The sequence below is a fragment of the Adiantum capillus-veneris genome, chromosome 7 (genome assembly GCF_014529385.1).
Source record: "Adiantum capillus-veneris isolate H3 chromosome 7, ASM1452938v2, whole genome shotgun sequence".
Lineage (NCBI taxonomy): Eukaryota > Viridiplantae > Streptophyta > Polypodiopsida > Polypodiales > Pteridaceae > Adiantum > Adiantum capillus-veneris.
In genome coordinates, this window is record NC_140937.1 from 148,262,447 (window position 1) to 148,334,535 (window position 72,089).

The window sequence follows — 72,089 nt, forward strand, 5'->3', positions numbered from 1 at the left end:
CCTCAGACTAGCTCCCCTACTAACCAAGATCATCTCTCCCCCTCAACATGGGTTCATCAAAGGAAGGTCCATTTATGATAACATCTTGGCAGCAATGGTGGGCATCGAGTATCAACTGTCACAAAGCAAGAGTGTGTACTGCTACAGTTGGACCTGGATAAGGCTTGTGACAGAATAACATGGACATATATAGAAGTCGTCATGGAAGCTCTGGGCTTTGGGCTGCGCCTATGTAGTCTGGTAAGTGTACTGGGAGCTCGAAGCCAGTCAGAGCTCCTATTCAACGATAGAGTTGTGGGCTCTTTTGTGGTCAAAAGGTCTATTAAGCAGGTTTTCCCTCTGGCCCCCCTACTTTTCGCCATAGGATCACATCCCTTAATCACGAAGCTCGAAGCTAGTGCAGAAGGAGAGGAGTTGAAAGGCCTGGCTTTGCCAGGAAATAGCCAACTCCTAGCAAAACTTTTTGCAGACGATTCTCTCCTCTTCTTGAAGGCGTGCCCCCAAGTCATCAGGAAAGCTCTGAAGATTGTACAAATATTCTCAGTAGCTTCGGGGTCCTAGTGTAATATAGAGAAGTCAAGGTTGATCTCCCTATCGGAAAATGACTCATTTGACCCTTCTGACTGGTCAGGGGAGATTGTCACAAAAGGGAATGTCTTCAGACATTTGGGAGCGCCCTTGGGGGTGGACGTAACTCACAAGCAAAGATTTGAGTGGGTGCTTGAAAAAATCAAAACAAAAATGAGTAGGTGGGAGTATGATCTTCTCCCATTCCCAAGTCGGATAAAAGTGAAAAATGCCTTTATGATTCCTTATATTACCTTCACGAGCCCGCTTCTTAAGATGGCTAAGTGTCACTGGAAAGAGTTCTTAAAACCAGTGAAAAGGTTTTTATGGAAAAAAAACACGAAATCCTACAAGCCATGGCAATTGGCCCATTGGGAATCAGTTGCTCGGCCGATGAATCAAGGAGGCCTCAGAATTCTCAACCCTGTGGTCCATGCAGAAGCTTGTTGCACCAAATTTGTTGTTTCCTTGGCTAAACAGGATCAAGCTTGGGCTGTCATGATCAAAGATATGATAGAAGAAGCAAAACTTGGCTCGAAAGGTGGAAAGTGGAAAGGGGTGGAGGTTCATGACAAGCTGTTAGCCCCGACGTGGACTACCCTAAGACTCGGGGGCAGCGGAGTAGAATTGGTAAGAAAATGCAATAGAGCAGCAGGAGTCTTAAAGTGGGGGGAAAAAACTAGATACTTCAATAACTCCATTTTGCATTGGTCCCCCTGGCTTTCCAAAGTTGTAAATCTGCCACAAATTCCCTATTGGATAGAGATAGCCAGGAAGCTGAATAATAAGGGTCTGAATTGACTAGGGCACTTCTGGGTTAGTGAGAACAAGATTTGGAAAACCATTGACCTTCTGGTTACCCATTACCAACTGAATAGCTTGGAGGTCTTGTTGGTCCACAAAGTGAGGAAAGAGCTTGACAGTATAGTGATGCCTATCTGTGATTCGGAGTTTGACTAGAATGTCTGGAAATGGCGCGAGAGCAGTCTCTTATGGAAACCCCATCCTAAAGACATATACCAGACAATGATGCATAAGAAGAATTGGTCTAGTCCCCCTTAAAAAGATATGGAAAAAACAATGGCCGAAGCAAAGGTGGGAGCAAGTAATGGAGAACATCTGGACGCCAAAGGTTCCGCAGCACATGAAGGTGTTTTTGTGGAAGGTAATTCGGGGTGCTCTACTGACGGGGGTGAAGATTCAAGAAATAGGGATTGGGTCGAATTGATGCTTGGGGTGCAGGTTGGCTAGTGAAGATCTGGCCCACCTCTTCATGGATTGCCCAACTATCAAAGGTCTCACAGGAAAAGTATGCAAGTGGGTCCAAAGAACATGGAAAATTGGTTTTTACAAGACTGATCTGTTTCTAGGAGGGAAGAATTCAGGTGGTCCTGCCATCCTCATCAACACTCAAATCGTTTGGTACTTCTTCTTACTTAATGCATGGTAGACAAGGAACCGACCTGTGTTTGAAGGAGGTCTTGAGGTGGCAAGCTTCACAGAAATTATACAAGAAAGGAAAGTGCTAATATGGGCGCTCGGATGCAAGCAACACTTGAAGGAATGGCCTAGGACTACTTGTGCCTTGTTGTCACCAGATGGCATGCCTAGGACGGGGAAAAATCTTGGCTATTGGCAAGTAAAAGATCTCAGAAGAACATGATAATGGACCCTATGTATCAAGGATAAGGGGGCGAGTTGGTTGGGATGGCTTCCCTACTAGTCGATGTAATTATGGTCCCTGGATGACGTCATGACTCAACACGAGCATGACAAGACCTTGTAATTTTTTGGGATGATAAATATAATTTACTCACAATTGTGAGTTTTTCTAAAAAAACAAAAAAAGATTCACAAGCAAAAAAATAGAACTCAATGAAGTCAAACTCTACAACATCTTGCACTATAACATTGTTATCTACATATTTAAACCATATTTAATAGTTTTTTTTCAAACCATATTTAAAATTTAGCTAGGAAATGTTTTGTAGAGAGGGAGAGGGAGAGAGGAGTACATTCTAAGATCTCTGTCAAGCTACATAAATTCCAAAACTCAATGTATGCCAAGCGAATAACGTATATTAACTGGGAGTTGGTCCCCCACCTCCTGAATACTCACATAGGAATGGCCATTATCATGGTCAATATTAACTTTAATGTGATGATATCCCTGCATGCCATCAATGTGATGGTAAACATGCAACAAAATATACTGGCGATAATAATGTTTCTTGTTTACACAAACATACTCAATGTTAAATCAAAATATAAACCATTTTCAGTAAGTCTCATTTCACCATATTGAACAATGTCAAAGTCTTCAATGATGCAAACAACACCATCACATGTAAAGGCCCTCTCCAAAACCGTGGATCTATTAAAAAATCATGTAACTCATGTGAACTTTTTTATAAAATATTTGATTATTATAGACAAAATAATTAATTACCATAGACAAATGCTAGTGGTTGCATGTGCATCCATGTCACTGTAGAGTGGTAGGCCATCTCGAACCAAATAGAGATAAATAAAATAAATCAAGCTCTCTTAAAAGTAAACTTATACTCTTCAAAAAATGATAAAGTGACATGCAATTAGTTAGTAAACTTTCCATAAACTTCTTGACACACCACGACCTTTAAAATTCCCATTGTTTCATTTTTGATATGCAAGGGGTAAACTCGTGAATATTTCAAAACCAAATAGAGAGTTAAAAGGGCTAGGGCCACACTTATTCACCAAAAACCAGTCCCATTTAACAAAAAGAAAATTTTTATATAAAAATAGTAAGATCTCACAACCCTTCCAAATTTCCATTGTTTCATTTTGATGTGCAAGTGATAAATTCGTGAATATCTTAAAAGTAAAATAGAGAGTTAAAAGGGCTAGGGCCACACTTATTTACCAAAAAAATCTCAATTAATGAAAATAATTTTTTTATAAAAAAAAGTAAGAGAGAGGGTCATGTCACGCTACCTATCTACAATTAGTTTGTCTTTGATGGATGTTGGTCCAAAAAACATAGTGTTGAAGTCAAATGCATATAAACATTAGGAGACAGTTGGACTCACTTTTGGGCCTTTCAGTTCTAGAGAGAAAGTGGCGCTCGACCAATGAGGAAGAGGCTAATGTTACGTTGAAAATCGACATTTTGGAGTCAAGCTCTATTAAAAAAAAGGGAGGAAATATTATTTTTGTTCATCAAATTGCACAATTTCACGCTTTCAAGGCATAAATGCCATAAGTCGTACTAACTCTGTACCAAGGAATTTCAGAACTTTCATTGAAGACTCTATCTAGTATCTTTGTTCCCGCCCAAATATGACTTTGAGTAGCTCTACGTCCCTCTCAAAACTTCTTCCCCTATTCATATTTGCGCTAGCCTTTCTGTGTATTCTACTGCTCACCATGACTACTTCTCGAAGGCCTAGCACTACCATTGACTCTGTTAGCATTTTTAACAGTTATACTACAGTTGATCAAGCATGGATACCATCTCAAATAACTATCGGAAGTTGGGTTCTACTGCAAACTAGGAGGAGGAAGATGAGGCAACGCAATGATTTCGTGGAGGCTTTCAAGGGACAAGTTAAAGAGTTTAAAGTGTGTGCACAAAGCAAGCGGGTGAAAGAGGTCCTCATACAACATGCTTTCCAACATGCAGACTTAAGGTTGCAAACATCTCCTCCAAGTTCTCCAAGGCATCGACCCAACTGTAAGTTATTTTGAGCATCTTGCTTAGTGCATGATTATATTCAAAGGTTAAGTGGTGGATATCATCTTTGGTATGTTTCAGATATTTATCCATCGAATAGGACATATTGGCAACCAGTTGAGAGCATAGTTGGGATTTTTGATGCTTTCCATGCATTTGTTGGCGAGCAAATGTACCGAGGAAGACAACACAAGGAACTTGTAGATAATGGAATTTTCTTTTATGATATGTCATATGTGGAACCGAGAACTTCCATTGGTTGGGGTCGTGTAGCTCCTTTGTCACTTCCATCCTTTGACATCAAGGATTAGTCCTTGCCAGCTTTGCAAACTAGTGAAAGCTTTAGGAATAAGTTGTTTCAGGATATACAAAAGTCCCTCAAGTATTCAATTGCCACAAAAATAGTTTGGCTCGCACTATTTATGCCTCTGGAAGTGTTTGTAGATTTTTTCTTCATGAGCAAATAAGAACTACCGCAATAATGTTCATTTGCAAGTCTGAGAGCTGTTTGGACTTTTTAGATGATAATTGGGATAGGAAACAATCACAGAGCAAAATCTGTATTTTGCAAAAGAAGTCCATAATTTGCAAGTTCATTATAAGCTCTCAAAATTTCTTAGTGTCGTTTTACTATATTAGATATCATCTTCTTAGTGGGTAGCTTATTCTACTTGACCAAGATACAGAGAATAGCCTCGAGAACAAACCTTTATCAATGGAGCTCTACTTTTGAAACAGCCTACTTACTGTGATGGAGACAATGTCAAGTACAACTCTTGCACAGCTCAGGGTAGATCTTACATGTGAAGAACTTCCACTTTTGCCGGAATTGTATGCATTCAGTCTCAACAATAGAAAGGTGCTTACTAAATCGATGAATTTAGATTGTCTTTAATACATTAAGACAGAATCTAACTTTTTCTTGTTTTCAGATTCCAAGACGCAAGGAGAAAACAACATTGTGCAAGGAGCCACTCACAAATACAGTTCACTTAATTGCTTCCACCGGAAGCTAGGTCACATACCTTGTGCATGCAAAGTGTTTTGATGCCATGCAAACCATGATGTACTCTTCAAAATACTAATGCAGAGACATTTTGTGCCGGTCAAAAAATGTTTCAAAAATGTACATATTCATTGTCTCAAAATGTAAGGTCTCTGAACCCGAGCTAAAAGAACACCATTGTACCATGAAACAATCATAATGGAAAAAGTTACTATTTTTAGTAGTTTTCCAAAATCTATCGATGCCATGATGTTTAGAATTTCATAAAGATTCCAAAAGTGAATTAAAATAATTTTTGTGAAAAAAATTCCAAAAATAGTAAGTTTTTGGTCGCTTGATCCGTCTAGTTTTGACTGTCTCGACCAACTGCACCCGTAACCCAAATTTGAAAAAAATGCATTTTTGGACGCCGGGGGCTGCTAAATATGGCAGGTACTCGAGATTATGCACCTTAGTTATAGCTTAGCATAGCAAGTTCCGGCATCAAAATCTGATTAGAATTGCCCGTCTAGGATTAAAAACAATTTTTCCTAAGGTTGTGCGGGGAGGCACCATGGCTCGGGAGCTGTGTGGGAACCGACTCCAGGCCACTGCTGAGTTGATATGGCAGGTAGAGGGCGCCCTCACACACAGATAGGGCTCGTGGGCTACTTTACCAGCTTGAGAGAGAGTGAGTGAGTGAGTTAGAATAGCAAATAGGACACTTTGCAGCCCATGCACCCCATGCAAGTAACCTGCCCATGAAGGCTTGAGTGGACTCCAGACCAGCATAGCAGGTGATTTCAAAATTTTGAGCTTGTGAGACTATATAAGAGCATGCTCACACACACACATACACACACACACACACCTTGGGGAGGTGCTGCCGGCACACATAGCCTTTGGAGAAGGAGCAAAAGACGGAAGTGTTGTCCAATTCTTGCCACAAGAAGCTCCTTTGGATCAGCAAATTGATTCAAATTCAGCCCAAACTACGGTAACATAAAGTTAATTTCACGTTATGTTATAATTCCTTCTATGGTTCTCATAATTCCGTTGCTAGTATGCATAATCACAGTTAAATTTCTCATTAGACACTCTCTAAATTTCTATATGATTATTCCATTGCACATTCTTAATTCTAATTGTCAATTATGCAAACAATTAGCCTCTCCTAATCATAGATTAATGTATGATTAGCAATAAGAGAATTATCCACTAAGTCATTATAGTTAATAAATGATAGAATCAAGCCAGCAATGTGATAAGGTTAGTCTATATCATTCTATTACCACACAATGTTTATATAGCTATGTTTATATTCAATTTGTTCAAATATTAGGATGTAATCAGTGTAATTAATTCCATAATTAATCCACTAGGAAAAAGGAATCCTCTCACCTATGCCTGCGGTAAATCTGCAAATCTCTACTTGCATTAGGAAGTGATTAAGAATGCCTAATTCATCTCTAGTAAATAGATCAAGTAGAAATCTAAAATTCTTAATTACCTAGGCCAAATAATTAACCTTAGGGCCAATTCCCATAGAACAAGTAAGGGGCTATCAGAAATCTCTTTGTCTTGAAGTAATCAAACCTCTCGTAAAAAGGGATTTGCTTATTGAAATTAATCTCTCATTTTGGTCATATGTTACTCTCGAATGTCAGCTCTCTTTTTCCAAGTTGTCAATTAAATAGTGAGTACAAAATGGCCCCGGTAAAGAGAACTCGTTTTGGTGGTTCCCACGACCGCGAGGCGGGGACAAGCAACACGAATGGGAAGGGAAAAGCCCCATGGTCGACCAAGTTGGTTAAGCGGTGGAAACCCATGTCTTGCATTCTATGCGGTGGGAATGTCCGCATCTGTTGGTTAAGCGGTGGACATACCTAGTTGTATGGGCAGCTAGGCGACAACGGGAGGAGTAAACTCTCGTTAGAGGGGGGATGTTGTACCTCGAGAACATTGAAATGTTAATGAATAAGTTTGAGTATAATTTTTACTAGAATTATTTTCTTGGTGCCGCTTTGCAATACTGGTTGAAGGGCTGTATTAAGGAACTTGTGAATTGGAAACTAATCAATGAACTTATGTGTTGAAAAACCATGTGTGGTAGTAATTAGATAACAAAAAGGAAGTGTGAGTATGGGGTGGAAAGTGGGGGCTTGGCTCCGGTTGCCAATGCCTATGGGAAGGGTGGTCCCGATTAGTCGGGAAATCTCCATCCCCATAGTTCTATAAGTTGACGCTGATATTACTCATTGCCCCTAGAGCGGAAAAGTTTCAAGTGTACGTGCCTCTGAAACATGGGGAAAAAGGCACTCGGGACTTCTCTCCTCTTGGAAGGTGGGTCCTAGGATCGATAGATAAGTTAATCACGCTTCCCCTACAGGGTGGAACTAGATCTCGATGCTAGTAGGCTCGAAATTGACTCACTTTGTGATGAGAGATCGTCCACTAGATGAACCATAAACCACTTTGTTTGCTTCCACTGTAGATCCAGTGGCCACCAGGTTTACCATCAAATCTGTCGTTTGAGACGATGGGGTGGGGACCTCACACAAAACATTACATATTGTTTTGTTTCTGTCAAGATTTATACAAGTAAATTTCTCCCTTTCCTTGCTATACTGTCCTCTCCCCCGGTTTGTGCCACTCGTCCCCTGTCCTCTCCCTCGGTTGCTGCCACTGGACCCTTGCTCTCTGCTCCGGTTGTTGCTACTTCTGCCTCTAGGGACGCTGGTCTCGGGCATGCTTTTGCGTCCCTCGAAATCATGGGCCTCTTCCATGGCTTCCCATGCATCTCGCACCTGTGAAGCTTCCCTCTATTCTTGCTCTTGTCGTCGACGTGTAGCCCATTCCTCTACTTCTACGGCGTCCGCATAATATTGATTTATTGCTTCTTGCATATTTTGAACTTCTTTTTGAGTTTGATTGTGGCGTTGTGTCATTTCGTTAATGCGAGCCTATTTGAACTCCTCAGCTCTCGCCCCTTCCTCTCTTGTGCGTCTATTTACCGAGATTATAATATGCTGGATGGCCATTACAGAAAAATGTCGCACATCGTTGGGGGTGTAGTTATGTAATTGAAGTTCTTGTAGAAGCGTGATACAAATGTTTGTTGCTTCATACAAACGTTGCAGCAAACAATGAGACAACATGATTACTTACGTTCGGTTCATCCATAATTTGATTGAGGAGCAACAAGGCATTGAAACAGGTTCGCCAGCCACAGCTTTAGTCATTAGTCTGCGTGGGCACGATTACCCGTTCGTGCCAGATGGTATTTCCTAGATCATGTTCTAACAAAACATGCTCTACACAGCATACAAGTTTTTTTGCGGCACTACATACATAACCACTTAAGTCAGAAACACATTACAAAGAGACACTACTTCCAAATGTACCAAGATAGGCCTTGCGTTTTTACACGACCGTGAAACGCCTTGCTTTGCCCGGAGTTTGCGTGGTAAACAATCTTGGCTTCCATGTCAAATATTATCAGACTCCAATGATCACTACAAAGACACCATCAAAGATGAGAAAGATTCTAAATGAAACATGGTTTTTACAAGGCAAGAAAAAACTCATGATTGATTGTATGCAGTGACCAGAAAGCGCGCTAGATCAAAAGTTGACTCTGCTAAACCAGTTCATCAGACTCAAAAAGGAAACTGAGTTGTTCTACAATAAAGGCGATATCAGCAGATCTATTACATATACTTTGTCTTGAACCTCAGGGAGTAGAAGCGAGGCAGCGTTCCTAACATGAATCAATGGCAGAGATTAGACTTGAGGTATTTCAGCGGGTTGTACTCACTGCCACAAACCCATGAGTCAATACTGATCAAGTGGGGCAGCTATCAAATTCCATAAGCCACTGACTCACTTGGTATTGACCCATGTCTTAACGGTAGTGAGCCATTTAATGAATCAAGCGTGACTATTAAAGAGCATGAGAATTATCACAAAGCAACGTTGACGACCAATTCAACGAGGTAGTCTTCTGCAATTTCTTGAAGGCAGAGTAGTGCACTGCTGGCCCACTGCATGCAAACTCTCCACTGCTCACAAATCTCTCGCACTACTCGCTGGAAAGGGAGACGTGGAATAGCAAGTTGAACGTGTCGTTCTATCTTGTGCAGCTCTTGCATTACACCTATGTGCGCCTCATATCGGCGTGTTCTTGCTTGAGCATTCAAAGATTCACCTGTTGCCCTCCTAGGCGTGGCCTTTGTATGAGGCATCTCTACAAATAGCATAACAAAAAACGACATCAGCACAAGGGACTTAAGATTTCAGAAAAGGTCAGTACCAAGCGAACAGGTGCATTGGAAAGAGTTTGCCTTCCCTTATTCGCTTGGTACTGACCTCATAAAAGTGTAATAGCAGACATCACTTATATTTTCAGAGGTCAGTACCAAGTGAACATGTGCGCTAGAATGAGTTTGCCTTCCCTTATTCGCTTGGTACTGACCTCAGAAAAGTGTAATAGCAGAACTCACTTATATTTTCTCAGGTTAGTACCAAGCGAACAGGTGCATCGGAATGAGTTTGCCTTCCCTTATTCGCTTGGTGCTGACCTCAGAAAAGTGTAATAGCAGACATCACTTATATTTTCTGAGGTCAGTACCAAGCGAACAGGTGCATCAAAAAGTGTTTGCCTTCCCTTATTCTCTTGGTACTAACCTCAGAAAAGTGTAATAGCAGATATCACTTATATTTTCAGAGGTCAATATTAAGCGAACAGGTGCATCCGAAAGAGTTTGCCTTCCCTTATTCGCTTGGTACTGACCTCAGAAAATTGTAATAGCAGACATCACTTATATTTTCAGAAAAGGTTAGTACCAAGCGAACAGTTGCATCGAAAAGTGTTTTCCTTTCCTTATACGCTTGGTACTGACCTTAGAAAAGTGTAATAGCAAGCGAACGGGTTTTCATCCCCTGTAACAAAATACCAATGTGAAGGAGACGTTTAAGTCCATGCGGTCCTAACTGTCATGTTTCCCTCCCATCACCTCCCCTAATCTAGGGGATGGTACCATTGCTTCTCCGTCCCACGTCTACCTCCCATGAAACTGCATGGCGGTACCACCCCTCACAGACCACTCATCAGCCAGAACCTAGGCTCCGCTTTTCAGGCATGTCCATCTAGTCTATTTAACCAGCCATTTTTCAGAACCTCCCTCAAGGTTTTGCAGAGCAACTACAAGAAGTTTAGGATAGTGGTAATGCATTTCCAAGGGATACTCCCGCAGTGCCAGCAAGACCACATCCGGGCCCTCCTCATGAGGTCCCCCCTTGGCCCTCACCTGATGGTACCCTTAGCGTTCTCGACCGACACAGCCTGAGAGTGGGCTTCTGTCAACACGGGAGTCAATCCTCAAGGTAAGCCGTTGGTAATTCTTTCCTTTTTGCTCCTAGTTTGAAGAGATTATTTGCTAAATGCTCTATGCAGGATACTAGCCTCAAGCTGGAACAAATGATGATTGTCAGGCACAGAGTGTCAATCCTCAAAGACTCTCTAGAAGCAAGAAGGTCTGAAGACCTGCAGCGATTGCTTGCCGAAAATGGCTCTCTAGATGCTATCTATAATTGTCTACAGGAGAAGAAGGATGAACTGCTTGAGCTAGCCAGTAAATATGAGGAAGCCCTGAACTATGCCAACAAGCTTCAGGAAGAGACAGTCTGGCTGTGAAGGAAAAGGATTAAATTCTAACTGGTTATTGCAAACCCTAAACCCTCGAAAATTAGTAGGCCACTTTTTGTAAACTCTGAAACTTGGCCTTTGCGCCTGTCCCTAGTGTTTTCTAACTCAAAACCCCCTACATGGGTGTTAAGTTGTAATTTTGCAGTTCCCTTATAAATTCAAAACGCGTATTTGGTAAGAAAAAAACCCTAAACCGGCAACAAACAGGGTTTACTTTCCCCTTATTTGCTTAGTACTGACCTTTGTACTAGCAGACATCACTTATATTTTTCGAGGTCAGTACCAAACGAAGTTGTGCATCGAACAAAGTGGCCTTCCCTTATTTGCTTGGTACTCACCTCAGAAAAGTGTAAAAGCAAACATCCTATGGTAAAGACGACATCCTGTAGCAAACCTCCTATGGTAAAGCAAACAACCTATGGTCAGTACCAAGCGAATAGGTGCAGCAAACAAGGTTTACCTTCCCTTATTTGCTTGGTACTGACTACACAAAATACAAGTGCACAAAAGGGTAGTAGCATACCTCTTCACTGTGTGTAGAGTTCTGCATCACTAAAGCACTGCAGAATAGGCGTAACAGAAGGATGAGTGAGAGTAAGAGGAGATGCGCAAAAAGGGTTGGGATGGTTTTCTTACCGCATAGCATTGATGGGGGTAGAGTTAATTAAAATGATGGGCAGTAGAGGATGCAAAAAGAGGCAGAAGAGCAGGGCGAGGGTATAGTTGAAATGTTTGACGGGCGTACTACCTCTTAACTTAGAATGCTTACCTCGGTGAGGGTGACAACTTCACTTATGCGCATGATTACACCCGCGATTGTGGTTGGTAAATCATACTGCATGGGAATCTGAGACCATTTATTACTGCATGTCCTTGTGAGCGCAGTCCACGTGCCTTTTTTGAGTGATCGTTTAGAGTCAGACAGACGCCAATCGCCCTTGCAGTCGCCATCTCCATCTCCAAGTGGAACAAACAGATCACCGTTGCCTTTGCCTTTTCTGCGCTCTTCCCCTTGGCCAGCTCTTGTGATCCTGCATTTAGAGTCAGACGTCGATCGCCCTTGTAGTCGCCATCTCCATCTCCAAGTAGCACAAATAGATCGTAGTTGCCTTTGCCTTTTCTACACTCTTCCCCTTGGCCACCTCTCATGATCCTGCGTTTAGAGTCAGACGCCAATCGCCCTTGCAGTTGCCATCTCCATCTCCAAGTAGCACAAATAGATCGCCATTGCCTTTGCCTTTCTGTGCTCTTCCCCTTGGCCACCTCTCGTGATCCTGCGTTGAGCGACCTCCATTAGGTTGAGTCCTTTGTTGCCGTGTCGCCATCGCCATCGCCACCTTCTGGTTCTTGATGTCAGCGGCCTGCGACATCACCATCCAAATCGGCGCCATTGGATATTGCAAAGACAGGTTCTTTCTCCCTGCCTCTCTCCCCTTCCTGTGTGTTGTTAACTATGTGCGTACCGAAGCCACTGCGTTAGGGTAAGATTAAAAGTCTCGCACCGCATGGTTGGAAAAATTACTCCTTATGTGATCGTGCCTGAGTTTGGGCATAGTGAGTGAGTAGGTCTATATATATGTCACTGATAACATTAAATTCTCTGTTCTTATCCACATGATCCGAATGCTTGGGTCAGAACCAATCGAATAGGGCCCTTCGGAGATTCTTGGGCCCCTATTCGCTTGGTTTTGACTCATGTGACGTCACCTTTTATGACATTAGCGCACGGGACAGAACCAAGAAAATAGGGCCCTTCGGAGATTCTTGGGGCCCCTATTCACTTGGTTTTGACTCAAGTGACGTCACCTCTTATGACATTAGTGCACGGGACAGAACCAAGTGAATAGAGACCTTGAGGGGTACTCGAGGCTCAATATTTGCTTGGTTATGACACCAAATAGGTTTGGATTGATTTTTCTTTCAGTCATGGGGATCATAGTCATGGAGACAGACGTTGTGAGCGAGGATACATGTGAAGAAAAACTATTCACGTTCTTATACAACGCCCGTGCTCATCACCGTGCACCAAAACTATCAGGAATGTTTAATCCAGAGTTTTCCATACAGAGGATTATAGATTGCTCATTTGAGTACCTACAAACCCATTTGCAACAGTATGAGGCAGTCACTTGTGACAATTCCATGACAGTTGATGGCATGAGATATGTGCACCCAGCGGACCTTGACCCTGACAAGAGTGCTTCAAGGAGACTGAATCGCTGTCTAGAAAAGTGTCCCTCCAATGCACTGCTTGTACAAGACAGGTGTATGAAACACTTCAAAAAGTGTTTCTTAGTGGAATTCTACCACGGGTTTGTCTGTTACTTATACTTGCAGACGGATGGTGAGTCAGAGACTTCCCAGTCAACAACTTTCGATAGTTGTCCGTTGGCGCCAGAGGAAGAGGTAGAGGATGTGGAGGTGTAGTTCGACCCAGAAGAAGAGCAGGTAGAGGTATTGAAGGAAACATTTGATGCAGGCTTAACTCTTTCTTCTCTTGTGGATGCAGCAATAGGCAAGTAAGGAAGTGACTTTGCCACTAAATTGTGCTCCCAGCTTTGCTATGGCGGGCGACACCCACTATGTTCTACTCAGAGATATCATGCATGAGCTCAATATACGGGAGGACTACTGCCTAGCTACAATTGAAAATTTTGTGAGGCAGACATGGGGTTTGTGGATGATGATGGAATGGACCAACATCTTATTGCTGACAAAGCTGTCCGCGACTCACAGTTCACTTCTGGGTGGCAACTAATCAAAGATACATTCAATGAAGCAAAGTCCAGAGAGGCCAATTTGCCAACAGATGAGTAGTTTGAATCAACAACAAAAAAACTCGGCTTGGAAAACATGGGTAGGCCGATGGCACCTAGAGATCAGGTAATGAATAGTCAGTCTATTCACTTGTGGGGGAGGTCGATGCTGGAAATGGACGAGAATCATATGGTAACTTTTGTCATGCATTCAGATGGTATTGGAGATGGCCTAGTGATAAAATATCATGATCAATGTTTTTGTTGACAGGTGCTAGTGTATGACGATAGTTTCCTTAGAAGAGCGGGAGGCTCACGGCAAGGGCTTGTCACTGGAGTCTAAGGCAAGGATGCGGCGTTATCTCAATACATCGGCCGTTTCAACTACAAAAAGGTTTGTAGAAAGAATTCAAGTACTTGGCAATTGTACTCATCTCACTTATGGCCCATAAATTCATTACAATTTTTATGTAGATCATAATATACGACAAGGAATACTCCGATGACAATGCAAAGTTCCCACTGTTTGCAATGAAAGTTATTACAAGATTGTGTGGTGGGCACCCCCTCCCACTAAACACAGAAATACTAATTCTGATTGAGAAACAGTTTGCTCTACGCGTATTTGGCATTGGGTATGGGTGCCAAGCACTCAAAGCCCCCTATTTCATGTCCTACACAACTCAGGCTCTGGTTGCAGGGATTGAAGACCTAGAAAGCTTAGATCCATACAACAAGCGGCTGTTTCTGAGGTAAAGAAGATGCCCAATGCCCGTGGGGATGCTGCCATCAACAGAGGAACGAGCTCGTTTACAGATCTTGCACACATCAAAGAGGTACAAAGTGAAGAAGAAGGAGGTGCATCAAAGAGGATAAAAACGACGGGCTCACGTCCATCTTCTTCCGCTCCTGGCTCGTGATCATCGCCACCTCGCATGGCGCTCCGCCACATTTGAAGCTCCCCAAGCTATCTGTTTCTTCTCTTTGCGGATGTGTTGTAAAGACCATGTAATTTCTGAACTCTTAAGAAGTTCCTTCTACCTTGCTCTATGAATTAGTCGTCTATAAGTCCATTGGTGTAACTCTAATAGGCTATTGGCATTATCTTTTCCTCCCCCATGTCTAGTGTGCTTAAAATAACCTGTTCTTGCCATGTAGTGGGTTTTTTCCATGCCTTGTGTGGGCCATATTGATAGTGAGCCGTATGTCTTGGTAAAATATGTACCATGGTTGACAGTATGTGCTGCATTGAAATAAAACAAAAGTAGAGTACAATTTAAAATTTTGTTTTGTATCCATAGAATGCTAACCCACCATGTAATGTGTAATATGTTGCACACCCCACCCTGTAAGGTAAGCCTTTTTCCAATCCAGCACGGCTGCTTGAAATGATGTGAGCTTACTTTGGTCCCGAGAATGCTACTCAACGTAGTGGAAAATGTTATCTAGTGATTTCCACACGTTCGCCTTGTGATTCTGGATTGCCCCACCACAAGCATTGTCTTTAACCACTTTATGTAATTGTTTCCATTTGTTGAACAGGTTTCTCCTTTCTTCTCTATCTAAATCTTTGAGGCTAAACCCAAGAAACCTTCTTGCCTTCACGCCACCTATCGATGCTTTCCTAGGTACCTTGTACCGACTTTGAGACATTTTAGGGTCCTCTTCTATTTTGACATTGCCTCCATGCAAACCAATGTCTAAGAGCACTCCCTCTAATGCTTTGATCACTCTTTTCGACTCACTCTCTGGCTTTAATGTCCATGCAAAACATATGTACAAATGAACCACCTTTTCAATTATTCGATAGAGTGCATGAAGTGTACAGACGTGAACTCTACTCAAAGGAATATCAAGCACTGGTTTAAAAGTCTTATCTTGAAGATGTCTGTTGGGAGCTCTATTCCATTGCACACTCTGAGAACATTGTGCATCAGCCATGCAATATAAGCATGGATTTTCCACAGCTGCTCTATGTGTTATGTTGTACATACACTGCAGAGTCTTTAAGTCACCTGCCATGTGCCATTCCACTGTATAGTCACCAAATCCTTCCACTAAAAGAACGGCTCCGTTTCTTTGTTCACTGATGATAGAAGGAATTTGGGTTTGACTAAAAACCCAATCGAGAATTTCAAAATTTTCCTTAGCAACCTGCAGTAAAAAACGAAAACACAAAATCAACAACCAAATAATCAATATTTTTGTTATCATAGAGTGAACGAAGTATACCTAAAATGATCCTAGAGTTAGAATGTTGTTTTCATATTGCACGCTGAAGTATCGTGGATCCTCTTTCGTTACGGATGGATCGAGAGATCTGTTCATGAGGGTAATGGTGACTCTCACCAGCTTCTTGTTCTTCAGGACCTCGCACTCGTCGAGCTTCAGAACAAACTTGAGAACCCCACCACTCTCCTCTCGACTGATGTCAAAGAAGTGAACTGCATACCTTTGCAATGCTTCAAGATCAACAAAGAGGTTTTTGTGCTCATTAAACTGTACCTCTCTGCCGCCCTTGCCTAAGAATGTTGCTTCAATATGGAATGGTGACCCAAGTTTCTCAAACACCTCATCGTTTACTGCTTTGAAGAGTTCCCTGTATCCCATCTGCGAGATGCCACTCTGATCAAGTATTGCTTGCACTTCCATTGGTTCTAGCTGATTCTCGTTCATGAAGGAGGTAAGGAGCCTCCCTTTCAACTTACGATTTTTTTTTTGAGTTATCATCTCTTGAACTACTTCTTTTGGAACTAGACGGCTGTAATGCACTCCGAGATTGAAGCCTGCACAGTTCGAGTTTGGATGCAGTAAAGACCTACCAAAAAAGCACCATGCGTTATGATCATGTATAGGAAAGTGTATCCATTTCTTAATGAAGCACATTGAAGATACAAAAGCAAAAAAAAACTTTGAGTTACCTTAAAGCTCGTATTTGTTTTTTCAGGCCACCACTACCAACCTTCATGTTCTCAATGCTGCACAGATCTCGTTTTCTTTTCCGGCTACCAAGCACGGTGTCTTTCTCTTGCAAACTTGTGATCTTCTTCTCAAGACCTTGGATTGTCTCTTTGTTTGATAAAATCTTTTGATATCATGCTTCATTAAGTTTCTTCAGCTACATGTTCTCCATCGCCAGGAAGTTTCTTTGCCTTTCCGCATTCAATCCTCTCATTTCCAAATTTTCGGTGTATCCCAATAGGCCATCCTTGCCATCGCCTGTGAAATGTAAGAGGTTAGTGATATTAGCAAAGGGAGGTGATGCGTTTGTCGTAGGATCCTTTGGATAAATAGACCCATCGGTCCACAAATACAAATGATGTTCCTTGTTTGTCCTTCTAAGTTCTTTCTCCCATTGAGATAAGAAAGACTCCCTCCTACGTTTCTGCAATGGTGCGTACTCTTGCAATACATCAACATGAAGATGATGTGTGTTCTTTCTTTGGGTAAGTGTTAAAGATGAAGGGGATAAGGATTGCAAGTTCAAATTAGTGTTTTCATCAGGAAAAGAATCGTTCTCCATTCCTAGAGTTGATAGAGAAAAAGACGGAGACTCGAAACTCATGAAATATCTTAGGTTTTGGGAGGGAAGACCATATTCTCAAGTTTAGAGTTGATAGAGTTCGTTGGCTTATGTTTCTGGAGGGAACGCTAGTAAGTTGGCATTTCAAATCATTAGTCATATGGTTAGTTGGATTCCTGACAAGAGAACAAAGGATAAGAATGATAAAGATGGAGGCTACCTACCAAAGAATGTCATTTTGGCTTTTTGTTGCGCAAAAAAGTATCACATAAAATGCACAATTTAACATTTTCATTTTCTCTCTCTAAGCCGGCGTGGCACTTCTTACAGGGCCCAAAAGTGAGTCCAACTTTCTCCTAATGAGTAGCTATTATCTTTTTGAGAAATAATATACCTTAGGGTCAATCTCCCTAAATAATTAATTAAGAAATCACATATAATCATGTATTCTTACCTCTACTCATTTGAAATCTATTATATATGAAAATCCAATAGAGGATTTTTTTTCACCTTTAAGGCATGGATAACTCAATGACTTACATTGCAATTTCCTAGAGTTGATGCAACAAAATATTGCACTCCAACTTTGAGAAAATTGTAGCTTGGAACCTTAGACCATTTTGAGGACAAATGGTGTAAAAGAGGATGTCTTGCATATAGAATTTCAATATTCCATTTGTTCATGCTTACCACACTCCGTTTGCAGCCTGCAATAATTCTTTGAATACACGGTTTGGAGTCCGAGTCAACTCTACTTCATTATCATCCTTGACCACAACCTTTACAGAAACTGATGTTTGCACACATGAAATTGCCACATATAACTGACCATGTGAAAAAAGGGGTGCTGCTAGATATAATCCCAAGAGGCCCAATGTTTTTTCTTGTGCTTTATTTAGGGTCATCTCCCAAATGCCAGCCTTACAGAAAAATGTATTCAACTCATTTTGACAGGGTAGTTCTTGAGGATTTCCAACAATGAATTCTATCATTGGAAGAAATACTCGGTCTCCAAAGTTGGAACCTGTGTTATCTCTGCCTCTATGACTCTACCATGAAACTGTCTACATATTAACCTTGTGCCATAATAAAGTTCCCTTCTTGGATCCAAATTGCACAATAGCATGCCAGGAGCATTTTCTTTCAGACACAACACATGTAATGGATATCCTCCACCTAACCCTATTCAAAAATTCAATTGTATACAAAGCACTACTCTCTTCTGATTCACGTAGTGAGTCTGCACTCAAATGCTCCCTATATTTTCTACACATCGTGTGTAGAGCATAATCATTGACCACATCTACATCCTTGTTGCAAAGTGCAAGAAATCCCCTATCTATAAAGAATGCACCATAATCCTTGACTCTTTGAATATCTCCGTAGATGCTCTCAATAAGATCTGACAATTGGTTTCTTTGAAGTAGCATCTCGTAGGCAAAGTGACATTGTCAACAATTCTGCCATCATGTATATTCCCATTAGCAATATCAAGAACCCAATGTGAAAATTGTTTCTCAGTTGCATTTTTCATACTATTCTGCACACATATATTCTGAGTGAGCCTTAATATTTTTGTGTGTCTCCAAATGTACGAATGACACGATGTCGCATTCACAAAATTTTCTCAGCTACCTTTGCGCACAACTAGTAGAATTTTCCAAAAGTTGCCTCCAAGAAAAACTACCTTTCCACCAAATAGGTTGTCTATTTTTGAAACATCTTTGAGTGTCCTATCTAATGCCTCAAAATCATGGCAATGAGTCATGGGTGGTTCATCCCATATAATCAAAGCTAATCTTCTCAACAATTCAGCAAGTTGGCTATTCACTTTTCTATTTCATGTTGACTCAAAATTTAATTCTAGAGGAATCTCAAACTTTGAATATGCAGTCCTTCCATTGTTTAGGACCAAAGCTGCAATATCAAAAATGCCAACGCTAGCTTACATTCACCTCAAAGACTTGTAAGAAATGCATTATAAACATAGGTTTTTCCAGACCCCACCTGGACCATCTAGAAAGAAGACAACCCCTCCATTTTGCTACTTATAGCACACAATTGTAAGAATCACGTTGGACATTGTTTAGAGACCTTTCCATTTGTTTTGCCATACGACATTGTTCAGTAGTATCATACATGGTCTCTTCTACTAACACACTACTCCTACTTAAACACATAAAACTTTGATCAATTGGAGGAATCCCGAGATAGTCAAAGAGCCTCTTACCATATTGTTGTAGTAAAGAATGCAGATTACAAATTGCCCAACTTTTAGTAACTACTTGTCAAACTCTTGCATCAAGTACATGCATGTTTAAAGCATGTGCATAGCCTTCAGAAAGCTCAACAGAAAACCTATCCCACAATGTCCATGGACATAATGGCTCACATTATACCAATATAATAGCAAAAAATCGGCACAATTGCAATCCAGTTTGATAAAAAGAGGCTTATTCCAAGCATGTGATCCACTCCTCATCACTTTGCAATATCCCTCTAGCATTGCAAGCCTCTTTGAACGTAGCATAAACATGTCCTTCATATATTCCCAAGTCATCATAGCACTTGCATCCCTTACATATGATGAGCAATATCCGTAAATAGTAAACATCTCTAGCAGTGGGGACAATGTTGTACATTCTTCCAATGGTATCTCCCAATTGTCTCTCTGTCCATTGTTTTTTAATCTTATTCCAGACCCACATAGTAGGAAAGTCAGCATATGTTAGTATATGGGCCTCACAATGATTTTGGTTTACAACAAATCACTCAGTGAGTATTGTCTTCTTAATTTTGTTGTTATTTACTAACTCTACCAAATCATCTGAATCGCAAAATTCAAAGTATTTTGATTAGGAAGATAAACTTGCAATCTTTGGATATCACGCTTCTCTTCATGCATGTCAAAACCATAAATTTACCAAATAGATTCAAATGCAGAAACATATTGTGCATCGAGATAGATCTTAATTTTGTCAAAAACACCTTATGATCACAGAGCACCAAAGTGGCTCGATCATGGCCCTTATGTACATATTTGTACAAATGCTTTACAGAAGAAATGGTTGAGAAAATCTTAACATTGATGTGTGCTTTATATCTGAATGATAAAAATGGGTTGTATGGAGCAACGCATATGTTGTCTAGCTTACAATATCTTAATTGAACAAAACTTCCATTTATCTTGTCTCATATACGTAGGATATCCACTTTCATCCACATTTGTAGATAGGGTAAATTTGCATAGATATTTAAACCTACATTTTCCATGAACCATATTTGGAGAATTCGAAGTCAAGGGACCACATGGTCTGTGAATATTGCAACGACTGATCACAATATGTGTTGGAATTAGGGTTGCATGGAAATGCACACAGCTTGGAGAAGACGAAGGAAGCTCAACGCACACAATAGAGAGTGTGTTAATTAGTGTCCAATGGAAAGATAGATATCCCTAGAGTGATGGGCTTATATACAATGCACGGGGGAAAAAAACTTCTAAAAAGGGAAAAACTTCCCCATTGGTCCTTGTGTGTTCACAGACATGTGACTAGCACATGTATATGGTAACAAATCCCCCCTGGGAGTGATGCGGTGAATGAGGGCTGGCACAAAGAGTAACTAGAACTGCCATGCTCTGAGGATAGGATCAGTCCTCAAAGGATAGCAAGACAAATCTTTGCAAAATCTTCAAACTTCTCACAAGACAATGCCTTTGTGAAAATATCTGCAAGGTTGTCATGTGCTGGCACATAAGCCAAGCTGATCTCTCCTATTGAGAGCCTTCCCTGACATAATGGTAATGCACATCAATGTGCTTTGTGCGAGCATGAAAAACTGGGTTCCTCGCAACTGCCAATGTGCTCTGACTGTCATTGTAGATGATGTTGGCAATGTCTTGTCCAACACCCAAATCAGCCATAAGGTATCTGAGCCATACATACTTAACCATAGTTGTGAAGACTGCCCTATACTCATCTTTACAACTTGAAGAGGCCACAGTAGGTTTCTTCTTGATCAACCATGAAATACATGAATTGCCAAGCATGAAACAAAAACTACTTGTCTACACTCGCATGTCATAACAACCAGCTGAATTTGAGTTCAAAAAAGCATGTAAATATGGCAGCAATGACCCCCCCTTGTGATAAAACAAGCCAAGATAAAAAGTGCTACTCAAGTAGAAAAAACTCCTCTTGCCACTATCTACTAATGCCTAGACCCTAGGCTATGCATAAAGCTGCTGACCTGTGAGAGTGCAAACTGAATATGCGGCCTCGTGTTGCATACATAAATGAGGCATCCAACAATAGTTTGGTAAAGAGTGACATTAGCTGGATCACGAGTATCATGTAGACTCAACTTCAAACCAGTTTCCATGGGAGTGGAAATAGGTTTGCAATCCTCATGTCCAAACTTACATAGCAATGTCTATATGTAACTTTTTTGACACAAGGCAATACCACCATCACACTGCTTAAATCATTAGGAGAAATATGAACCTTGCATGGGCCTTGTAAGGAATCCTAATTTTTAGGGATTAAGGCTAATGTTGTGTGGGGTTTAGGGGGCAAGGGCATTGAAGAAGGTAGTTTTGAGTAGTCTTTTCTAGCCTTTTTTTAGACAAATGTAGGATGTGGACCTAAAGGGTTACTTTCTCTCTCTAGCTTTTTTTAAAGTGAAGGAAGCATAGGGGTGTGTCCACATCAGCAAAAACGTGGGTCACAAAGAGACAAAGTTTGACTTTAAAAAAAATAAAATCATTTTTACTTGTTTCTAACTTAAAACTCCCTCCCAACATATATACATATCCAAAAATCATTTTTTGACCCATTTTTTAACCCACAAGCATAGAAAGTCCATTTTTTCAAAACTCTTTTCCCCCAAAAAGTAATAAACATTTTGTTCTCTCCTCCTCCTCCCTCCTCTGTCTCTCTCCCTCTCCTCTCCCTCCCTGCCCCTACCTTCCTCCTCCTCCCCAATCTCTCCCTCCCCCACCTCCCTCCTTCTCTCCTCCCATCTTCCTCAACCTCTCTACCCTTCCCCCTCTATCTTTTTATCATTTGCTTCCTCACGCAACATCTTCCATGGTGCTCACGGACATCACAAATGGTTTGCTTCCACCACCATGTACTCCGCACACCAAAATCATACATATTCACTTACCCACGGCATTTTCACCAAAGACCACTAGTGAAGGTGATCAAAGGTCATCACAGGAACGTCGCACCGCTTGTGAGACCAATGTTGACATTTGGGTGGATGGCCATTTGTACCCTTACAATCCTATAAGCCGCTTCCATCCACCGTTTAATAGCCTTTCCACATTTCTTCAATTTCTTGGGAGGGGAGAAGCAGGTTTGTTAGGCTATTGCAAGCGGTTGTGTATGGGTGCAGGTGCTTCTTTGCATATGTGGATGCACGAATGTCAAGCTCTTCACCTCAAGAAGACGGCATTACAAGAGAGTGTTGCCTCTTCGGAGAGGGTAGTTAAAACTCTTGAGCAACAAATGCAAGAAAAGAAGTCCCACATCGAGAAGCTTACCAACACCATGACATACTTGAAAGAAACACCCCTTGGTGCAAGGGAACGCAAACGCACGTATTCATCCATTGAAACTCTTGCACATTCAGAAGGAGCACGCAAACGACGAGTTACAGCCACAAGGTGATTTGGTCTTTACTTGCATGATGCATTCTTACTTCACACTATTTTCTAACATTTATGTTTATTTGTTGCTAGAAACTTCATCCAGGAGGCATGCGGTGGAACAAGCCAAGATGATCGAGTCAACCTTCTCACTAGTTGTCTCAATATCCAGGACGTGATTTCTATCTTACAATCACCTGGAGGTAAGCACATTAAGGATGCAGTCACCAAGGATCTTATGCATAAATTAAGAAATGTGGTTAGTGATGATGACGTTCAACAAGCTTGTGATGAGGCTGGAATCAGCACCAAAGCATATCAGGCTATTTTCCAACTCCTAAAGGATGCCCTCAAAGAACATGGCATTGTGGAAAACCTATTTCCCGTTCCTCACAAGGTCAAGCTCGCAAAGAAGGCCACAAACGAAGATGTGTTCTCCCGCATTGGGACATACCTACACATTGAGGACACAATGCCAACTTCCCTTTATGCTTCGTACGCAACAAAGACAAGGGGAAAAGGTAAGAAACAATCCATAAGACCTTCGGAGAAGGGCTTTCCTTACACAATGTGGAACAATATTTTCGTGGATCTTAGAAGGCTTCAAGAAGCCATCATTAGATTTTACGAGTTACCTGAAGAAGGTGACACACTTTACTTTTTTATTTGGTATTATTCTTATCATAGACTCTGAAGTTTAAGGTCTTAGCACTATTTATTTTGTAGTGCTTGGCACAAAAGTCCCTTTTGTGTTGAAACTCGATGAGTGTCAAATAGTGAAAGGCCGAAGGTTAGAGAGGCTAAGTGTCACTCTAATGAACGAGGCCCTTCTGCAAACCAAGCGAAGGGATTCAGTCGAGCCATCTCCCACCCCATCTTTTAGCGTGCAATCAGAGAAAGACATTTGGTGGTTGGGTGCTATTGAGGTGCCCAAGGAGACCAATGGAGTACTTTCATAGATTTTTGAGAGGACTCCGTGGATCACAGAAGTAATACACTCTCAAATTGCTGGTCAGAAGTTGGAGATTGAGTGTTTTGGTAGTTATGATGTGGAGGGGCACTTAGGTGGGGATTTGAAGACCATAAAGTGTTTGCTTGGCTGCAAACAAGGGGCTTCTTCTCTCATGCCTTGTCCATTTTGCACTCGAGGGTACAAATCTAATGGAAAAAAATCACATAAGAGCACTGCAAAGGCCAGATCCATGCTTCCATGGCAAGGGCATGGAGAACAAGGGTTAGATTGTCGTGATGTCGGAGATGAAGGTAGAGAATGGGAAGCGTCTATTCTGATATGTCCCATGCTCAATGCCGCAGACCGTGATCAAAAGGACCACGCTTGGAATCCACGCGCATTTTTGATAGGATATTGAAGCTCCACATTGACTATGCTTTCACGATGAAACCGTTGGAAAAGTCCCAGGAAGCGATCGAAAGAGTGGAGGTACTGTTGAATTCCATTGGTTGTCACGGTGGAAATGTGTCTATCGTTGCTGCAAAGAACACAGGGGAGGCCCATGAAATTGCTCAACAAGTGTCAATGAGTGGACAAAAAGCTAGACACTTTTTGAAGAAAGTTTCCCAAGGAAAGCCAAGTCGATATGATGCTCAAAACAGCTCCAACCAGCAGGCAGGTAACCTTTGGGAGCTTTGGAAGGAGTTATGCAAAGCTACTACCGACAATGATTCAAATGGAGAGCTTGCAAACAAGCGTAAGCAAGTTTGGGCACATTTTGATAAAATGGTCAAGCTTATGGGCCTTAACAGCACAACAGAAGAACAACGCCAATCATTTCAAGAAGCCTTGGCGGATTTTACCAAGGTCTTCACCCTTTCTTGGGGTGAAAATAACATCACACATTACATGGTAAGTCATTTTACATGGTGTATTCATTACAAGGGATTGTTTTTATTTAATAATGTGGATCATTTACTCATGTGAACAGCATATCTTGTTTGCGCATGGTGCATTTTTTATGCACAAGTATGGATCGCTTGAAATTTTTAGCACTCAAGGCATGGAGAAGTCCCATTATCGAGCAAGGGGAGTGTACTTCAAAAATACTCGACATGGTGGTGGAATGGTGCAATCCAATTATTTGGAGGAGATGTTCAATTGGTTTTTTCGCACAACATTTTCTCGTAAGCTCACAATGGAGCGTGCGCGACAATCCAAGATTTCTATTGAAGTGCGGAAATGGAGTCGTCAAGAGCATAGCAACAAGTGGCAAATGTTGCAAGGTCCCACCAAGCATGCTGCATGGCGGCGATGCAGAGTGCGACAAGGATCAAAGTGGATACTGCGCGAGTCACTAAACGTGAATGCAGGGTCCAACTCTTAGCGACCCTTTTTAAATGGGCCCTTATAAATATTGCATGCTCTCATAAACCACTCATTTCTTAAGAACAGGTGAGCTCTTACCAACGAAATGGCGCGCACCAAACAAACCGCGAAAGAGCATCTACCTACCAACAAAAACACCCTCCAAGGATGTGAGAAGCCGTCATGGCTTAAAGGCACAAGAAAACGGCCACGAACGCCTGGCCGTTCCAGGAACTCATTTGGTAGTGGGCATGGTGGTAGAACACGAGAGTCATCGAGGACTATTGAATCTCCACCTCCTCAAGATATAACACCTAGAAGGAGAATGAAGCAACGTGCCCAGCGTTGGAGAGAGGAAGAGGGCCAACAAACAACAGAGTCCGATAGGGAGCAGCCGTCGCGCCACCAATCACAAGCAGAACCATCCAGGACTCGGGTGGTCCATACAGACACGGAATGAGAGAGTGATCCACCATGGTTGCGAGAAAAAATACCGCGCACACACCGTGTGGCTGTTGGGGGGAAGACATTGCCTGGAGGCCAGGGAGCTCTCCCCACACAACAAGGTCCGCAGCCAAGGGAAGAGGAAGAATCAGAAGAGGCTGCAGAACTAGCCCCTAAGCATGTAAACAGGCGCAAGTCTAAGTTTTCCAAGAAGCCTAAACGCCGCCCGCCAGGAAATGTGCAAGTGCCCCCAAGACAACTGCAGCGGCGCCGAAAAATAGCAAGGGCATTTGCAAAAATCCGCCACTACCAGAAGACGACGGAGCTTTTGATTCAACGCGCCCCCTTTGCTCGCATTGTGAAGGAGGTGCTTCAAAGCTATGGAAATCAGTATAGAATGCAAGCAATAGCGCTAGAGGCTATTCAAGAAGCTGCAGAGGTCCACATCATTTCGGTGTTGGAAGATACCAACCTATGTGCCATACATGCAAAGCGAGTGACAATACAGCCAAAAGATATGTAGATTGCACGTTGACTAGGATGAGACTTCGAGCATTAGCCGAAGTTACCCCTCTTTTTGTATTGCACACCCTTATCTTTGTAATGATTGAACTTTCCAATGACAATATGATCAACAGTTGTGTCTACTATGTCTACTATCTTTGTAATGAAATGACTTTGTAATTTCAAGTTTTGTATGTAATTTCAGTCAATTTTAGTAAATTTGTTCTTTTTAAGCACCCTTGGGGGTAGATAAGCCTAGAAAGGGCAATAAAAAGCCTGGCCACAAGGGCACGCAAATGGCCCATCCATCAGTTTTGGATGGGCCATTTGCGCGCTCTTGTGGCCAGGCTTTTTTTTGCCCCTTGTAGGCTTATCTACCCCCAAGGGTAGTCGTCCTCCTGCTCCTTGTCGTCCTCCTGCCTGTTGCCCTTTGCATCCAAGTCAATGCTCCCATGCACCACAGATAGGACCTTTGGATCATCAGATGGGAGGTTGCATAATGGCATAGGCATCCTAGCAGCCTCAACCTTGGCTTGCGTGGCTTGGAATTCTTCATCAGCCACATGCAACTGCTCTTCTACGAGGACCTCCACACATGCAACTGCAATAGTGTTAGCAACAGAGTCCCCATATGGCAAGAGCTTGCTTTCTAGGGAATCTGGCGTATTGTCTAAGGGACATTTGGTGTTGTTGCATACCATGCTCAAGCATTCATCCATGCGCAGGCCAAATGCTTTCTCCAAATCATGCAGGAACACATACTCCTCCCCATCCACTAACACTGAGGAGAAGCGGCTGATTTCTACCTCTGGGATAGCCACATCCGTTAGTGGTAGTGGCACTGGAGTGTCACTAGGGCCAACCACAACTATGGATTTCTCAACCAGTTCCTCAAGACCCCTAGGGTACTCGAGCCGGTGTGCCTTTCCTTCCGCTGCTGCAGGGTTCATGGGGATAACCTGCTGCTCCTTGGTGTCCTTGATAAAGGACCCAACCTGAAGGTGTGGTAAGTGAAGCTCCTCCAAATCAGGTTCCTCGCTCACCAAGAAGATAAATGTTGTGAGCCGAGAAAGGTACTCCACCCCCAACTTGCGCTTCTTGAGCGCTGACACCCCTGGGGCTTGCTCGTCCAAGTAATGGCCTGCATCAGTTGCAATTTCTTGGAATCGTTGCAACTGCTTGGAGAATGGGCGATCACCTTTGTGTATATAGCGCAAAAGATCGCAAGGCACCCAGATCCCTACATGTGGGGGGATAGATACAGAATATTTTATGATGTGCTCCTCCATGAACGCAAAAATCTCAGCAAATTCATCCATGTGAAGGGCAACTGTGGCATCAAGGTCAGGGAGACGAGTAAAAAAGGTGTGGAGGTCCAACTTCCCTTTGTATTTGGTGTCCTCGAGGAAGAGGATGAAGCGTGACAAAGGGGTGGATGTGGCTGCAGATGCAGAGGCTGTGGAAGCATCCATGTCTAGCCTGAGGTGTAGACAGAGAGTGGAGGAGCTCAAGAGTTGCAAAAGTGAAAATAGTGAATGAGTTAGGTGGCCCCCCTTTTATAATGGACCCTTTTTTTAAGACATTAAAAAAAAAGGCACTTTCACCAAAAAATGATTTCTCATCCCAATGCAAAAAATTATATTCAAAGGCATGATTTTCCGAAGCAAATCATGTTGATTACAGCGGGGATCAGTTTGAAAATTGCAAGAGTTACAAAGTTATAAGATCGATAGCATAGTTCCATCCATCCCCTAGTCCTCCTCGACCTTAAGTTTGTCTTCCATTCTCTTCCCAATCTGCGGACATTCATTACAATAAGCATCCAATGATCGACAAACCATGATGTATTCAAAATGTGGTGGAAGGATTCTCACCTTGTGAACTTGTAAACGAAATTGTGCTTGTTGAAGGGCCTCAAAACCCATAATAACCAAATGTTCTCGAACATTACTGAGAGTCCAATGCTTGTTCACTTGGACTGCCTCCAAAGCATCATTGGGCATCTTCACTGCAATGTCAAAGCTTGCAGTAGCACCGTCTACACTCTATAAGGGAGTCCACACTCCAAGCTTGCACATCCAACGAATATAGTGAAATCGTATGTACAAGGAGGTGCGGGATTTCAAATAGCGCATGCCCTCCACAAAACCCTAGTCCTCTTCAAAAAGCCTTTCTCATTCCTCGTAATGCGCATCTTTACATACAAGCATTGTGGTAGTCTCCACAAATCCAAACTCTTTAACACTAGGTTGGTAATGGGACACTTTTATGTCCTGTTAAGTGACCATTTTCCTTGAATTATGTCAAGAGTTTCAAAATGGATTTTGAGGTGCTATCTGTCTAGAAAGTTGTCTTACAAGCTGAAAAAAACTCTACATTTTTTTGGAATATCAATTCCATCTTTAACCTTGTCCTTGCACAGCATTTCACAACCTAAACTGTGTGAAAAAACGGGTCCTGTTTTTGGCTTTCTTCAACTTTTTGCAACTATACCACTCTAGAATTCATGTTTGTGAGGTCTATAATACTAGAGAACTATCTTTAGTAGTCCTCAACATGTCCTGATGCTTCTAGGGAGAAATAAATGTTAAAGTTGTAAGTTATGACCAAATTACAAAAATTGTCAAATCCTCTTTTTTAGCCAACTTTAGCTCTTCTATGATTTTTTTGGTGGCTTTCATGATATCCAAATGCAGTTTTGATTTTCTATGTTGCATATTGTAACATAAAGCTAATATTCCTTGAGTTTTGGGGCACCTAATACCCTATTTTTCATAGTAGACAACGATGGTTGATTTTTTCAATTATAAAAGAAAATGAAACATTCTAGTATATCAAGTATAGCTTTTTCAATATTGTTATTTTCTTGTGACAACTACATGCATTTTGTAGGTAGTAACCATATCTACTCATAAGGATCAAATTTGGCTAGATATTGAATAGTTTCCATGGGATTCTACAACTCATAATGTTGAACCCAGTTTTTTCATGTTTGCTGTATTTAGCACTTCATCTTTGTCCCTAAGATTCCCCTTTGTAAGAGATGCATTATTCTTTTGAATGCTCCATGGATCCTTATGAACCTAAAGGACAATAGGGAACTAAGAAAACATTCATATATTATTTGTATTGAGCGTGGCTATAGAAACTTTGATGATAGGTTTGCAGAATGGTAAAAATTCAACTTTTTTGTACCTATTTATTTTGGCAAAACAAAAAATAGTGAGTGAGAAGCAATCATATGTTCTGATCACCAACCCATTGAAGTTAACTAGGGAATTTATCTCAAGTCCTACCAAAATCCCTAATCTTATTTTTATGCAACAAAACGTAAGAAATGATTTTTTTGATGAAAATGTACTGGTCCATCAACTTTGGAGGCTTGGTGTGACCAAAAGATGAGAAATTTTACAAGTTTCTTATTTTTTCCATGTATAGTAGGCCTTGAACTATAACCTCATGAAAGGATTTTACAAAATGAGTGGATCTACTATGGTTTTGGAGGTTTTTTTCAAAACCCTGAAAGGAAACTTTTATGTCCTGTTAGGTTACCAACCTAGTGTTAAAAATGTGCACAAAACAATGAATAGGTAAACACCAACTCAAGCCCACAGACCTAGAAGCTTTAGAGTATTTCAAAGAGTTTTGGACATCCATTATCATCTTTTGCTTGAAAGATGCTACTGACCACAAATCTGGCACCGGCCACTCCATACTTAATAAGGAAGTTACTTTGATGGGTTCAAGCGTTCCAAACGCTTGTGTAGAAGTAGGGACAATATAGGAGTGAGAATAGAAGAAAATCCTTCTTTGAACCAGTTTGGTTAGGCAAAGATGTGGGAACATTATTGCTCCAATATCCGCATGTATAGCATTGAATGTGCCGGAGAGACTATGTAGTGGCTGCTCCTTCACCAACGTGGATGGAAATATGACTATAAATGCTTGACAAATCTTAAGTATGAATCCATAATAACATTACACTGTGATTTCACACCTAGCTTTGTATTCTCAAAACATGTACTTACAATGTGTTGGAAATCGAGGTGGTTGTTGCAAATGCATGGTGGACATTGAGAAAACATGTTGCACAATGGCTACGGTCCCCTTGTCTTTGCAGTTCTTCAAGCCAAGGAGCTTTCCTTTCCAATGAAGATCCAGGTTTGCATGATTCCGCACACAATGAGGGCCAATAGCAAATGGTTGCATGCATACCCAAGCACCTTTGGTGAACTCTTGTGGCACCCACTCATCATCTACACCTCTAGTGTTGTGGCATGCAAGTGCTGTGACCTCATCCTTTGGCCGCCTTTGCGAAGTAGAGTTGGCCATGGTTGAGCAAAGAAAACTAGGAGGAGGAGAAGGACCTTGCTTGTTGCTACAATGTACAGAGAATAAAGTGATATGAGAAGGTGGATAACCCTTGTGGCAATGGGAGGACAAGGTGGATAACCCTTGCTTGGTGTGGCAATGGGAGGAGAAGGTGGATAACTTTTGCTTGGTGTGGCAATGGAAGGTGGTAGGGGAGGAGAGAGGAGCTTCCTTGCTGCAGCAATGGAGATGGTGTAGAGAGAGAGAGTGTTGGAGTAGAGGATGAGTGTGATGGTTGCAACCAAGGAGGGGTTGGAAAAAGGGGGTTCTAGAGAGAGAAAATCACTTTTTGCCTAAGAACTACTTTTGGGAGAGCTCTCGATAGCAAAAAAAGATTTTTCAAAAGTTTTTTTAAAAAATTGAATTTTAGGGTTTTTGGGTGCACGTTTTGACTTTTTGAGGTCAAAAAATGCTTTTTTGACCATAAAATAGTTTTAGGGGGGTTTTAAGAAGATGAAATTTGAGTTTTGAAAATTTTGAAAAATTTCAAATTTTTGGGATTTTTTCAGAACCGGATCAAAAAGGAGGGAAGTTGGAGGTTCCATATGGCCCACCCCCCCCCCCCCCCCCCCTACCCCCCTCCCCTCACCCCACCTTCTCACTAGGTAAGAGCCCATTTAAGAAGTGTAAGACTACTTTGTCCCCCTACATTTTTGAGGGCATAGAGTGTGTCCACCACCCTCTTCTCATTCGCTGGCCTCTAATTAACCTTAATCCCAAAGGGCCCCTAGAGGGTTCATATTTTTCCTAATGTTGTATGTCCAAGTAATGATGCAATAGCCCCAAATCTTTCATCATGAAAGTAGCATTCAAATCAGCCTTAAATTCAGCAATATGTGCCTCATTGGGACCAGTGATCAGCAAATCATCCACATAAAGAACAACAATGAGAAGTACATTGCCCTCATGCGTGATATACAATGTGCTTTCTGTTGGACTCTTACGAAATCCTCATTTGACCAAATGAGTGTCAGCTTTCTCATACTAAGCACGAGGATATTGCTTCAACCCATACAAAGCCTTCTTACATCTCCACACTTTGTCCTCTTGTTCTTTCTTGAAAAAACCGCGAGGATGCATTACATAGACTTCCTAAAAAATGTCACCATTCAAGAAAGCACTAACAATATTGGATTGATGTACATCGAAACCAAAATGAGCTGCCAATCCACATAGAAAACAAACATTAGTCATACGACAAGTGGGAGAAAAAGTTTCTCCATAATCTATGCCTTTCTGCTGTGCATAGCCTTTTGCCATTTCCGTAAGAGACATGTTTTTCCTCTCAGCAACACCATTTTGCCGAGGCATATAAGACACTGTACATTGGTGTTTTATCCCACGACTAGCAAAAAATGCATTAAATTCATGGACATATACTCGCCCCATCGATCGGAACGGAGGGTACCCATAGTATATTTCAAAACATTTTCAGCCATAGCAAGAAACGCCTTGAAGCACATAAACACTTCGGACTTAGCTTTCAATGAATATACCCATGCATGCCTTGAGAAGTCATCAATGAAAGTCACCAAGTACAAGTAATTTCCCAAGGAAGAAGTTTTCATAGGCCCACAAACATCACTATGCACAAGTTGCAATCTACATGTAGCAAAAACTGACCCATCCTTTGAAAACATAACACGCTAAATTTTACCCAAAATATAGCTTTCGCAAACATGTTTGACAGGTGCTTCAATAGGCGGCAAAGAAGCAACCATATCAAATTTTTGCAAACGCAACAAACTGGCAAAATTTAGATGCCCAAAACGTGCATGCCATAGTTTTTCATTTGAAACAACCCTTGAATCTGCAACTGCATTTGCAAAATTTTGCCCACACTTGTCATACAAAGTGAGCTTATATAGCCCACGACACAAAAGTCCAGATGCAACAATTTCATCACCAAAATTGAGATCATGAATTGTACATTTATCGTCCACAAATTTGACTGTGAGAAGAAGTCTAGCAAGTGCAGATACAGACAAAAGGTTATTTTTTATACCAAGTACATACAAGCATCAACAAGTGTGAAAGAACTGCCATTTGCAGCAGTAAGTATTATCTTTGCAACTCCTTGAAGAGGATAAGAGGCATTGTTGGCACAAGTCACCATATTCCCATGAGGGACAAACTCAATAGAGGTAAACAAATCACGATGTGAGGTAATGTGCTTTGTAGCACCACTGTCAAAATACCATACATGTGAATCTGTAGCAACTGACATACATGCATCATGGACAATAAGAATAAGTGCATTCTGCACTAAATGCCCATTCTACATCAACATCAGTATCACAATTAATCTCCTTTGAAAGAAGACTCTACAATCGGCTGCACTTGTATTGGACCCTGTAGTGGATCCAACCTCTTTCTTCTTAGCCTCTTTTGCCTTCAATTTTGGATACTGCTTGATCAAGTGATTGTTAGCTTTACAACAATGACAACGCATCTTCTTTTTTTCCTTATCACCAGAATTGCCAGACGAAGTGCTGCGAGCAAAAGCATTAGGAATAGAAGTTTTGCCACTTACAGCAGAACCATAAGAAGTGGTTAGATTGATATTCCCACCTTTTCTTTGAGCTGCAATAAAAGCCTGTTCAACTACACGCTGCCTAGTCCTGTTGTTTTTAGAAAGTGACTCTTGCAACATCGGCGTGCATAATGCATCAAACTTGACAACTTCAGGATTTCCTTGGGTCATAAGTCTCCAAGTACAAGCAAAATTCTGGTAAGAATCTATCAAAGCATCAAGAACAGTCTGCACAAGTGTACTATCAGAAATGACTTCTCCTACATAAATTAGTTGCTCATTAACATCCTTGAAACCAACAAGGAAAGTGTCCATTTCATCTTCCTCATGCATAATCTTCGATTCCAGCTATTTATGCAACAAAGAAATTTTAGCCTCATTGCGGCTTGCAGAAAGACCTGTTAGAATATCCCAAGCCTGTTTTGCAGATTTTGTTGAACGGATGTGAGGAGTGATAGTGTGCTTCACATACAATGCAATCAATGCATGAGCCTGCGCATCTCTTACATCCCAATGAGCCTGCTCAAACCACGTGGAGAAAAGCCCTCAAATTATTTTAGCTATGCAAAAAGGATTATTTTGTTGATGCTAGAGAAAGTTTCCTAACCGCTATCCCTTCATCTTGATGTCGCAAGCTTCGTCTGTGTTGTTATTTCTTCATCATCTGTATGTTGATGTTGATTTTCTTCATTCATGCTGTTGGTCTATTATGACAAAGATGCAATCTCCATGGCAAATGGGGTACAATACATACATTGTGATGTCGTAGTGGTGCACGAGTTTGACATACATAGCTCGGTTTGGTGCCTTTCCATAAGTGGTGTGCTAATTTTGTAGCTTTGGAAGAGCGTGAAGCTCGTGGGACAAGGCTAAGACGGAGATTATGAGAAGGACCTTTCTGCCGTGTCGAAGTGCAAAAATTCCTAGCAGTGGAAACGATAACTAGCTTAGGTTGGGATGAGAGATTTACAGCTCCAAAAAGTTTTGAAACCATGTAGGAATGGACCTCTATTTACTTGGTGAGCCAAAGGTTCTTTTTCCCCTATCTGTAGCCACAAGCCACCACGTGGTGTGGAAAAACAATAATAATAAAAAAAAAAACGAGCGAAGCGTACAGCTTTATAAAGAAGCACCATGAAGTGTTTTGCGATGTCTGCAACACTGAAAAGCAGCATGAAAGGCTCTAAAAAAAACTCCGTGCGAAAAGCTACCAAGTGATCTTCTCCACGAGCAGTTCGCAGGTTCCCCAATAACGATCATAGCAACGTTGTGTGCAACAAGGCCCATGCCAGTGGCTTACTTAGCTCGTTTCAGCAGGCGCAACTAGTTATTCATGGAGAACATTATGCCACTCCAAGTATATAATCTGATGTAGATTCAGCAACCCTATGCCCTCAGCCATCCTTCAATGTTCATGGAAATGATATCAGCAGGTCCCCATGCCTAATTCTCAAGATTCACACCAATTCTTTTCCGTGTACTAGAGACCTTTCAAACCCTGGTTATATTTCGTAGATCATCAAGCTGGATGCCGAAGTGATGAGCATCCTCAAAGATCAGATATTTCGTGCGATCAACCAATGGCTAGCAGAGGTCTGTTCTAGTGCTACTGAAACAAAAGATGATCAGATTTCAATCGATGATTAGTTGGCCTAATCTGGAGTAGAACCACCAAAACTCATTGCCTTCGTAGGCCCGTTCAACACATTTTTGTGTTGATGCTATCAGGGTGTTGGCGATGCAGACAGAAGAGACCGAAGAAATGGAAAGAATAAACATCGGAGGGAAAGGCATTGGGGAATATTGCCACTAGTGTAAGTCATGGTCTGATGAGTTGTTGACTTTAGTCTCACTCCTCGTCCAACTCTGTTGATAGCCTATCTAAATTTTTTATGAGGCAAGCATTTCAGAACAATCTGCAAACAAAACAGAAACATCTCTCATGACCAATTCAACGCAGAATATGGTGTCCATGGTAGTTGGTTAATGTGTAGTTGCAAGGAGATGCAGCGGAAGTCAAGTAATCAATCATATAGGTGCCTACGCTGCCGACCAGGATCAAAAGAATAGTCAAAGAGAAGAAGAGGAAGCTAATTCTTTTCTCCACACAAAGACCTTTGATGCGGGAGAAGCCAAAGAATAAGGACTACGGAGTAATTGCATTTTTGGAGACAGGCATACCAATATCTCATCACCTATTAGCCTCCAGCAGTAGTTCGTTGTTGGCCATTCAACATCTGGGTGGCATAGCAAAAATTTTATAGACAATATGGCCAAATATTTTCGCTTGTAAAGAGATTCTCTTTCTAAACTGCATGCATGCGGCAGCCAATGCGGCCGTAGTTGAGATTAGCAACAACAGTATACTGTGGCGTTTCTCTTCAGCAGATTCATACGAAGCAGGTAATGCCGGTGGTGTGGATATGAACGCATAGTAGTTACTGCTACGGAGCTCTCTTCTTGCCAATAATCAAGATTCGGTGGCAGATCCTATGAGCAAACGTCCATGTACGCAACAATTATCAGGTCAAGTTCATATGGTTGCAAATGCAGACATCAATTTGGTATCTATACATAACGCAGGTTAGTTAACAACAAGGAGGCAAAAAGACATAATTACTAATCGAAGCAGCTTACAACTCACACAAAGAGAGAGAGAGAGAGAGAGAGAGAGAGAGAGAGAGAGAGAGAGAGAGAGAGAGAGAGAGAGAGAGAGAGAGAAATAGAGAGAGAGAGAGAAGGTAATATTGATCATAGGACATAGAGCATAAAGCTACATCTGCATGTTTTGTGTATGACAGGGAGGACATATATTCACAACAATGCACGTTCCAATTGCACAAGCGCGACTCCAGCCCGACAACATTGCAAGGTCCGTTATTTGCATCCAATTTTCCATGCGCATGCGTTTGCTTGGCGCAACACATAAACGCTACGGGGCAGGGCACGGCTTCCGTTTCTTATAATTTTTTGGAGAGACGACAGTGCCAGCTCTCCACCATACTTTTGTATGGCACCTCTGTATGACGTGCACAATATACTTTCCACTTTCAGTGTGACGTTTCATTGCAAGACGATAAGTTTAACTATTCACATTGCTTTTTTTTAGTTTGACTCACATATTGGCTTGTAGATTGGACAATCAAAACACAGGAGTACAACATTGCAGGTGAGTAAAGCACCTCATTTATTGTTGTTGTTCATTCATGCTTTATCTACTTGCTTATTTTAGAATTTTCGGCATTACTTCCTTTGCTGTGGTTTATTTGGATCTCGTTTTCAGAACTATACACTCGATGTCGATCAACATCTGCACTTGAGTTACACATAAATTTTTGCATACGGTTGCTTGTCAAATGTATGTGATGTATTACAGTAGTGAATACACAACTAGTAAATGCACAGTAGTGAATTCACCTTTTGCATCTTTACTTTATCTCTAAATAATTTATACCATACTAGGTGTCTAAATAATTGATGCCATACTATATAGCATACCTCACATATATAGCGATAGACAAGGTCGACTGATAAATGAAATAGACACTCCTTTTGCCCTCACTTCTGTATTATTGTTGGGCACTTTGTCATCGGAGCAGGAGCAACAAGGCTTAGCAGCATTGTATCTACAGTCAATACCAATTCAAAAAACCAACCACAAATCAACAATATCCTCTCTCTATTCATGAGATTGATGAGTGATATTTGGACATAAAAGAGGCAAATATTATAATTATAGATGAGCTATCCATACTAACCCAAACGAATTTTGACCTTATCGTAAAACAAAAGATCAATGTAACAAGCAATAAATTGGCAGATCCCTTCAACAACAAATGTGTTCTCTTGCTCGGTGATCTTGTCTAACTACCCCCAGTTTGTAGTAATGCACAAGAGCTTTGTAGCACATGCCAAATCCCTTGAGTGCTAGCTGCTAAAAGTCAATTTGCATGTCCTGTTATATTCTATAGATGTTATATAGCAAGGCTCACCAAGCAAGACTAGTTTTTATTTTATTTTTATTTTTAAAAATGTGAATGCTTAATTCTAAAAAAACAAAAAAAAAGGCGAATATACAGCTACTGCAGATGTCGACGAGGGAGGTGGGGTCAAAAAGCTGCAGGTGTGCGGGCCAGCAAGATGACGATGATGATGAGCAAAGCAGCTCAGTAGCGCGCCACTGGTGGGTGGGTAGGCGACCTGGCAGGTGCGGGTCCGTGATGAGCAGAGAGCAGAACGAGTCGAGGACAAGGAACAATATTAAGCCGGGCTCCAGTTGCAATGCTGATGATGCGGCAATTGTTTGGGGCCCAAGGTGCTGAAACTTGCAGGCATGAAAAGCAAGAAGAGTGAGGACGACGGCCTGTGTGCAAGGCGAGGGTAGCGGATGAGGGCGACCAGATGCAACGAGTACTGAACCGGGCACAGAAGGCAGGGCCTTGACTCTGATAGGGGAGCCTGCAGATGAGCACAATGGGTGAACGAAAAGGGGCCGAGGGTCTGCAGCAGGCTCCAAAGGGTATAAATGAAGAGAATAAAAGTGTGTGGTGTAGAAGATAAGGCTTTGATGGTGAGCTAGCTGACAGGGTCGACAGGGTAGCGAGAGCGATAAGGGGCATGTACGACAGCAATATTGGGATGAGCAGCAGGTCGTAAGTGGCGGGGCTGACTATGCAGGGGATTGCTGGTGTGCAGGGCGATGCTGATTTAGATTGCTTCGCCACTGCGGATGACAGCTTCACCATCACCTTCCAACTTATGACTATCACCCTCCGGGTCTCGAAATGCGAGAGAGAGAGAGAGAGAGAGAGAGAGAGAGAGAGAGAGAGGCGATTATGTGGGTCGTCTGACGGTGTGATTGACAAGCTATGTGTGAGTGAGTGAGTGAGTGACAGAGGGGGGGGGGGGGGGGGGGGGGGATTATGTGGGTCACATGACGGTGTGATTGACAAGCCTCAGACAAGTTCAGGCGAGAGCTGAGAAGCCAAAATGTGCGAGAAGGCCAAGGATGGAGGGAGAGAGAGAGAGAGAGAGAGATCAGAGAGCAGATACTAAGATGTAGAGGTAAAAAGATAAGGAGAGCGACCCAAGGCGCTATTTTGAAACAAAGCGATCGGTTGGGCATCCCTCAACACTGCAATGCAACCAGGTGAAGCGGTGATCGGAAGTTGTATGTCAGACTTGCGTTGTCAGACTTGCAAGTGCTTCCAAGGTGTCATCTATTTCTTCTATTTATCTATCTATATCTATCTATTTACTCTATTTCGGGAATTCAGGAAAAGCCATGTGGCACTTAGTACAAAATTGCGGCTATCATGAGGCACCGTGAGGAGCCGAGATTCAACGAGGAGAGGAAAGCGCCGTGAGCCGAAAGGGATGCAGACAAGAGAAGGTGAAGAGGCGGGAGATGAAACGGTTGTGCCATTGTGATGAGACTCATGAGAGCATCCACTACAGTTGCAGCATAGGAAATCTGGGCATAGCATTGTGATGAGACTCATGAGAGCATCCACTACAGTTGCAGCATGCGAGCTTATATACGAAAGCTTCCAGGATAAGTTCGACCTGTTGCTTCAAGGGGGAGTCTCCATCGCTAATGAGAGAGAAATTTGGCTCACAAGGCCGGTCCGCGATGTGACCACGGGCAGGACTCTCTACGAGTGGCCCCTTCCCATTAAGCCCTTCAACGCCTCCTCCCTCCTCACCTCTCTTCAACACTTTATCTTTTCAGATTCCCGAGATCACTGGCATGTTCTTAGGGGTTGCTCAAGCCCTCTAGGCTATGCAGTGCGATCGCCATTGAGTTTGACACCTACGAGAATTCCCAGATCAATGACACCAGTGACAACCAAATTGGCAAGATGAAGAGAGAGAGAGAGAGAGAGAGAGAGAGAGAGAGAGAGAGATTATATTAACATTTGCGAAAGGTTGTGTGGCCTATGAGACAAACAATTGTAGAATGATGTCCATGCTAGTATTATGCATGAAGTAAAAATCTCTTATTGAAGGCATGTGCTCATGCATGAGAAGTGCATTGATAGCTAGGTTAGATTTCTACTAATGTGCATCTCACAAGCATTACTATTGTTATATTTCTTTTGTAGTTTTAGGTTGCCATTTAAAACTGTTGGGATTTTAAAACAAGTTCAATGTGCATTTAAACTCATGTGGACCTTATACTACTCTATACTACTCGAGATCAAGATGGTGATAATTGAAGCTCGCTCTAATGGGTGGCAGTATCTTGCTCCCCGTGGTGGTGAAATTGCTGCTATGTTGCTTGGGAAAGGTAATGAAAGAACTAAAGGAAATGGTGACGTAGTATTAAATCTTCAAGAAGGGAGCTTAAATTTTTTTTCTAATTTTCATCAATCATACATGCCTCTTATGTATGTTTTTTTGTTTTCAATGGGAGAAGATGGATGGGATCCTTCACTACAAAGCGGATCTACGCAAAAAATTACACGAAAAAAATACTATAGTTTTTGAATACAAATAAGAAATGACACCACTGAGTGTCTCTTACGGGGTGGCCCGATTGCTCCAACAATATATTGTGGATGCATATAGTTCCATGGAGGACTCACGTTTGTTATGGCTAAGAAATAATCAGAGGAAACTTCAATGTGCTGAGATCTATTAGGGCTTGGCTGATATGGTTCCGGCTAGGGATGGTATTGATGCTATTTTGGAACAAATTACTGGGCGTAGAATTGTCTTGCCCTCTTCTTTCACTGGAGGGCCAAATTACATGTGTCAATTGTACCAGGATGCCATGGCAATTGTTCGTAAGAGGGAGAATCTATTGGGATGTGAGGTTTTGTTGCATCTCTTGTGTGAACAGCCCCTTCCACCTCATGTGTCAATCCATGTGAACAACCTCTTATAGCCTTTGTGTAAAGACTAGCCACTTGTATTTGTGCATAGATAGCAACCTCTTGTGCTCATGTGTCAAAAGGCTGTCTATTTGTAAAAGCCTATATAGAGGCACATTCTTCTAAATATTTGTAGCCCTTTACATTTGCAATATACCATATTCTATTGTGCAATAGTTTCTCTCTCAAGCTCTACACTAACCTCTCCAAGCATACTTATGTCATGAATGGCACACTAACACATCCACCTGAACCCTACAACTGGTATCAACCTCTCTAAGCATACTTATGTCATGAATGGCACACTAGCACATCCACCTTAACCCTACAACTGGTATCAGAGCTTTTACTAGATTAGTATTTCCTAATCTAATGAGACGCATCTTAGCTTAATCCCGGTTCATGCACTCTTTGGCTACTGCAATTGAGCCTCTATTGGCTCAATTATAGCTAATGTCAACAAGCTTGTAGTGCTGATTAGACTCTATTTTGCAATATTTTAATGTCTTATTTGTTTTGAGTCTTCTCATTGTACAAAGCTTTATCAATTTTGGATTGGACGTGTGTGTTTGCGACATTCTGTTCATACTTCAATTAGAGCCCCCTAACCTTTGAAAACAAAGGTCTAATCAATTGTTGCCAATTTCAGGTGTGTATATATGCATGTGTGTGTGTGTGTGCACTTTTATGCAAGAACCACTCTTGGATGAGGACAAATTCTCTTTTGATTGAGTAAGGTCGGCCTCTTTGGATTTTCTTGGATCCACGAGCATTTGTCAGCACTTGGCTCCAGCTCATGTGCTCGATTTCCTCATCCCACAAGCCGCACCTACCTCCATCATCGTCATCAGCAAATCTCGGCCTCCTTCAAGCATCCTTGCCTGTAACTTGTCGGCTCCACTGGTATCCCTACCTGCCATAGCGATATATATCGCCCTAACCTTTCCCTAGTGCAATTGCCCTACACAGGCTTAGAGCCTCAATCTGCTGCCCGATGCCCTGGTACTGCTGACTCTTCACATAATACTACTGTAAGGAACATGCCCTTCCCCTACCATTTTTATCTCCTTTAGTGTTGAAGGGGTACTTATGATTCTCCTCTAGTGTTGAAGGGTCTTTTTTATTATATAAATATATAGTTCCATAGGGAAGAATTCACTACTGTTGATTTTATGCAGGCTTATGATATTGTAGATTGCCACACCATGTTGTACTTGAGTATTGGCCAAGTGGTGGTTGGTACTATATACCATTATACCATTGTTGTCATCTCAATAGTGATACCCAGCTTGCCTGCACTAGAACCGGTTAACTAATCTAACTCGAATCTTTAGCAGCAACAACAAATTACAGGTCATTAAACCTGGCTGACTTGATCCCCATTGGGCATAATATTGGTGAAGACCATGATATCAACCTCCTTGATAAGGCGTGAGCTAGATATTGGACTCTCTGTCGACGTGGCAGGGAGTCACGTATAACGATAACCAGCATTTTTCTTAAAGGGTTAAACAACCCCCCCCCCCCCCCCCCCCCACCCTCGGTTTAAACGCCATCAATGTTTGAACTCAGGCCCTTGACAAGCACCATCTATACTCTAGTGGTTTGACTCATGCCTCTCATCGTGGGTGCATGAGTTCAATACCTGCTTGGGAATCAACCCAGCATGTTTAATCAATTTTGGCGATTGAACATATCGCCCTTTGTGCAAATGAAGAGCTTGCGAAAAATCTAAGTGCCGAAATTGACCTGCTGCATCCGCCCAGGAGGTAAACAACAACGCCACATGGACCACTCTCAAGAGTGCCTATTTAGAGAGAGCCGACCCGGAGAGGATATTGTTCACATGCCAAACCTGTGGAGAAGCTGGTGGGATCTTGCATGCTAATTTCGCTCCATGGTCTGTCTTTCAAAAATGTCGGGTCATGGCTTGTGGAGCGAACTAACTGGCTTACTAAATCGCTGCCAAGTATATTGGTTGTCGCATGCACAAACTAATTCCAGTGTCATATTTGAGAGAGAGAGAGAGAGAGAGAGAGAGAGAGAGAGAGAGAGAGAGAGAGAGAGAGAGAGAGAGAGAGAGAGAGAGAGAGAGAGACGCGTGTAGTACTATAAATGTAGAGAATGATCAAACTTGTAGCTCGAGGGTGCGTGGGTGAGCCCAAGAAGAGAGAGAGAGAGAGAGAGAGAGAGAGAGAGAGAGAGAGAGAGAGAGAGAGAGAGAGAGAGAGAGAGAGAGAGAGACCGGAATAGCCTTAGATCTGGACATGTGGATCTAAGGCTTGTTTTTTTAATCTAGATATTAAGTGAGATACTTATTAGATATTAGATTAGATACTTATTATTATTTCGCTACCAACCAAAACATTTGGTCTTATTGGGCCATATTCACACAAAAGAAACTTAGACCCTACTTTCTCTCTCTCTCTCTCTCTCTCTCTCTCTCTCTCTCTCTCTCTCTCTCTCTCTCTCTCTTTGTCTCTCAACAATGGCTATATTCTCTTATCACTATTTCGTGTCACCTCTTCCACAACAACTAGATCCATTGTGCACTCTCATAGGTAGAGCATGTGAGAACAAGAAGACCATACTGTACCCTGCAAGGTGGATTGAGGCATGTTTCATGTTCCAACTCCAAGGGTGAGAGAGCAACCATGTGAAGGATTGTACTCCATGGCAAGCTAGTGTGGCACGTAGACCAAAATTTGAAGGGGCCCAAAAGAGAATGGGCATTGGGCGTCATTGAGCTCCCTTATTGTTGTTGGTCACCACAACTGATGTAGCTCCTATATCTCCATGTAGGTGTGACCCACAACCCCAAGTATGTAAATCTTACGCTTTATTTCAATTATTAAGTATTCAAAGGGAAAAAATTGTAACTGAAGTATATGCTTGCAAAATACATTTTGGGGCTTCAAAAAAATTAAAAGGTATTCTTAATTCAAAGGTTCCCTCAACAAAAAAAACGACGCGCTAGTCTATAGCACGTAGCAATGGACAATGACGAAGCACGTAGATTTGCATTAGTATTAGCTTGGAAGGACGGATACAACATTGCGGGGGAGAGAGAGAGAGAGAGAAGAGAGAGTGCAAGGAAAACACTAAAGAGAAGAGAAGAAAACGCTAAAGGAAAAATGAAGAAGAAAAGAAACACCTCTTTATACGGACATATAAGTACTTTTGACTTTTCACCTTCATTTGTCTTTTCATTTCCTAAGCTCACCCTTCACTTATGCACTTAATATGTTTTGAGAATTTTTATTTTTCTGAGATTGGAGAGACCTAATCAATTTTAATTTTCATAATTCCCGCTAGTATGTAAAGGAGATGTTGGTAAATTTAAGTGGAGCTAGTTTACTATTATAAAATTTAAACAAATTTGAACTCAAAAAATCTAGTTAGTCAACAAATTCAACTATGGCAATTGATTTTAGTTATTCTCGATTAGACAAGTAGGTAATGCAACACTTGTTTTCATGAGATAAAAAACGAAAACTATCTTATATCTTTTAATATTGCAATTTGCAACCATGCCAAGCTTGTACAAAATAAAATATCCATCGAAAACAATCATGAAGTATTCCATCCTCTTACGGGGACTTTGACTTTGGGAATAACTTCAACCACACTCCAATATAAACAATTACACTATTAATTTTCTAGACATTATTAAAGCTGAGGACCTTATATTTCTCCAATCTCAAATTTTGAGCCTTGCTTGCTTAAGAGAACCTTGCTTTATTATGGTATGACCTCCCACAACTTCAAATAGAAGGGGAGTTATGTTTTATGAGGGAATTTAATATGGTTTGTTCTAAACAAGATAGATATGGTCCTTCCAACATTCTTATTAGGTGGGAGCATAAGAAGTGGTCCTCCTTGGAAGAAGTATGGGCTTTAATGGATGCCTAGAAGACTGGCCCTTAGAAAAATGATACGGGATTCACATACCACTATCTCCAATCCACCCAATCAGCCTCCAGACTTGACAAACTCTATTTCTCTCATAGTGGTGATTGGGTGCCTTCCTCATTACTTGTGCAAGTCCTCGTCAGTGAAAATCTCTCTGATCATTCACCTCTCCTTGGAACCCTCATATTTTCTTCAGAGGATGCACTTCGTCCACAAGGTACCAAGAAACATCTTATCACCTAGCAGCTTGCTTGATCCCAACTCAAACACTGGAGACCATTCACTATGATTACTATGGTGTACAAGGTGCTAGCCAAACTCAGTACTGATGTAATGTACCCAACATTTCTTTATAAAAGTATTTCATTTACTTTGTAAATATTAAAGGTTTGCATTTTGTTAAGTCTTGAAGCTTTCAAATGGAACGATTGGATCGAAAATAGGACTCTAGAACTATTAATTATGACCCTTATTCACTTGAAAACAATAGGTTGATCGGAAACTTAAGCCTCAAGACTATATCTAGAGATAAGAGTTGACCTTTAAGAAAGGAGCAATTTTAGGAAAAAGAGAGAGCAATTTTAGGAGTATTTTTAGGAAAGAAAGAGAAGGGAGTTAAGTTTAGAGTTCTTGTTTTGAAAGCCAAACTTCTTTTAAAATTGGAGAACCAAAATTACGCATCGGATTCCGTGTCCGTAATAAATTTTTCTTTTTTTAAAAAGAAACTTATAAAAAAAATTAAAAAAATTATAGAGCTGCCAACGTACGCAAACTTATCTCTCTTTGCTTCCCTCTATTCTTAGTTGGCCTTGAGAACTTATATAAAAGACCCTCTTCCCTCACTTTCAAGGAACAGACAAACACTCTCAAAAGCAGAAGCTCTCTTGCGTTGACGTCGGAGTTACCTTCTCTCCCTCAAGCTCTTACCTTCAAGCCATCTCCATCTCTTCTTGAGATCTCTTTCTCTCTTTCCCTTTTCTCTACTTCAATACGATGGCTTCAAAACGAGTGACTCGAAGCTCGAAGTACGCTCATGTTGCTCCACCTCCAAGAAGGGTGCAAAAAAAGGCTTCAACTATAGCTCAAGCGGAGGTAATGATTACGGAAGAAGTGAAAGCCGATCGACCTCGATTACGGGAAGTAACCAATCATGTGGCTATCTGGCAAGACAAATTTATAATTCTACATTGTTATTCATGTTGACTTGGGAAGCTAAGCATGGGGAATCCCTTAAACCGTCCAAGAAACGCGATTCTATCACAAGAGACAAGCATATGTTTTCATAGATTAGTGAAAGGACTGTTAGATAAATTGTAACTGTTTATTAAATTGTTATCGCTTGATATAAATTGTTATTGTTTGATAAGTGTTACTGGTGATATGAAGAGTTGGTTGATCATGTTTGAAGAACCATTTAAAGAGAATAATTGTTGAAAGAATATCTCTAGTTTCTTGCGGGTAGCGAGATGATTTCGCGGTTAGCATAGATTAACCCGAGGTTATCGGTTCTCTTTTGTTCCTCGCGGTTAGCGGGATCCTTCGTGGTTAGCGAGATGGGAAGGTTGTGCAATTTGCGGTTAGCAAATAAATCCTTTGTAAAGGCTCTATTGGTTAAACAGAGAAAGTCCGCGGGTAGCGGCAACTCATGAGAAATTGAAAAGTTATCTTTGTTGAATTATAGGGCTGTCTTCATTAGGCCTTGTTTGAATGGTTTTCTTATTGTTTGAAGGTTTGTATAAAAGAATATCTGTCTGGATTTAATTAAGGAACATTGTTTATATTTGTAAGCAGTGTGGTAGTAATTAGAAAACAAGCTAAAAAGTGTGAGTGTGGGATGGAAAGTGGGGACTCGCTCAGGTTGCTAGTGAAGGATGGGTGGTATCGATTAGTTGAGAAACTATCCACTCCCTCATATTAAAAGAAACAAAATTAGCGACTCATTGTGCCAAGAGTCGAGATATCCCAAATCTGTGTGCTCCTGAAAGCTATGGACCCAATTAGTCGGGTACTTTTCACAAGATTACTAGTTAGTTTATACTAAGTCTCATATCATATTTATGGTTTATGAATGGCGTTCGTGCCTCTTAAACGTGGGAAAAAGGGTGTTGTTTATGGATTCTAAATATGTCAATGGGATTTCATATTTATGTTAGGAATTAGTTTTCATTAGAATCCTAGATTTATCAACCTAGCTTGTGGCGTATGACCTAAGTTGCATTAGTCGTTATTCGGGATACGTATATTACGCAAATAATGGGCGTATTATTCGTTTATCTAAATTATACGGCCGTATTATACGGTGCCACATCAGCAAAAACGGCCATCGTATAACTTCTTAATTTTTCGATCGAAAACCTTTTCGATCGAAATTATTTTCGAACGAAAGTATTTTCGATCTAAAATTATAACGATCGAATATGTTAGTATATATAGCAACACGCGAAAGGTCTCATACCAGCTTTCAAAGTCAGTGTTTTCCATGTGAATACTCTCACCAAACGATCAAAAAATATAATTTATAAAAAAATAAAACAATTTGAATGCAATAAAAATTAAAATTCAATAGAATATTAAGTTTTGTGATTCAAATATATGAATATGTTTTGAAAAACTTAGTAAATAGTTGAAAGTTTGTATTTTGTGAAGAGTTTAATCTCTCACCTGATACAAACTCTAATTATAAGAATCACTTGTCAATGTGTTCAATTAATTGACACTTGAAAGTGACTAATAAAAGAAAAGTAAGATATTATCGTTGTGTGTAGAGTGTACTCTCACATGAGATAATTAGTTTAAAAATATAATTACATAAAAATTAATTTTATGTAATTTAAAGTTCGATTTTGATGTGTAGAGATTTTCTCTCACCTCAAAATGAATATAATGAAACAAAATTATATTTTTACGTTTTGTGTAGAGCTATTCACACTGCTATGCTCTCACTAGAGTAAAAATTTAGGAAAAACATGTCCAAAAATAATGATATTCTCTTATCTTTATTTGGACTGCAAAATCTACAGTACTGTGTGAGAGCATACATATGCTCGCATTGTAGATAGATAATCGCTTAAAAATCTATGGTAAAGTGTAAGAACTTTTTGTTCGCACTTTACATAGATACGATAATTATCAAGTATTGTAAGTGATTATCGTTTTGACATTTAAAAATTTCACGTATAGCTCTTGTATGTATAATAATTTATAATGATAATCATTTTAATACTTGATTTAATTGTAATTATTGATTATCGTAATGTGTTAAAGATACAAGCTTGCACTTTAGATAAATCGATGCAATTTATATGTAATCCAATGGTATTGTTTTTTATTATTGTATTTTTGTTCAATCATTGTTTTTAATTATTTTTGTTTCGTTCAATCATTGTTAGTTAAATTAATTTAATGTTTTAATTGATTTTGATTATGAAAATGATCATTGACTTTGTTTTTACTAGCAAACTATTTTTGTGCATCATGGTGAAAGGACAAGAGTGGAGTTATATGCATGAGTTGAAAGCTGGGAGAAATACATCTCGACTTAAATGTAAATGTTGTGGCCACGAGTTCAGTGGTAATGCAACCAGAATTAAAGAGCATTTGTTTAAAGTCCCTGGCAATGTTGAAAAGTGCGGGGCACCACCAAAAGATATTCATGAAAAATTTGCCATGTATTCTCGCAAAGTAAAGTTGATTCTTGCAGCTAAACATAAAGGTGATGTTTCTAAAGATATTCATGCGAATATTGAACCATCTGTATGCAATGAGGCAACAGAAGAGGTGTGTACCACTCAAGTAAATGATCAAAGTTCTCAATTGAACCCTCTTCATGGACATGCTTCTACATCAGGAGGAGTTCCTAGCACAAGCAAATCTGGCAGAGCGTCATCCAATGGACAGACAATGCCTGAAGCATTAGGTAAACAATGGTTGCTTGAGTTGCATTTAAAATGGACACAAGCATTTGTTGCGTGTGGCATATCGTTCAATGTTATGCGCAATCCAATATTTCAAGATGCTTTGATGAGTACATCCAAAAAAGGATTTGTGCTTCCTGACTATAACAAGATGCGAACTGAATATCTTGATAAAGTCAAAGACAGTACTGAAGCCATTCTCAAACGCACATCCTAGAGTTTGTTCCAGCATATGGATGCACCATAGCATTGGATGGATGGACTAACTGTCAGAAAAAACCTTTAATCAATGTAATGCTTATTAACCCTAGAGGGGCTATGTTCGTGGAAGCAATTGGCAGCTCATTGAAAGAGAAGACTATCACCTACCTAGCAGGGGGGTATGAGCGTGCAATTGCAAAGGCAGGTGGACCAAAGAATGTGACTGCTATTGTCACAGATAATGCGGCCAACTACAAAGGAGCAGGAAGAGCTATTCAAGTCAAGTATCCGGAGATTTCTTGGGTACCATGTGCAGCTCACACTTTAAATTTTCTTTTAAAAGATATTGGTAAAATGGCATGTATGAAGCAAACTTTATTGGATGCAAATCATGTGGCGAAATTCATTAGAGAGCATCAATTTTCGTATGCTCTTTTTCGAACCATGTCACCAAATAAAGCTCTGCAAATATTTTGCGCAACAAGGTTTGCTACGGCATACTATGTTCTTGCTGCTTTGCAAGAGTTGAAGCCTGCATTGATGGAAGCCTTAGCAGACAGAAGATGGGATGGATGGCTCGGCAAGTATCCAAGTTATCAGGAAGCAACTGGTCTATGTGCACAAATAGTAAACTCGCCAGTCTTTTGGCGTAATGTAGAAAGAATAGTAACTGTGTCTAAGCCATTTGTAGATCTTTTGAGAGCAATTGACACGGATTCTTTTATTTTTGGTCGGGTCTACTGGTATGTGTCAGAGGCTATACGCAAGCTAAGAGAAAATGTCAATTTTGGTGCAAAAGATAAAGCTACCATGATTACAATTGTTAACAAGCGTTGGGTGCAGTTGCATACGCGATTGCATGGTGCGGCTTTTGTATTGGATCCTAAGTTTCAAATGCATCAGCAATCTGCCAACAAAGGAGTTATGTCCAACTTCAAAACAGTGTGCTCCCAACTCTTAGGGCACGAAGATGGAAAAACAGCTTTTCATCAGCGAGTAGATTATGCCAACAGAACAGGTATGTTTCAGGATCCGTGGCATATAGATGCCATTGGCAAAACAAGAACACCTTTATGGTGGAAGGAGTATGGTGGAGAGAAAGTGGAGTTGCAACACATTGCAGTTAGAGTTTTATCAGTAGCTGCATCAAGTGGAAGTTGTGAACGAAATTGGTCAGCATTCGACTTTGTGCACACGAAAAAGAGAAACAGACTTCATACTAAACGGGCTGCTGATTTGGTGTATGTTTTTTGCAATATGAGAATTATTTATAAGCCTCAAAACATTGCAACTAGAGCCGCTCAAAAGCAATATGGAGTCTTTCAAACGCATGAAGCTATTTATGCAGAAGTTGATGATGAAGATGATATGGAATGGGAGATAGTTTCAGAATGTTCAGATATGGACGAAGTAGATGATATGGTTGCAGTTTTTGAAGATGGAGATGATTTGTGAGAGTACCATTGTAATACTTAACAAGTTTTTGCATATGATGAAAGAAAGTGGTATCTCGTTGTCGTTCACATCAAAACCTCTCTTTCTCTCTCTCATACGCACATATTTACTGACACAAAAATATAAATTGCCGATAATATCTTGTCGAATAACAATTACATAAAGTCGATGTAGGTTTGAAATTACAACAAGGTTCTGGGAAATTACTCAATCGAAAAGAGTTTGATATAATTTTGAGATTACAAAAAGCTTGTGAGTGACTTATGAGTTTGATAGATTTGCTATAAGCTGGTCTATGGTAAAATCTGTAATTCCTAGCTCAGGGGATGGTTGAGCACCATCTTTATGTGAAGTGGTAGTATCATCTGGCAAAGGTCCATACAATGATTTATATCGTTGAAGCTTTGCTTGTGCATCACTTAACTCTATTTCAAGCTCAAGAATATGACCACGAAGCATGTCCGGTGTTTCTCCTTGGCTAGCAAGGTCTTGTCCTTGGCTGGCTAATTCAGTCAGTGTTTTTGACTCTTCAGGAAGTAAAACAATAGGACGCTTGCGAGGAGGCATTGGATTATTTGCATTGCGTGCTGCCACCTTTTCTGCAATGCGTCCACGTCCAACACCAGCGGTGCGTGGACGATCTGACCAATCCACTCTCTTCAGCAAAACATATCGAACATAGCATTGTTGGATAAAGTAAATTGCTACTTGGTTGTTGTTTGGTAGGCATCTCTCTTGTCGTATAAACCTTTGCATTAATACACGTGTCAGTCCTTTATGTTGCAAATCAGAGAGCTTTAACGGAGCTGTATCTTTTGTATTGCCACTTATTTGAAATAGTTGATGGCGTACAAAGTGATTAGGGCAAAGCTTTTTGCACTCTTTAAGGGTTAGTGGTTCGCCCTGCAGCTCAGATTCATCATCTTCAATGTTCGCAATAGTAGAAAGATCTGCTTGTCCACATCTAACTTGTTCTTCTTTAAAAATTGCCTGAGCTTCAGCGTGGTTGAGTTCTTCTTCCATATCTGCATATTAGGTGAACATGTCATTACTTTTAAATACCCATTTAATTAATTTGACATTGGACAATATATCAAATGACAAACATAGATATTTTGTTCAATTAAACATACAATTAAATCTGACACCAAAAGTAAAACAATGATGAAATCATGAGACTTGTGTTTTCATTAATCATCAACTGGTCGTAAGCCAGATGTCATTACAATGTTGGAACCCACTCTATGGGCACCATTTAGACATAAGGAGAGGTCAAAAGCGTTAGGCCGGGTTTTGGGGTTTAGGCGCTTGCCGGTTTCAAGATGAGCAAGTACATTACTCAAAAAATGTCTCTTGCTTTGTTCTTGGGGCTCTGGTAAGCACTTCAAAATGCGTTTACATGTATGACACATGGAATAAATATCCATATATTTGGTCCAGGAGGGAGGATTACTAGATATACATTCGGGGGCTACCCATGGATAATCTCTCTCATATTGTTTTCTAGTTTCTATCTGCATATCGCATAGAGGAGGAAAACCGGCTATGGTATTTGTTTTGGTGCATGAACCCCAATCCACAATGCCGGCATAAACACCTTTTTTGCCAAAATGCAACATCATATTCCGAGAGTGTAGATCATTGTGGAGGTAGTTATGCGAATGTATATACTTTAGAGTTTGGAGGAGAGCATTGATGATCTGCAAAATATTCTCCTGGAATAGCTCTACTATTCCTGCAGTGAGTACATAATTGCGGATGACAGGTTGGCTGTTGTCTGCAGTGCATTCTTTGATCCATTGCTCCACATGGCCGCCATTCCAAAATCGTGAAATGAGCATTGGTCGCTCCACGTGGCGCACCATGGCAAGAGGGTAGATAATACCTCGATGTGAAATATCCAAAATTGTTTCTTCGTCTTTGACCTGTTGCTCCATGGTGGGCCCATGTAAGTGTACTTTGAACACTTTTGCAGCATACACTTGATCTTTGAAAGCGGGATGTGTGACACCCACACGCTTCACATGTGCCCATCTTCCCTCTCCTAACTGTGGAGCTTGGATATTGAAGATGGCTGTGTCGGGTAATAGGTGTAAAATAGGTGGTAGTTGAGAGAGGTCTAATGTAGCAATGGATGACGTTGCAGGCTCTGTTCTAAGAATGATTTTTGGTTCAACAGCAGCTTCAGAAGAGCTGGCTTCCACTCTTGCATGCTTTGCTGCTCTTTCTAACTTTTCCTTACTCTTGCAGAACTCCGTGTAAAGCTGTTGCACAAGATGTCTGCGGCCAATGGTTTTTTTGACCATGTTTACTAAAGCACCTGATGTCAGGAGGGCTATGTCAAAAATAGCTGGTGCAAACTCTGCCTGGAGCTGCTCAAACATAGACTTGGTTAGAGTCTCTGTAAGCTGATAAAAATGCTCCGGAGCGACAGGGTTTAAACAACGCCTAATCTTTTCCTCTGACGAGTAATGGAAGTGTCTCACAATCACTTCGGAGACAAACTTTTGTTGATGTTTCGCTAGCTTTGTGTCTGCCATATCTGTATGACAAAATTATAAATTAAGAATCTTACGAAATGATTGTACACCATAGTAACATAGTTATTATATAATGAGTGTTAACCCTATATATATATATATTAAATGATGATTCAAATTTATTAAACAATACTAAATTATTGCAAATTAAAGAGAAAATATTATGATTACAAACCACATTGTGCGAATCGACCATGAAAAGTAATTTAGAGAGAGAGAGAGAGAGAGAGAGAGAGAGAGAGAGAGAGAGAGAGAGAGAGAGAGAGAGAGAGAGAGAGAGAGAGAGAGAGAGAGAGAGACAGGCCAGGAGTGTGAGATGCTCTCAGCACAAGAACTGGACCCTGCTATGTGTAGAAGTGTGAGATGATGAAAGAAATTACATCTAAAGGGTTGGAAAATCGTATATGTGAACAGCTCAGCTAGTGTGAGATATTCTCAGCACAAGTCCTGGATGCTGTTGTAAAATAGATTGATAGTTTTTATCAATCTAATCCCTGATAAAGTGTGTGGAACTCACAACACAACTATCAGCGGATAAATTAACAATTGCAGATGTAAGTTACCTATCGTATGTGTTTACGTCCAAAACAACACCAAGTCATTTAATGATGAAAAATGATGTTCTTTTGGAATATGAAACACATGAGTAACCAATATGTCACATTAAGATGAAGAGGGCATGAAAATATGCATCTCTTCACTCTTAATATAACGAGTGGTAACGCTTGTGTTTCTATGTAACACATATGACAAAAAAACTTAATCTAAAATTGTAAATTTTATAAGCTATTTCTAATGGAGTGTGTGGCACGCACAACACAACCATCAGCAAACAGCTCAACAATCTCAAATGTAACTCAATTGTTGTATATATCTACGTTCAGAGTAACACCAAGTCATCTGCTAATGAACAACGATGTTACTACAGAAATAGAAGCACAAAAATAACGAAAGTCGTATTAAGATGAAGAGGGCATAAAGTATGCATCTCTACACTCTTAAAATGACGAACGTTAATTTTTGTGCTTCTATGTAGAATAATCAATAATGATTTACTTTAAGATTGTAAATTTTATAGGCCACTCTGAAGTGAGAGGTGTAGCATCATGCCTACTACACTCCACGAGTCAACCTCTAATCCTAACTCATCTCTATGGTGAGAGATATACTACTACACCATACGAGTGAGAATCTAAATTTACCCTAAGCCTTCCCTGGAGTGAGTTATATACCTACACACCACGGGAAAGAAAACTATATAATTCTATACACCTCTGGAGTGAGCCATATGGGCCTATGGCTACACACCATGAAGTGGTCTACGACCTGCAAGCCAACTTTGTGGTGAGAGCCGAAACTATTGCACCACACAAGTCTGGCACAACACAAAAAAAAAGTTAATATTTATTGAAAATTTAAAAAATATACCTGAAAACTGCTGTAAATCAAAGTCGCTATCTCTATCTGGCAAACTCTCAGAAGCTCCAAGCTCTCCAAACCCCAAGAAAGTCCACAATGCTTTTCGATCAAATACGGCGACGATTGTATATATATACTTTTTTTTGACGATATGTTTTTCGATCGAAAAATGTTTTATACGGCTATTCGGTAATTATTCGGAGATACGGTGTATATTGACGTTTTATACGTATAATTTTTGTTGTACGGGCATATAAATGCAACGCAGATCCCATGCATTCTTGGTAGCCTGGGGCAATGCATTACACCAGGACTTGGCCTCTACTTTCATCAATAGAGGAAAAATTTTGAGTCGTGAAGCGTCGTCATCTTTGTTGGAGACGACACAAGCAATGTCAAAATCGTCCAAAAAATCAGTGGTGAGATCCTCACCCTTCTTTCCACTGAACGTGGGGAAAGAAACACTTGCCATGGTGGTGACTCGGGAAATTACAAACCTTTTTTCTTCTTACATCAACAGCACCGGTTCATAGCGGTTTTATAGGGGCGAACGGATAGGCTAAAACATGATAAAAATAGAGACATTAAAGGAATGTGGTAATCTAGTATGGGGAGAATGATAGGGTTCGGGGAATTGAGGATTTCTCCTAGTACTGCCGCACCGAATAGGTAAACGATCTTTTGTTGGTAGAAGACTTTCCTATCTACATAGATATTCACATGCATATGCTGCAGGAATCTGAACGGGAATGCAGTCGGCCCGTTTTCCATCATGCACAAAGGGTGAAATACTTACTTATACTCTTACCGTGCCAGTGTTGATGAGTCGGCACATCCACAAGAGGTCGTCACCTTTCATGGGCTCTACCCTTCCTTCGTTGCTTAGCACGTACGGGGTGATGGCGATGCGTCTGACCACTCCCAATCTGTTGGCTATGTAAGGTCTCTGACCCCAACCAAAAAGAGCACCCTTGTACCATGAAATGATCATAATGAAAAAAAGTTACTATTTTTAGCAGTTTTCCGTCAATGCCATGATGTTTAGAATGTTTTAAAGCTTCGAAATGTGAATTAAAATAATTTTTGTAAAAAAATTCCAAAAATAGAAAGCTTTTGGTTGCCCGACCTGTCCAGTTTTGACCGTCTCGAAAATCTGCACCCATACCCGAAATTTGAAAAAAATGCATTTTCGAACCCCGAGGGGCTGTTAAATATGGCAGGTACTCGGTCCAGTACGCCTTAGTTAGAGCTCAGTATAGCAATTTACAGCATCAAAATCCGACTCGTATGGCCCGTTTTAGCCTAAAACCAATTTTTGATAAAATTGTCCGGGGAGACACCGGGGGCCCGAGACTGTGTGGGAACAGGTCCCAGCCCACTCCAGATCATCTTTAGCAGCTAGGGGGCACCCTCTTGCCTTGTGGGAGTCCTGGGAAAACTGCCAAGCCAATAACTAAGTGTCAGAGTCAGTTAAACTAGCCAACCTGACACTTGGTGAGTAGGGAACTAGACTTGCCATGCTTAACTGGAGAAGCTCCCAGATGCATTTAGCAACCCAGGTCGATTTTTAGCCTGTAGGAGCCTATTTAAAGACCTACACACACAAACACACACATATGCTCACAAACACACCCAATACACACACACACACACCTACACACACCTTGGGGAGGTGCTGCCGGTACACACACAGTTGTTGAAGGAGAAGCAAGGAGGGAGGTGCTGCCGAAATTCTCATCTTGAGGATTCATTGGATCAGAAAAAACAGAGGATTCTCAGCCCCTAATCACGGTAATCATGGTTTAATTACTGCTCTTCTTAATTCTCATCTTTATTCTCCAAACTCCTTAGCTCCTATGCTTAATCCTGGCTATAATTCCCTATAGCTGCTCTCTAAATTTCCATATCTATACTCTATTTCATAATCATCATTCAATTAGCTAAATTATGTAGCCATTCATCATCCTTAACCAAGGATTAATGCATGATTAGAAAAGATTCTCTCTCTAGGCAGCATAGTTAATAAATTGTCAGTCGGTAATAGTGTAGATTTGATGAAATTCATTCTTTTACCACTCAATAGTGTTGTAATTAAATTAGACTCAATCTTATCCCACATTAAAATGTGATTAAGGCTGAAAATTAATCCATCATTAGGCCATTAAGAAGAGAATTTTATGTCACACATGCCTACGGCAATTCTGCATCTTCATATTGCTCTAGGAAAATGAATGAGCTTGCTTACTTCATCTCTTTCGTGAATCAATTAGTAAAATTCTGAATTTCTTAATCATCTAAGCCAAGTAATTAACCTTAGAGCCATTTTCCATAGGGTAAGTAAGGAATTACCCATAAAATTGCTAGGTCTCGAAGGAAAAATCCAATCTCTTGCCTAAGGAGGATTCTTTAATAATTCTAATCTGCCATTTGGTTGTTATGATGCTCTCAGACTTTAGCTCTTTTCTTCAAGTTTATCATTTAAATTAGTGAGTAAAATGGCCCCGGTTAAGAGAAATCGCTTCGGTGGTGTCCACGACCACGAAGCGAGAACGAGCAATACAAATGGAAAAGGAAAAGCTCCCATGGTCGAACAAGCACCGGCCAGCTCACGAGCCAATGACGAAGAAATGGAAGAGGTAGATCACAGTTTTATTCAAGTTGTTTAATTTAACATTGCATACGTTTAGCTAGGAATGAACATATCCCCAAACATGTTGGAGAAATCCGACGGAAACCTCGGCAATTGAATTCATTTTTATATTAAAGTCTAAAGTAGGAAAGAAATGATTGACGGATATACTGTTTGCAATAGGAAAGAATGTCTACTAGGGAAAATTTAGCTCGGCATGTTCATTCTATTTCCAATGTTGAATTAGTCATGAACCCCCTCCTTCATGAACCCCCTCCTGATCACAGGGGGCAAAGTTCCTGGTTAAGGGCTCTTGAATCCACGACTGCTGGTTAAGCGGTGGATACCCACGTCTCACTACAAGAGGCTATTCATATTAGCGACGCTCACACAGCGACGCTCAAAAAAATAAAATCCCGGCATCGCTATGAGCGTCGCTATGAGAGTCGCAAATTTACTTGTAAATTTGCGACGCTCATAGCGACGCCGGCTGGGCTAAAAAAAATAACAGAGAGCGCCCAAAAACTCAGATCTCAGATCTGAGTTTTTCGGCGCCCTCAAGCAAGGAGCAGGTAACGCTCTCCCTCTCTCTCTCTCTTTCTTCTCCACACACACACACACACACACGAGGAGAGGAAGGAGAGCCAGGTATGCTCCTTCCCTCTCCTCACTCTCATGTTCCTTCCCCTCTTTCTCTCTCCCTCTCTCTCTCTCTCTCACACACACACACACACACACACACACACACACAGTGTTTTTGAGAGAGAGAGAGAGAGAGAGAGAGAGAGAGAGAGAGAGAGAGAGAGAGAGAGAGAGAGTACAAACATAAACAAAAATGCACACACACATACATAAACAAAGAATGCACACACACATTGAGAGAGGAAACGAGAGAGAGAGCATGCATAAACAAAAAACGCACACATTGAGAGAGGAAAAGAGAGAGAGAACATGCATAAACAAAAAACGCACACATTGAGAGAGGAAAAGAGAGAGAAAACATGCATAAACAAAAAAACGCACACACATTGAGAGAGAAAGAGAGAGAAACTAATTTAACGTCGTAGGAAACTAATTAAAATTAAAAGACCTAAAGATCTAGCTGACGAGGAGTTGAACTCAAGGCCTATTATTCAAGAGGGAAATGGCATAACCAATCTATCATACTTGGCATGGGTGATAGAAAGGTTATACCATTTATCTCTTTTTATTGGCACACACATCCACACACGCGCACACACACAAGAAGAAGAGAGTTATAACGTCGTAGGAAACTATCCTAAAAGACGTTAAAGATTAGGTTAGATGTAGACTTACGTTAAATTAGATTTAGGTTTATTTAAGTTAAATTAGATTAGATTTAGGTTTATTTTTAGTTAGATTTACGTTTATTTACGCTAGATTTAGATTTACGTTATATTAGATTAGATTTAGGTCTCCATAGACTGCGATGCCTGCATGAAGCGGGTGAAGAAAGCCCTAAATGGAATATAGGGTATTGCTGCCTTCACTCATGGTGGGCTCCGTCGATCCAAAAGTACTGGTGAAATGTCTTCAGAAGATAGGGAAGAAGGTGGATCTTCAGGGCGGCAAGAGTCACTACATCCCCGACAATGACCATCTAGACAACCTCTAGTCATTCAACAGCAACTTCAAAGTTAGTAACAAGAGCAAGAACGGTCCAAAGGGCCAATTGCTGTCGTCAGATGTGGATGGAGATGAGGCAGCGTCACCGCCGGAAGTTAACTCTCACATCTTTAGTGATGAGAATGCCAACTCTTGCCGAGTTATGTGAAAAATTATGTGTTAAATCAGTTTTAAGGTTCTTATAATCCCTGTTAGTTTAGTTCTTTGTTTTTAATATAACATAATTTACGTTAGATTTAGATTTATGTTATATTAGATTAGACTTAGGTTTATTTAGGTTTACCCACACACACACAAGAAGAAGATAGTTTTAACGTCGTAGGAAACTATCCCAAAAGACGTTAAAGATTAGGTTAGATGTAGACTCACGTTAAATTAGATTTAGGTTTATTTTTAGTTAGATTTACGTTTATTTAGATTTACGCTTATTTACGTTAGATCGAGTCCACGCAAGAATTACTTACGGTTTAGGGTTTAGAGTTAGATGAACAGTGAAAAGATCTACTGTGAAAAGATGTTAAGATGCTGTGAAGTGCTACAGCTAGAGAAGAGGCAAAGGGGTTTTGTCCACTACATGCAGTATCATGTAGACGTGGGTCTGTAGATTTCTTGTACCCAAAAATATAGGTATTGACCAATAAAGACGAGATTATAACCCGGTGGTTCTGATCTCCGTGCACCTCTAGACCGAGGTGTGCGGGGATTGGACATGACTAGAGAATGTGAGGTAGAGAGAGAGAGAGAGAGAGAGAGAGAGAGAGAGAGAGAGAGAGAGAGAGAGAGAGAGAGAGAGAGAGATAAGACGAAGAATGCCAATAGAATATTAAATTTGTTGTCCAGGTTATAAGATTTTTATACTCATTATGAGTAGTGAGGAGGATGTGGGACCGTCCAACCGAAACACCTATCTCTCAACGAGGGTCTTATGTCCTTGTACTCAATGCAAGCATGCTGTGCGACGGACAAGACGTGTTTCTTTGCAGCACGTTCGCGAATTTGGCAAGTTCGATCTATCTATTATAGATCGAGTTGTTGCCAATTATAACTCGTCGGACTCTGACGCTGGCCAACAAGCAGCAATCTTGCAACCCAATAGACGTGTTTGCAGGCGCTTTAGTCAAGCAGCATATGTGAGGCCACAAGATGTAGCCTCTGACAGCTCGGGGGATGATCATGCAGAGCACATTCCCAACGAGGCAATGTTTGAGCCCGAGATTGATGAAATGATCGAGACGATCATGGATTCAGAAAGGCTTATCTATGATGATATGAAAAGTGAAGCCGATACGCCATTGTATAATGGAGCACGTATGTCTAGATTGAAAGCACTCCTGGTTCTTCTCAACATGCAGGCAAAGTTTGGATGGAGTGACACTAGCGTCACAGCGCTTTTCAGGTGATCTATTACAATTAGTTTACTTTAATAAAACTCTAAATGTATAATGATCTGATAGATTTTTACACGACTGTATCGTATTTTTATGTTGTGTAGATTGCTTAAAGAGCACATACTACCAGCTGACAATGCGATGCCCAGATTCCCGAGATGAAGCAACAAAGATTTTGCGAAACTTGGGGATGGATTACAATTCTATCCACGCTTGTCCTAATGACTGCATTCTTTTCAGAGGGGAATACATAGACATGGAGAAGTGTCCGAAATGTGATTCCGAAAGATATCGAGTAGATCTCCACGGGACAAAAATTCCACAAAAGGTTTTGCGACATTTTCCTATGCTTCCTCGCATCAAGCATTTCTTCGAATGTAAGTCCATGGCCGCCCTAGCATCATGGCATGAGGAGAATAAATCTTCGGATGGTGTGCTACGAATTCCTGCAGATTGCGCAGCCTGGAAACATATAGATGGAACATGGTCGAATTTTGCCAGGGAAGCTCGAAATTTGCGCTTAGGCCTGGCTATGGATGGCGTAAATCCATTTGGTCATAGATCAACATCTTATAGTGTATGGCCCGTTGTCATCATCAACTACAACATTCCCCCGTGGTTGACTACGAAGAAGGGGCACCTATGGCTAAGCTTGATTGTGCCAGGGCGATATAAAGTGGAGAATATGGATGTGTATCTTTGTCCACTATTGGAAGAGCTACAACAATTGTGGATTGGCATAGAGGTGGTGGATATGAGCCGACACACAGGACGACGGAATGCTTTGATCAGAGGCATTCTAATGTGGACCATGCATGACTATCCCGGGCTAACAGAATGCTCAGGTGATCTATTGACACTCCTCACTCAGACACTGTAAATCTTGTTTCTTCCCATAGTTGATCTATTATCATGTGTATACATGCAGGGCTTCAAACAAGCGGATACAGAGCATGTGTCACATGTGGACCTAGACTGAATGCACGTAGGGTGCCCTCACTGAAGAAGCAAATCTACGAAGGTCATCAAGCGTATCTTCCAGAGAATCATGTGTTACGCGACGGCTTTTTGGGAAGAGAGCCACCAAGGATGTCTACACAAGCATGGTTAGAGCAGAAGGAGATGTGCGATGACGGATTGCCTCCAGGGATGAAGAGACTATCTCTATGGTATGAGTTACCATACTGGCCCCGACTCATGATCAATCACTTGCTCGATCCAATGCACATATTCAAAAATGTGGGTAATCTACTATGGGACCATCTGACCGGCAAGAAAGATACTTTGGGAGCCAGAGTTGACCTTAGAAATGTGGATCGTATGGAGCAATATTGGCCGCAAACAGCGTCTGATGGATCGATAAAACTCCCTAAAGAACCATGGATTTTCACAGGAGCCCAAGAACGCAAAGTAAAAGAGACCATTCGATCTTTGCGGACCCCCACTGGCGTAATGCACTCGCTCCGAACGTGTTTTACTAAAGAAGGAAAGCTTACCGGTTTGAAGTCACACGATTGGCATAAAATGTGTCAGGTATGTTCATAGTGGACTTTAATATCATTGCATAAAATGTGGACTTTAATATCATTGCTGCACATACTTTACAGTTTATTTTACCGGTTGCCATTGAGGGATGTTTGTCTCTCGACATCCGTAACACAATCTACAAACTTGCAAAGCTGGTGCAATGGATCTCACAAAAGGAGATCAACGTAGACTCCATACCATTCGCCAAACTAAATGCTGCGGAGCTTGTGTGCATGTTTGAGAAACATTTTCCTACTACCATGCTAACTATTCAGGTGCATCTTCTTGTTCACATAGTTGATGAGGTGGAAATAGCTGGCACAGTTCATTCCAGATGGATGTTCTTCTTAGAACGTTTCATGAAAACGCTTAAGGGATATGTGCGTCAAAAGGCACGTCTGGAGGATAGCATGGCGGAAGGTTGGTTGGTATCAGAGTCCCTAGTGTACATTGGAGAGTGGCTAGACGGATTTGATAAAGCCCGGGACACGCTATGGCGAACCATAGATGATGAGCGCATATCTAGGATTGTCATGTGCAATCTCGGTGTTGAGAAGAAGATGAAGGAAGATCTAGAGGCTAAAATCAACCGATTTTGCATGCTTCACAATCCAGTGATGCAAAAGTGGATTTCACAATATGAGGATGCAAAGCAAGAGCGACAAAGGGCACGAATCGAGTGGAGACGGGGAAGACGACCACCGATGCACTATCCGACGGGTCTGGAGAGCCTACCAACATTCATGAGCTTAAGATGGTTGCACAACCAATTGAAAAGCGCACAACAATGCGGTGACGAAGTGACTAAGGAAGAGTGGGAGTACTCTCGGGGTTGCGCGACCAAGGTAAGTTTGCAATGTACGACTAGCTAGTGACTTTATTTCTAAACGTTTGAACGGCCACTCATAATCTTTGTTCGTTGTAGTATAAGTCATACACAGCAGCATCGTGTAAAGGTCGACATTTTAGGGTGGAACGGATCGACAAAAAGCGTTTTACTCAAGATTGTGGAATCATGGCAAAATTTGAACAGTCTAGTTGACGACGTTCCTCTGATGCAGATCCTGTGGTGGCGGAACTCACTTACTTCGGCACGCTACAAGAGATTTTTAGGATCGATTACAGAGGATTTTTTGTCGACTTGTTCGACGTGCAATGGTTCAAGATAATCATGGAGGGTTGCAACGCTACTGTGCGTAGAGGAGAGTCTGGTTTTCTTGAGGTGGATTCTACTAAGAAATGGACTGACCTAAGAGACACTTTCGTACTACCCGAGCATTGTGAACAAGTAAGTATGTAAATAGTTAACATCCCCCTTTTACAAGTTATGTGCTTGAAAGCTCTCATGTAAGTTATGTGGCTCTGGCAGGTAACATTTCATCCTACAAAGTCTACATCAAACTGGTGGTACGTCATAGAGGTAGCCCCTCGTAGTGCAAGGACGTATGAAGGCTACCATGTGCCAATCACAACGGCATCAATGGAGGAGATCAGAGAAGATGCTGAATCAGAAGCCGCTGCGGTGGTGCCAGACGAGCATCAAGATGCTACTACTCTATATGGGGTGCATGCAGAGGAGCTACAAAATGAAACAGAGGATATGTGTTTAAACGGAGAGCTCTATATAGATATAGGAAGTTATGTTGAGTTATGGGAGGATGAGAGAGAGATCTCTTAAAGCCACAAATATTGTATTTGAACAATTTTGCTCCGTGTTGTAAAAGCTCTGGCTCTCTAAGTACCTTCCATGGTGTATAACGCTCTTTTCTACTCGCGCTCACATCTTTTGATTGAAAATTCTGAGTTTTCGACTTGCCTCTTCTATCACTCAATTCATTGCGTCATTGTATTTATATGCGTCATTACGTCATTGTATTTAATGGTCTTTGCGTCATTGTCTACTCTATTCATTCAATATTAAGTTTAAATATTCGTGTGTTTAATGCAGGTATGGATGATGAGGAGTTTCTTTCTTCTTTGTCACCGCAGCAGAGACAGTGGTACGTGGAGCGTCATCGCTCTGGCGCATCATCGCGCGTTCCTACTCCATCCGCATCTCCCTCTCTTTCTTCACATTCGGCGCGCTCCGAAGCTTCGGTGTCGACGAGACGATCTTCACACTCGTCTAGACACCGGCGCTCTAGTGGTGGCGGTGGTGGTTGTTGTGGGGATTCCGCCGCTGATGCCTCCACACCGCCTCGTGTTCGTCGAGGCTCTTTACCCTCCCCTTCTTTGCCCGCCCCCACACCAGCCACAGCATCGCCATCTACGCCAGGTTTTGCGCGGCTGACTGTTCCTAGCAGCTACACACCTCTACCTACTCTGCCAGGAGCCACCCCACTCGACACTCCTCGCTTCAAGGCCCAGACGCCGGTAGAGACACCTGACGTCCGTACCCCCATCGAAACGCCGCTAGAGACCCCTGCCGGGACACCTAGGTTTACGCATCACCGGCCAGAGGGCTTGCCTTACTCCGTCTACTTCAGCGGCGGCATCATCATGGATGATGACGGCAAGAAGGTGATCTCGCGCATGCGTGGTCTTTGCTCTCAACTGTTTAGACACTACATACTAAACAAATGGAGTGAAGTACCAAGTGATTTAAAAGCCAGAGTCATCAACATACTTCATGATGAGTTTCCCGTTCCAACACGGGATCAACGCTTCAATGAAGACATGATGAAGATTCGAATGCGCGAATACTGCAAACACAAGCGTTCCAAAGTGCAAAAAGCAATCAAGCATGGGTGGAACAGGCCAGATTGGCTGGCCAGAGAAGATTGGAAGAATGCGAAGAAAGCAGCGCGCGAGAATCCCGACAAGTGGAAGCAACAAAAGGATGCAGCCAGAGCGCGAGTAGAGGCAGGGAGCTCGCACCACTTGGGGAGTGGTGGATGGGCATCATTTGAGGCCGATTTTGTAAGTGTTTTTGCATTGCTCTTTATGTTCGATAGTTTAGGGTTTATGAGTTTTTTAATTCTAACATAATGAAATCTTTGTATGTTTTGACAGTGGTCGATGAGAGGACGTGATCCCACACCGTACGAGCGCGAGTACGCAGGCAGGAAGGGCTTAAACGCCCTGATGGACATTCTCAGTTCTCGCGGCGGCATGGTTAGTATTAGGGTTTACTCTTTTCTATTTTTTGTATTGTTTTATAAATGTCGTTATATGTTTATACTTACTGAAAGCTGTCTTATTGTCTTTTTTTGCAGAATCCGACAGATACGCCGCTTGGACGCGATGAGACGTCTGACTAGACGACGTCAGTTTAGCCGTAGCTAGATAGCATTAGTTTAGGGTTTCTCATAGCTTATGTATCATGAGACGGATTTTATACGTCTTTTTGAACCATGTATATTATTACATTTGTCACCGCAATTCATTTTGCCAATCAATTCTTTATGCCTATGATGTTGTACAATTGTCATTATTACATTTGCCAATCAATTCATTTTGCCTATGATGTGTACAATTGTCAATTTTGCAAACAATGCGTCTTGTGGGTGACTATTTTGGGTCTATTATCTACCCTTGCACTTTTTTAAAAAAGTGAATCAAGTACAATATGGTTGATGGGTGGCAGGGCATTCAATGCCCTGTCACCAAAAAAAATTTCTCTCGGGTGTCGCTATAACCCTCGCTATTTATGGCTCTATAGCGTCGCTATAGACTTCTATGTAAACGTCACTATAATCGTCGCTATGAGCGTCTCTATATAGCGACGCATATAGCGATGCTCTCGTAGCGACGGTTTTAGCGATGCCGGGGGTTATAAAAACCCAGTGTATTTCCGTCGCTAACAGCGTCACAAGAGCACACAACCTCTTGTAGTGTCTGCTGGTTAAGCGGTGGGAACCCACGTCTGCTGGTTAAGCGGTGGGAATGTCCATGTCGTGCTTTCTATGCGGTGGACATACCTAGTTGTATGGGCAGTTAGGCGACAACGGGAGGAGTAAACTCTCGCTGGAGGGGGGATGTTGTACCTCCACAACATTGGAATTTTAATGAATAAGTTTGAGTAGAATTTTTACTAGAGTACTGTCTTGGTGCCGCTTTGCAATACTGGTTGAATGGCTGTATTAACGAACCTTGTGAATCGGAATCTAATCAAGGAACTTATATGTTGAACAACCATTGTGGTAGTAATTAGGACACACAAGGAAGTGTGAGTGTGGGGGTGGAAAGTGGGGGCTTGGCTCAGGTTGCCAATGCCTATGAGAAGGGTGGTCCCGATTGGTCGGGAACTCTCCGTCCCTATAGTGCTTAAATCGACACTAGTAATACTCATTGCCCCTAGAGCGGCGAAGTCTCAAGTGTATGTGCCTCTGAAACATGGAGAAAAAGGCACTCGGGATTTCTCTCCTCTTGGAAGGTGGATCTTAGGATCGCTAGATAGGTTAAGTACGCTTCCCCTGCGAGGTGGAGCTAGATCTCATTACTAGTAGGCTGGAACTCGACTCACTTTGTGATGAGAGATCGTCCGCTAGTTGAACCCTAAACCACTTTGTTTGCTTCCGCTATAGATCTAGTGGCCACCAGGTTCACCATCAGATCCGCCGTTTGATACGGCGGGGTGGGGACCTCACAGGCTAACAACAATTGTAGGTAATTTTCGTAATCGGGGTGTTCCATGAATTCTACTCCATTCAGCTGTAGCTCATTTCCAGCCCACTGGGTCTCTCCCGTGGTAGAGAGATTCTTCACGATAAGTTGTACAGGGAGGGGAGGAAGGTCCTCCACTCGCTTCCCAAAACAGCGAGATCAGTAGCCGAACCACTCTTCTCTAGGACATGGGAATCTTCTCACCACTTCTTTTTCTGGATTGTCGAAGTGGATTGGTAGCACTCGCATGCGGCGTGCAAATCGGTGGGCGACCTTCCGCCGCTTAGCTTCGGATGACTTCTTCTTTGACAAAGTGGGTACAACCCGGCTCTCTGAGCTTGAAGCACTTGCTTGGCCAGATGCTTCTCCCTTCGGGGTCATGTGTTTCCAGGCTAGCCTATCTTCTCCTTGCCCTTGGCTCGAGAAGCCCCTTTAGGCCACTTTGGGGTTTTATCTTTGACTGCAGTTTGTTTAGGGAAAAGAGGCCTCACTGTCTGATTTCCTTCCTTGACGTGAATTACCTCCTTGCGATGAATGTCAATGTAGAAGACTTCAGCCCTTTCGATGCCTTCGTTGCTGGCACTCATTGACCGTGTGCCTTGGTTGACAACAGTGATGGCACCTCACCAATCTCCCACCTGATGCTTTCGATTTATAGTTAGAACGAGCGACATGAGATGGAGAGTTTACCTCTTGAATGTTGATGACACTGCAGCCTGGTAGTAGCACCTCAATGAAGGCGGCTAGGGCCTCCTTCGTCTCTTCTTCTTCCGTCCTCCAGTTAGAAAATTACTTTAGCCACTCGTCCATGATTGATAGTGGGCGTCACTTTCAGCATTGTAAATTGAAGGGTCTTAGAAAAGCCCTCCTCCGTGGGGGCACCAAATGACAGACGCAAAGCAGACCCCGAACCCCGATGGCCTCTAAAACGCCGAGGGCCGAATGGCTCGCCTCGAGCCTGCCACGGTAAAGCGAACAGGGGGCACCACCTAGCTTTGAGCGGCTAGGATGTAAAGCCCACGGTGATATGAACACCGCAAGCCTACACACCGAGAGAGAGAAAAGGGGGGGAGAGAGAGAGAGAGAGAGAGAGAGAGAGAGAGAGAGAGAGAGAGAGAGAGAGAGAGAGAGAGAGAGAGAGAGAGAGAGAGAGAGAGAGAGAGAGAGAGAGAGAGAGAATACTTGCAATTGATGAAAACAACCTCGGGGGTGTGAGGTGAGTTATTTCTGTAATATTTACAAGGTGGTATGCCGTGATGGTAGAGAGGTAGGGAGAGGAGATGGTGCAACCTACTTGGTGCGTTCTCTAGGGCGACTCAATGACGGTGAATACTCATTGCCAAGAGCGTGCATACGTGTGTGCATCGACCATTGGAGTCGAGAGGTGGATGTGGTTCCCTTCACATGGTGCAATTTCCAAGGCAAACCCAACACACAAGACCCCCTCCCCGTGATGGTGATGGTGTCAATCCCTCCAACTACACTCTACCCAATGCTTGGTTCCACATAAGTCCCCCCCCCGATAGTGACCTCTCAGTGCCAATTTATAGGTGTTGGCTGCTTGGATAATGGTAATCCCAGTGTGGTTAGGGTAATATTAATCGGGGAGACAAAGCAAGTGGTGGGCCCGGTGTGGTTGACCCTTGCTTTGTTTTGGGGAAGGTTATTAAAAGATGGGAATCTCTAGGTGGGCCTTTGTCACCATCACCTAGAGAGAGGATATTTACAAAATGGAAATTTACAATGGCTCGAGTGAAAAACTGAAGATAATGGTAAAATAACCTAAAATTATTGGGATGATGTCGTGGTTGCGTGTTGCCGGCAAATGGCGTGCTGCCGGTGCGTCGGTGTCGAGCGTACTTCTTTTCGGAGTCGGCCGGGGCATGCCTTCGACGCATTTCTGTTTGTTGTAGTTGGCGGCGCGTGCTTTGGATCCTTCTTCTTTTTGTTTGTTGATGTCGTAGCCTTTTCCTTCGTATTGCGGTGCGGTGCGTATATACATGTGTGTATGTATTTGTGCATGAGGCGGGTGTGTGTGTGTTTTGTATAGGTATGTGTGTGCAAAAGCGTGCATGGGAAAGGGGCCTATATATATATATATATATATATATATATATATATATATATATATATATATATATATATATATATATATATATATATATATATATATATATATTTTTTTTTTTTATTTTATTTTTTTTCCTTCCGCGGATGGCCGGCGGCTCACTCTTCTGTGCAAGGCGGAAAGGGAGGGGGAGGGGGTAGGATAGGGGGTGTGAGTGTGTGTGGGTGGGTGAGTGTGTGTGTGTGTGTGTGTGTGTGTTGTGTTGGCGTATTTGCTGCTGCCCGCATGGCGTGTGTGTGTGTGTGTATCAAATGCAGCGCGCGGCGCACAACGCATGGGGAGAGAGGGGAGAGGGGGGGGGGTGTTGTGGGGTGTGTGTGTGTGAGTGAGAGGGCGTGTGTGTGTGAGTGTGGGACTGCAGCACTACCCGCGAGAGAGAGAGAGAGAGAGAGAGAGAGAGAGAGAGAGAGAGAGAGAGAGAGAGAGAGAGAGAGAGCTTTGGCGTGGCCTGCCGGTATCCGGATGAGAGAGAGAGAGAGGGAGCTTGGCGTGGCCGTGAGAGGGAGAATGAGGGAGAGGGGGAGGGGATAGGGGTGAGGGGATAAGAGATAGAGAGAGTGTGTGAGGGAGAGTGAGGGGAGAGGGGGAATGGCGGGGTATGGGAGATGTGTGGGTGAGAGGGAGAGGGGGGGGGGGGGGGTTCTCACGCGGCTCACACCGAGGGAGCACGAGAGAGGGGTTGGGGGTTCCTTCTCTGAGTTTCTGCCTGGTCGGGGAGGGTGAATCGGGAGGAGAGAGATATTAGGGAAGGGGGTATGTAGGGAAAATGGGGGCGAGAGAGTGCGAGGGTTTTATCTGATGCCCGTAGGGCGAGAGGGGGAAAAAATAAGTTACGGTGGGGGGGTACTGAGAGTGGGGGGGGTGTAATGAGTTTTTTTTTTTTTCTACTTGATTTCCGAAAGTCGGCTATCAACGCTTTTCCCATAGTATTTTCTGATGGTAAAGTAAGAATAGGTTACCCTTGAGAAAAATAATAGGATGAGATAGAAAGAATATTATTATACTTAAATACGAATATGTACATTATAGGAAATATAACTATGTATCTAAAAAGTTACAAGATAACTCTTGTAGCATGCATTCCCACTATGTACGTGTCACATCATGACAGCGCGCTATTACCTTCTTTCTTGGTGCCCTTCAGCGTTGTCAGCACATACTACGCATGATCAATTGGCTACCTGGTTTTCGACTTCAACGCTTTGGTGAAGGTAGTCACAACCGCATGGTTTGGGGTGGTATACCGTGGCAGTCTCTTTGCTAAAGAGTGGAAGTGGTGATGGTATAGACAAGCTAGTTCTTCCACTTGCCTTTGGATAAGGTCGACAAAATTTGTAGCAACACTCTCCTTAGTGAATATGCCTACTGTCTTTCTGTCTCGGGCCCGCATTGTCATCCCTTCAGTCGACAGCTTTAGTGCCTCGACCACAATCTCTTTTGTGATCACTACTTTGACTTCTACCCTTGTTGGTCGGTGATTTGGGCTGATCCATCCTCTTTGATAGTAGACAATAACTCATAGGCTTTTTGGAAATCTACACCGCGCGGTTTCTAGTCGTAGAAGTCCCTGAGGCCCAGCCTTCTGTTGTCTTCTATTGTGTCTGTCTTGGCAGCTACATCATATATTTCCTTCAGTAGCATCTGCAACTCTACTTGGTGTCATTCTTTGCTCGTGAACCTGCTTGTGAAAGCGGTGGTGTTGTTTTCTTCAAACTGTTGTCGTGACAAGTATGTTGCCTTGGCCATCTTCACTTAACTTGGGTCTAGCTGGTAGGGTGGCAGCTCTTGCAACTTTTCCTTCTGTGACACCCTTTTCTTGGCCTTCTCGGCAGCTTGCATTGCTCCTATTAGGGGAATACAGTGCCAAAGTTAGAAAATTCTGCAAAACCTCGATATGGTTGCCGAGATGCCCACACAATTGAATCTTGTGAAGATTCTAGCAGCCGAGCTTGCAGGTCACGACTCTGCCCAATCTTGGTTGGTGGTTTCTCTATTTATAGGTTTCCCCTCACTTAACCTTGCATTACGTTGGTGTGTAAGTATATAAGGTAGTTGAGGGCCTTGGTGATATCACCTGCTGCTCTGTGCATATAAACTTGTTGAAAATAGTTCATGGTGATAATAAGATTTTTGATGGTTCAACTTTTGCAACATGGTGTTGGTGGTGATCCCCGCCGCCCCTCAGGTTCTTCTCTTCTGGCTTTGATTTTTGGTTCAAGAAATTTAGCACTTTGAATCTACTGTTTGGTTTTTAGCTGATATATAAATATGATATTATTTTACTTTGTGGTACAAGAGAATCATCTAAGGTCTTCCTCTCTACTGAGAATTGGATGTGAATCTACACCGATTGATTTGTTTGGCCTAATTAGAATAGATGGTAACCGAGCATGCATAATACTTTAATGACTGTTGTGATTCAACTTTGCTGATTTACTTTTGGCGATATGGATTTTTGGTGTTATGAAATCCAAACATCTGGTTTATATGAGTTTTTTTATCATTGAAAAAGCTGTATATTTAACTGAGGGATGAAAAATCTTGTTGGGTTTTTTCTAAATTTTTTTGCTGTATAAAATGGATATGACCAAGTATAGGGGTCTCTTTTTACTTATGAGATGAGGATGGGTATAAAGATAATGATACCTCTCAGATGTTAGCATTTTGCTGAATTACTGATGCATTAGTGGCTTACAAATTATGTCACTTATATCTCTATTGATTACCAATTTGCTGATTGCCGACCATATGATAACTATGGTAAACCAATTTTTTTCAAAATCTTCTATGGATGGTAAGAATAGCGGGTCTGATGGTTCCTAGGTTACCGAGTGCTAGGTTGATAAACTTCCTAAATATAGGGACACTTGTCTACTTAAAAAGTGATAATACGGTTGGCCATCTAGGTGATGGCGGCAATCTGCTGACTCGGAATGCTTATTTGAAATGGTGTTATTAAGCTTTCCTACTTATGTTTTTATTAACTTAAAAATAGTCCACTTTTTTTGGCTTGGGATGCCTAGCTGGTATGATGTTAATAAACCTCCCTATTTGGAAATTTTTTTAATGATAGAGTTAACGTTTGTTCACATACTGGTTGTAACTGGTTTTACATGCTTACTAACATACCTGGCTAACATATGTTGCATACTTTGGGGGCGGTTATTTCACAACCTGCCTAGTGTTGGGTTCACTTTGGGAATCTGCAAGGTGCGTTAGGACTTTGGAACAAATTGAACTAGGTGAATGCACTATTATTTAGATTTCTTAAGTAAAACCGGGGATCAATTACATTGTTTAATTTTGAAATCTGATGTAAATGATATTTTTTTTAAAATTTTTTCCTAAAGTTGTAAAGCTTTACTATGTAGAAACTCCCTTCTTGGATTGTTTGCAAGTAATGAACATGCTTTTGATGGTTATTACTTCTAATGCTTAGGTTAAGATCATTGCCTAGCTATTACTTACCTTGCTGTTTTTTATGATACTTACACTCCTTCCAATCTGGAGCATCTTTGTAAGTCCTCACCCATAAAATTCCCAAAATGATACGCTTTTTGAGATCTGTGTTGGCCATTATATGGAACAGATGTGGGCAATGGTTTCCATTGACGTTAATCAAGACATTGGCTTGTGCCAAACTAACCATGGTCTCCTTATTGGCTACTTTGAGTTCAATCTGGGTGATTTCAATCATTGATTCTGATAGTTTCAGGTAGGTGGAATATTGCATCGCATTGACACATGCTCTTGTATCCACAAGTTCTCTTTCTATTGTCCCATCGGTGAGCCAAACATCGATCCAAATATCCATACCGCCAAGCCAAGTTTTCTCGACCTATACTACTAGAGTAGGAGGTGGTGGTTATTTCTCTTCCTTTCTCTTTAAATTCAGCAACTTGGCCTCCTCTTGTGCTTGATTTTTGATTTTTTGAGCTATTTGTTGTCACTCCTTAGCTAAATGTATCTTTTCCTGCATGTTGGCAGTGAGAGGTTATACTTTTTTAGTCTACAACCATTTATCCAATTAGACATCGCCTCTCTCTCTAATTTTGCGAGTTGGACGGCCCCAGTTGGTGATATGTCATTGATCACAAATGGACCATTACCCTGATTTGTGAGCTTCTTGGAATGTTGCTTAAGGGTGTAGACTAACACAAAATCACCCTTTTGCAATTCCTTGTGTAGACTAACACAAAATCACCCTTTTGCAATTCCTTGTTTTTCACATGTTGGTCATGGAATTATTTCATTTGTGATTTTGCGCATACATTGCTACAACCGACTGGAGCCTAGTTTCAGCCACAATTGTGGCTCAAACACAAAACTAGTGTTAACCTAATTTCAATTTTCCAAGAGTCTAAGCCTTTTATTGGAATATGATATTATATATGCTTTCTTTTTGTGTGATATTATTATTGTGGGCTCTTGATACCTTGATCTTGCTATATGAATCCACGCCTAGTCTCCAAAAGTTAATGTGCTAGTTTTTCCCTTTGGTTTATAGTCAAAAATAATAACTTTTTGACATAATAAGCTTCTAGCTACATGTATGGGAAAGATATTGCTATCCTAGCTTCCTTGTGGTATTCTTATGCTTTAGAAATTTTCCTATGATTTTCTGAGTTAACTTCCTAATTTCCCCTTTTTAGAGATAGTAAAAAATAGCTCATTTTCTACTTTATAATTATTAAAGTACTTATTTGATGAATACATATTTATCCTAGCTTTCTAGCAATGTATTATATCTCTAGAAAATATCTTAGAGATG